Raw genomic sequence first — 72,089 nt, 5'->3', positions numbered from 1 at the left:
ACTGATCCTAGCCATCCAGATGCATTAGCTTGACAGCTAGAATCAACGTAGTACGCAAAGTATCCTATGTCAAAAGGATGGGATCCTTTTGTCTTGTGCTCCATGTAATCAATATGATTTTGTCTCTATATATATCTGATAAATTTTCTTTAAAAAATGAGTGTAGTGATGAGAGAAAAAGCGAAACATGAATATGAGATTTATGAATCTCTAACTGGGCCCTCTCATTTTCGGCAGAGATTCATGAATCTCATATTGCTTCTGAATATCATACCCTCATATCCAAGAACTTAGATTTTCCGAAAACTTGAGTCTTTATGTGGGTCCCATGCCAGATTTCATATGCCTTTCTAAGTAGGTCGTTGCGTGCATCCAAAAATTCTCATAATTAAAGAAATTTTACCTATGAGAAGCTTTGATACGATCATTTTTTTAAATGAAAAATTTTCACTTGTCTGTATAGCATGAGAAAAATAAAATAGAAAATATTAAAAAAATGAGAGATGAGCAGGGGTGGTGGTGGTGGCGGCGGTAGAGCAGCTCTCCACCATGGCTGCCAGACTAGAAAAGCTAAAATTACGCTGGTCCAAAATCTGACTGCCTCCCAATACAGGTCCCTTGTGTGGTTGGGGACGATGACATCCTCACCGGTAATGATGTGCTTCACCATGATGCCCTCCACTGGCAGGAGGGTCTGCAGCTTTCTCCTCCACTCCGGCAGGTGGGCGGTTTTTGGAATGCTTTTAAAGAGGCTTCCAACTCAGTGAGGGCAAGGGCGATGGTTGGGGTGAAGCCAATGATCTTCATCATATAGATAGTGTTAAATGATTTTTTTTTTTAGCTATAAAAAACTATACTTTTTAGAAAAACTTTCTTAAAAAATTTCACTCTTGTTTGGAACGGTCGAATAAATAGTAAGTTTTTTTCTTTCTACCTTCACTTGGATGAAAGTTAATAACTTATGATAATATTTAATGTTGTTGTAACGTCCTCTTTAAGAGGACAGTGAAGAGTTTAAAAGTCATAAGTTAAAACTTTTGTGTGTTACAGTGGGTAATTGTTGAAATTAAAAACTTAGTGGTATTAATGAGTTAGTGGGTTAGCGGTGTGTCTTAATGGTTGTGAGCTTATAAAAAGGCATCAGGCGTGAGTGTTGAAGGTGTGTCATTTGTGTGTGTGTGTTTTTTTTAGTGTTGTGTGAGTTTCTTTTTTGTTTGCTTCTTGTTATTTTCTTGCGCTCTTTTGTTAATGCATCAAGGTATTTGAGTTTAATATCTTTGTGTGCATACGTGTGGTAGAGCTTGTGTCTCTCTGCCAGGTTACGGTGAAGCTAGGTGTAGCATTGTGGTGGTGAAGGTCGTAGCTGAAGCGAAGAATCTTTAAGTGGTGCGGTAATCGTTTTATGGTTTATGGTATGAACACACTCAACCTATCATAATCTCTGGTTTCTATTTTTAGTGAAAAAAATTATGAATTTTGGAGTATAAAAATTTTAACATTTTTCATCTCACAAGATCTTTGGGATCTAGTAGAGACTAATTCTATAGGAACGAAGATTTCTAAAGCAAGAGAGAAATCGACAGATGCAAAGGAGATTCGAAAAAGGGACTTCAAGGTTTTGCTTGTATTGCAAGCAGGAGTTACGGATTCTATTTTTACTTGAATTGCCAATGCCACAAAAGCAAAAGAAGCATGAGACATATTAATGCTATTCTACAGTGCCAAGAAGGTAACCACGGTGAAACTCTAAAATTTACGTAGGAAATTTGAGATATTGTTTATAAAAGGTAGTAAATCTGTATAAGATTTATTCTCTCAAATTTCTATTATTATTAATCAAATGCAATCTTTTAGAGAAAATATTGCTGACCAAAAGATTATCGAAAACGCTTTGAGGAGTTTACCTTCAAAAATTGATCATATTGTCATTGCTATCGAGGAATCTAAGGACTTTTCAACTTACTCTCTTAATAAACTAATGGGTTCTTTGATGGCTTATGAAGTAAGAATGAATAGAACGGTTGACATTAATATTGATCATGCATTTCAGTCTAAGGTGAAGATTTTTTATAAATAGAAAATTGACAAAAATTTCTCTATTTGGAAGTTTGCCGGCAGAGGCAAAGGAAGAGCTAGCTATCATGGTCGTGGTCGTGGTCAATGATGAAAAAGATCCTACACCACACAGTAGAAATCAAAAAGTGGTGAGAAAAGAGAACAAAAACAAAGTCACAAGGGAAAACAATGCACGTTTTGTAAAAAGATGGGTCATACTGAGCCATACTGTTGAGATAAAGCAAAGCAAAAGGCAAACTTTGTCAAAGAAAAGCAAGATGAAGGTAAGTTATTTATCACTTGCTTAAATCCAAATGAAAGTATTGGTGATGTATGGTTTCTAGATAGTGGATATAGTAACCACATGACAAGCAAACAGTATTTGCTCTGCCATATGGATGAACCGGTAAAATTGCAAGTTAGGCTTGGAAATAACAAGCATGTAAAAATCGAAGGCAAAGGTAGAATAGCAATTAAGACTAAATCAGGTAGAACTACAAGAAAAAAGACTAATTAGCGACAGACATTTACGACAGACAAAATCCATCGCAAATTGGCGACGGATTAGCGAGAGAAAGATATTTGTTGCTAAAATATCGTTTATTTGCGATTTTAGCGACGAAAAGTATTTTGTCATTAATTTGTCGCTACTTTGTGATGGATTAGTGATGGATTTTATTCTGTCTCCATATCCGTCACAACTTAGTGACGGATCAGCGGCAAAACTGTTTTGTCGCTAAGTCATCACCGAATAGCGATGACTTAGCGACAGAATATGATCATCGCGAATCTGTCGTTAATTTCCTCGTAAATCCCTTTTTTTTTCCTTTCTTTCTCTTTTCTATTTTGTCTCTATCACGTTTTCCCGACCCACCTCTTGTCGCCCCCCGACCCGCCTTCTGTCGCCCCTCGACCTGCCTATTGTCTGCTCCCTGCCCGCCTCCCGTTGCCCCTCAGCCTGCCTCCTGTCGCCCCCCGGCCCGCCTCCCGTCTCCCCATGACCCACCTTCTGTCACCCCACAGTCTGCCTCTCGTCGCCCCCTGGCCCGCCTCTCGTTGCCCCCCAACCCGCCTCATGTCGCCCCCGGCCTGACAACATCGCCGTCGGCCCTCCTACCTAACTCATTGTTACCCCCTCCCTCTTCGGCAGCCTTGTCAACCCCCTTCTGCCGTGCACCCGGCCTAGGCCGACACCCCCGTTCAAACATCCCCTTTCCCCCTCTTTTTCGATCGTGTTTCGGACATCCCCAACGCCTTACCCCCGTCTCTGGCGACCTCGCAGGTAACCCCTCGGCCCGCCTCCCTGTATTATACTATATATTTGTGCTTCACAGGTATGTTGTTGAGTTAATTGTGCGATGCTTAGTGCTAAGCATCGCATGTGGCTAAAAATACAATGTAAACAGAAAGAAGAAAAAAGCAAAGGCATAAGCAATTCAAATCGGGTAAATACCCGTGGTGAGTAAGTGATGCAAGCACATCACATGTTATTTAATTTATTAGATGCAATACTTTTCTGTTCACACACTCACTTAGTTGTGGATATCTAAGACTGCTTTGATGGAGTTTAGAGATCATGCTGAGCATGATTTTAATATATGAGAATAGAAGTGTTCTTATTTTTGGAGTACGAATTTTATGCTCAACATGGTAGCAGTTAGCGGGATATTGGAGTGTGTTTGCTGCAGGTACATGTTTGATATGAATGATTTGAATGTATTGCAATATTTGATGTGTTTATTTCCATGCTTGCACGAAGCTATTTTCCATTTGATTATACCTTCCATGTAAAATTGTATCCTGAAAACATGTTTCAAATAAATGTATTGTTTTATGAAATATGATTTCATATTTTTAAATATCCTTGTGATGTGTATAAATATGATGTGATGGTGTTACACACAAAAATTTACGTATTCAAAAAATTGCTCACAAACAATCACCAAACAAGAATTAATAAATAAATTAGATTTTTTTTATCATAGGATTATTAAGATTCTCTTTTAACTGGTAATGATAATATCTGTAATATTATAGGACAAAATGGTTGCAAACCGTGAATGGACGTATCGTAAGATAGTTGATAATGAGGTGTCGCATGAATATATGGATGGTATTGACAATTTTATTGAATTCACAACGGCAAGTGTCAATACAGTGGATTGCACCGATTGGATCAGATGCCCCTGCACGATATGTAAGAACAATCGATTTGCAGAATCTCATGATGTTAGACATCACCTATACTGGAAGGGTTTTGTTAGTGGTTATCAGAATTGGATGCTTCATGGTGAAGAATTTTAAAATAATTTTGATGCACGGGTAAATGTGGTGCACGATAATCCATATGTGAATTTGATATTTGATGTCGTAGGACAAGAAATGGGTTTTGCTATGGGACATAGTGATGCACCAACTAGGGTAGAGGAAGAAGCAGCAAACGATGCAGCTAGTACATTTTATGACTTACTTAGAGATGCTGATGAGCCACTGTGGAATGGTTATGAGAGTCACACTATCTTGTATGCAGTTCTTCAACTACTGAATTTGAAGTCAGAGTATAATTTGAGTCAATCATGTTTTGACCGTCTATGCTCTATTGTGAAGAGTATGTTGCCCAAAGATGAGAAAATGCCACAAAATCTCTACTGTGTGAAGGTTATGGTCAATGCTCTAGGTATGGGGTATCAAAAGATAGATGCTTATCCAAATCACTGCATGTTGTATTTCAAAGATCAAAAAACTAGTAGATCATATTCATCATATGGACATCCTCGGTTCAAGCCAAAGACAAAGGGAAATGGTAGCACAAGGTCAAAAGAAGTGTCATATAAGTCACTCTGATACTTCCCTCTTATCCCTAGATTATAATGACTTTATATGTCTTTGAGGACAGCTAAACAAATGATATGACATAAAAATAAAGTTTGACGTGATGAAGACAAAAACACATATCCTGTTGACGCAGAAGCTTGGAGGCACTTTGATCGTACTTATCAGAACTTTACTTTGGAAGTGAGAAATGTTAGGCTAGGTTTATGTACAAATGGATTTAATCTATTTGGGGGTAGATCAACCCCATACTCATGCTGGCCGGTATTTGTCACCCCATACAACCTTCCTCCAAGCTTATGTATGAAGCATCAAAATCTTTTCTTGTCTCTATTGATCCCTGGTCTGACGTCTCCGAACCAAAATCTTGATATATATTCAAAACCATTGATTGATGAACTCAAAATATTGTGGGATGACAGTGTTCTTATGTACGATGCCCACAAAAAATAAAACTTCAATATGAAGACTGTTATTCTATGGACAATCAATGATTTTCCTGCATATGGTATGTTATCTGGTTGGAGCACACATGGAAGGTTGGCATATCCATACTGCATGAAGGATACAAAATCGTTTAGATTGACGCATGGAAGGAAGCTGTGCTGGTTTGATTGTCACCGTCGATTTCTACCCAGCGTTCATCCATTCCGATGATAAAAAACTGTGTTTTGAACAAGCATAACTGAAACAGAAGGTCCACCCACAAGGTTGTCTGGCATAGAGATTTTAAGAAGAATGCGATACTTCCCATGTGAACTGACAGATGCCCGTAGGCCAACGTCCTTTATTGGATTTGAGAAGGATCACAACTGGACAAAGAAATTTATATTTTAGAAACTACCATATTGGTCGACCTTATTGATAAGACATAATTTGAATGTCATGCATATGGAGAAAAATATGTTTGATAATGTGTTTAATACGGTAATGAATATGAAAGGGAAAACGAAGAATAATTCGAAGGCTCATATGGATTTAAAAGTAATATGTAAAAGACCAAAATTAGAACTCAAAGAGTACAATGACAAGGTACTGAAACAAAAGGCAAGGTACGTGCTTGGACCAGATCAAGTAAAACTGGTATGTCAATGGTTGAGACAGATGAAATTTTCAGATGGATACGTTTCTAACATTGCTCGAGTTGTGAAGATAGACGAGGGATAATTATATGGGTTGAAGAGCCATGATTGTCATGTCATTATGCAATGATTGATACCCCTAGCATTCCATGATATGTTAGACAAACCTATATGGGGAGTATTGTCGGAGTTGAGTAGATTTTTTAAAATATTGTGTGCATCAAATGTCATAGTATCTGAGGTAAAGAATCTCAAGGAATTTGTCGTAACTACTATTTGTCAGCTAAAGAAGATTTTTCCACCAGCATTTTTTGATGTTATGGAACATGTGATCATACATTTGCCATATGAACTTAGGGTTGGTGGACCTGTGCAATATCGGTGGATGTACCAATTTGAAAGGAATGTATTTTTAAAAAAAAAAATCAATGCTATTGAGAAATTTATTGTAATCCGAGATGTATATTGTTGACAGATGCATGTTTGACCTCAAAAAAAAGGTTCAGAATAAAGCAAAAGTAGAGGGCTCTATTTGTGAGGCGTACACTTTAGAAGAGATTTTAAATTTCTCATCTATGTACTTTGAATCTCACATTCCAACACGTTACACATGCCCACCTCGTAATGATGATGAAGAACAATTTACTGTAGTTGTCAAACTGTCTATATTTCAACCACTTGGGCATGCATTTGGCAGTTGCCAGTCAAAACTCTTGGAAGATCAAGAGCAAGACGCACCACAAATCTATATCCTTTTTAATTGCTCAGCAATCGACCCATACATTGAGTAAGTATACTTAATATATAACACTAAGTTCTATATGTGCATACATGGTTCGGTAAAATAAGTTTTTGTTAAGTGCAGACGATTTTATCTGGAGTTGCGAAGAAAACTTCCACATCTCACTGATGCAGAAGTATAAAAAGAACGTGAAAATAAGTTTGTGGCATGGTTGAAAGAGTTGGTAAGAACGATTGTATACATTCTTTCCCTGTAAACAACAATAAGATATTTAATTGGTCATGATCACAATCATTGTTTATTCTTGTAAGTCTGTCATGGTGATGTTAAAGATCAAGGAATATGTGATTTACAAAATGGTCTATCCAAAGTTATGCAATGTTACAACGGGTATATCGTAAATGGTTATCGATTTCATACAAAAGACTACGGTGTCAACACGTCAACGATAAATAGTGGTGTGTGCGTCAAGGGTAGCAGCTACGGTGAAAATAAACATGACTACTACGGTGTTATACAAGAAATAATAGAGTTAACTTACTTAGGCACAAATAATAGCTTAACTTTATTCAAGTATCATTGGTTTGATCTCACAACAACAAGAGTCGATAAAGCCTTAGGCATTGTCGAGGTGAATCATAAATCAAGGTTTGGAACATATGAACCATTCATATTAGCCTCGCAAGCTCAACAAGTTTACTATATACTTCATATTCGAGTACAAGGAAGTCAGATAAAAATGAATGGTGGAAAGTTTGTAAGGTGAAGTCTAAACTATACCCCAAGTATGATCAATTATAGGAAGACAAGATTGCTAAAGAAGGTGATTATTATCAATCAGATGATATGTATGACTTCTCTTATGGTCACGATGTCGCACATGGTATGTATGTCATATCTCCATTGTTCGATGGCACATGCATGGAAGAATGTGATCCAAATGATATACCAAGTGGATGGGCGCTAAATGAAGAAGAAGAAAATAATGACGAAGAGGAGGAGGAGGAAGAAGACGAGTATGAAAGTCAAACAAGTGATGAATAATTATTCTCGAACTAGTGAAATACATCTTATAATACATACATGTATTTAATCTGAATGATTTGAATGTATTGCATAAACTTATTTTCGATTTGATTATGTATCTTTGATAGGTTTCAACTACTGAATTAAATGTATTGTAACGTGTTAGAATTATTTGAATGTATTGCAATATTTGATGTGAATGATTTGAATGTATTAAAATGTATTGCAATGTTTGAATGCATTGTATGACATTTTTTATTTGTTAGAATATGGTTCGTGGAGGTCACAGTCGTCGAGCACCCAGTGGTAGTCAGTCTGAGCCTTCATCTTCACGGGCTTTTTCGACAGATATATCATTTAAATAATTGTATACTTGATTAGTTTAAATGTGCATTATGTGAATTTCTAACTCATTGTTCTGTAGGTGCTTTTTTGCCTACACTTGACCCACCTACGCCGGATGCAGGGTCTTCTCAGTGTGACACACGATGAGTAATTTAAATAGTGTATATCGATAGTTGATCATAAGTATTTTATTGTCACTTGTCTAATACTTAACTTATAAAAAGTGTATATCGACAGTCGATTGTTAATGTGTATTAATTCATGTGCAGTGCGAGGTTTGAGCAGTAAGAAGTAATACGAGAAATTATGAAGCCATTACTGCATCATCTTCTAGGACCGATAGCGCAATGAAAAGATTACCCGAGAGAGGTGTTGGACAGATTAATGTCCTCATTCATGGTATGTAATCATTTATCATAACAAGAAGTGTTTCATATTAATATGTGCTAACTTTTTGAAAGTATTTGTAGGTTTCTCATCGCTTCGCGACTGCAAACGAGTAGAAAGACGCAAGGGTAGTGTGGCAGAAGGTGGCTGTCAATCGATTTGTCGACATGTTGCACAATATAAAGACTGCAACAAAAAAAGTAGTTGGTGGGATAGATGATCCACTGCAGTGGAAGGGTCATGGGCCTTCTACTATCAAGAGAGATTATTGGAAGGGCATGTGCGACAAATGGGCGAACAATGAATTTTGAAACCGCTCAGCAAATGCTGCACAAAACTGCGCGAAGATGCCCGATGCCCATCTACACACAGGTGGATCTAGGACTTTAGAGAGCCACCAGAAGAGAATGGTAACTTATCAATATATATATATATACATATATATATATATATATTATAAAAAATGTAAGTATTTCAGCATACTTATTAATCAATTTTTTATCATTTAACATTACAGAAAGCAAAAAAAGGAGACATTGTGCCTTATAAGGATGTGTTTGTTGAAACACATAAACGTAAGAGCATGGGAGATATTGTATCAGAGAAGGCAAGAGCGACATCGGTATGTATTTATTGTATTAATAAATATTATAATATATAAATTACTTTGAATTACGTTTAGGGATGGCATTGGATCAGGGGAAAGTGGGGCCCTGCCCCGCCTCACCCCATTTGGATCGGAGATGAAGGGTATGAAACGGGAATGGAGGTGGGGACGAAGGTTAAAATCCATCCACGTTCAGGGATGGAGGCGGGGATGGACGTACCCTTTTCCCCGCTCCACCTCGTCCCCGCCTCATCCTCGCCCCACCCTGTCTCATCCCCGTTTGAACCGGGGATGGACGACATGAAATGGGGATAAAGGCAGGGGTGGAGGTTAAAATCCATCCCCGCCGAGGATGGAGGCGGTGATGGAGGTTCTAATCTTGAGGTGGGGTGGGGGTGGAGACCTAGTCCCCCGCCCCACTACCATCCCTAATTACATTATCATAAAGATTGTAATTCTAAATTAATAATTTATATTTTAATCATTACTTTGTAGGAGTCATACGAGCAGCAAATGGTACAGCGATATGGAGATGACTCCACTCGGCATCCGCCTTTTGATCGTGCAACATGGGTGACTGTAATTGGTGAACCCAAAAAGGGTCGTGTGTTCGGGTTTGGAAGTAACATGAACACCACACCAGTCATTGCCTCCTGCAACCATGACTCTCAGAGTACTTCAGTCAGCATAAACTCCCAAAGTCTGATTGACCCTGCTATGTCTTGTGATGATGTCTGTCAGCATCTTGAGGACAAGATGCAATACTTTTTAAATGAAGTCATTCCCAACATTGTCCGTAATAAGTTATGCAACTTTTTTCAGAACAGGAGAACTTCGTCTGCATTCAATATGAGCTTCAGTGCTCGTCAGGTATAAAGATTCATGTCATTTGTTTCATGTCGTTAGATTTCAAGCTAGTATATGCATGATTGAATATATATATGCATGATTGTCTCACTATGAATTTGTTTGACATCTTATAACACATATATGCATGATTGATTCACTATACATTTGTTTTGACACCCTTATAACACATATATGCATGATTGAATTACTATGAAAGTTTTCTTACAACCTTACAACACATATATGCATGAATTCATCACTATAAATTTTTCTTAGTGCCTTATAACACATATATGCATGATTTAATCACTATAAAAGTTTTTTGATAACCTTAGAACACATACAAGCATGCTTTCATCACTTTGACAACCTTAGAACACATATGAGCCTGATATTAGCATATATGAAAGTTTTTTAATGCCTTATAACACATATATGCATGATTGAATAACTATAATTTTTTTTTACTTCTTTAGAACATGATAGGCATGATTGAATCACATATAAAGTTTTTTGACTGCCTTAGAACACATATAAGCATGATTTCATCACTATGGAAGTTTTTTTACTGTCTTGCAACACATATATGCATTATTGTGATACATAACACATTTATTTGACAACCTTATAAACTATATATGCATGTGTGAATCACTGTGAAATTCTTTGACAAACTTAAAACACATATCTGCATGATTGAGTCACTATGCATTTTTTTTTCAGTCTTAGAACACATATTTGAATTATGTTAATGCTTTTCAGTTTATTGCTATTCTTTGTGTCATTCAGCCATTTACTTTGTTGTATTAGATTAGGTGCATTGCATATAATTTATTTCATTATATTTTATTTATAAATACTAACATTTTTTTCTCTTATAGTATGTTGGAGATGATCAGTGTAGAGGAGCTGATGTAGGCATGGAGGGAGGCGCAAATCGACAAAATAAAGAGGATGATGCCCAGAATCTTGACAAGGATTAGATTCATTTGTTAAATTCATTTGACATACTTGTAACTAATTATAACTTGGCAAGGACTGTATTTGGTTGTTAAAGTTTGCCTAACTTAGAACTTGTGTTACATTTGTTCTACCTGCATATATATTTTTTATGTGTATTTTGTTTTTTCTAAGCAGATTATATGATTTGTATAACGAAAAATTTTTCTCGAGTTTCAAAAATTTTTTAAAAGAAAAAATATTTTCTTTTAAAAACTTAGCGACGAATAATATTCGTCGCTAATCTGTTGCCAATTTAATGCAATCGTCGGTTTGCGATGAAATTAAATTTGTCGTTAATGTTAGTCGCCAAATTAGCGACGGATACATATCCCTCGCTAATTAGTAGCGACAGATTAAATTTTGTCACATAACCAAATCAGTCTCTATTTAGCGGAGGCTTAACGACGGACATGATCCATCGCCAATCCGTCGCTTCTTAACGATGGATTAGCGACGTTGTAGCAATGGATAGCATCCGTCGCTAATACGCATTTTTCTTGTAGTGCAGTGAAAAGAAAATTGATGATGTCTATTATATTTTTGGCTTAGCTTATAACTTGCTTAACGTGGGTCAATTGATTCAAAAAAGTTATTCAATAATATTTCATAATAATATGCAAAATTAGAAGTAAAAAATCTAATGTTCCACATATTAAGATTCACATGGCCGACAACAAGATGTTCCCTCTTGATATCTCACATCATGATAAGTGTCTTTTTGCTGCTAATGTAAATAATGACTCTTGGTTGTGGCATCTACGTTATGGTCATTTATACTTCAGTGGTTTGAAGTTGTTAAGTCAAAGACGGATGGTATGTGGTTTGCCATCTATTATTTATGTTGATGATGTGTGTAAAGGTTGTGTTTATGACAAGCATTATAAACAGTCGTTTCCTATTGGAAAAGCTTGGAGCGCTAAAAAGCCTCTTGAATTTGTTCATACTGAGATATATAAGACCTTTACAAACTCTATCTTTGAACAAGAGTAAATGTTTTTTTATTATTTACTGATGACTTTTCTCGTATGAGTTAGGTGTTCTTTCTTGTTTAAAAATCAAAACCATTTGAAAATTTTCAGGAATTTAAAGCCCTTGTTGAAAAAGAAAGTAGGCATGTCATAAAAACTCTCCACACTTATAGAGGAGGAGAATTTTTATCTGATGAGTTTTGTACTTTTTGCAAGCAAAGTGATATTTGCAGGCAATTGATTATAAGAAAAACACTAAAACAAAATGGCATTGTTGAGCGAAAAAATTAAACAATTATAGAAATGGCTCGAAGTATGCTAAGTGAGAAGAGAATCTCCAATGATTTTTGGGTTGAAGCAGTGGCGACATCAGTACATCTTCTAAACATATCTTCAACTAAGGCAGTGCACAATAAGTCCCCATATAAAGCTTGGTGGAAGCAGAAACCTGATGTAAGCTTTCTAAGAATCTTTGGTTATGTTGCTTATGTTTTGATTCATTCTGATGATTATATCAAAATGGATAAGAAAAAAGAATAATGCATATTTGTTAGATACAATGATTATCAGTTGTTTAATCATATTTTTAAAAAGTAGATTATTCAAAGAAATGTTGTTTTTGATCAAAATAGTTGTTGGGATTGGAAAGGAGAATCAGGTCAACATTTAACATTTTTTTAGGATGAACTCAAGTCTACTCCATCAAATGAGAATATGTCATCCCTTGGGTTTTCATCTCCTTCCTCTTCAACTCGAAAGACATCATCGAGTGATTTGAATGAACCTAACAACAACACTTTTTTTACAGAAGGTATGATCCTTACATAAAATTTATAAATCATGCAATTTTGTTATTATGGTTGCAGAGCTACATGTTATGAAGATGCCAGTAGAAAATACGAGTGGGAAGAATCTATGAGGGAAGAGATTGCAGCTATTGAGAAGAATAACACATGGGAGCTTGTAGACTTGCCACCTAAAAAAGATGCAATAGGTGTGAAGTGGGTCTACAAGGTGAAGTGCAACTCTAATGAAAGTATGAACAAATTCAAAACAAGGTTAGTTGTAAAGGGGTATACACAAAAACCTAGTATTTTTTTTTAAACTTTCTCTTTTGTTGCTCGAATTGAATCCATTAGACTTGGGTTGGCATTAACAACTCAGATGAAATGACAAGTTTTTCAATTTGATGTCAAGTCGGCCTTTTTAAACAATTTTTTAGAAGAAGATGTATATATTGAGAAACCACAGGGATTTGTTGTTGATAGAAAAGAGAAGAAAGTTTATAAGTTGAAGAAAGCACCATATAGTCTTAAGCAGGCACCAAGAGCATGGTATGAGAGGCTTGACTTATATTTTTAACAAAATGATTTTCGTCAAAGTAAAAATAAGCCTATGTTATATGTCAAAGTGGAAGGTGATGATGTTCTCATTGTTTGTGTTTATGTGGATGATATTATATATATATATATATATATATATATATATATATATATATTGGTTTTTCAAATCTTTTAATTAAAAAGATCAAGAATAGTATGATGCAAAACTTTGACATTACTGATTTGAGGCTCTTGCATTACTTTCTTGGACTTCAAATTTATCAAACAGTTGATGGTATTTTTATCTCTCACGAGAAATATGCACTTAATCTTCTTAAAAGGCACAACATGTCAAATTGTAAGAAGAGTTCTACTCTAATGAACACGAATGATAAGTTGTCATCAAATAATGGAACAACTCATGTAGATCCAAGATTGTTTAAAAGCATTATTTGTGGGTTAATGTATTTAACTCTATCCCATTCAGATATCATGTTTCTTATTAGCTTGGTCTCAAGATTTATGCATGGTTCTTCGAAAAATCATCATGAAGCAATCAAGTGTATTCTTCGCTATATTCATGCAACCAGCAACTATGGAATCTGGTATAAATTAGTTCCTAATTTTAACTTGATTGGTTTTACTGAGAGTGACTGAGTTAGTTTTGTAGATGACACAAAAAGCACAAGCGGTTATGTCTTTAATCTTGGTTCAGGTGTTATATCGTAGAGCTTAAAGAAAGTATTTTGCAATGTTATCATCATCCGAAGTTGAATACATTGCAGCTTCTGTAGCAGCTTGTCAAGCTATATGGATAAAGAGGATTTTAGACGATGTGCAATAATCTCAAGTTTCTGCAACAAAAATTTATTGCAATAATATGTCTACAGTAATAATGACAAAAAAACAAGTTTTTTATGATAGAACCAAGCACATCGAGCTTTGCTATCATTTCATTCGAAATGTTGTTGAAGATATAATTGTGTTGAAACATTGTTCTACAAATGATCAAGTAGTTGATGGTCTCACCAAAGCGCTTTCATATCCAAAGTTCATCAAGTTCACATATTCACTTGGTGTCTTCAGTTTTGCATCAAAGGAGAGTGATGAGATTCATGGATGAGAGTTAATAATGTATGATAATATTTAATGTTGTTGTAGCATCCTCTTTAAGAGGACAAGTCGTGTGAGGAGTTGAAAAGTCAAATAAGTTAAAATGTGTTTGCGTTAGAGTGTGTAACTATTGAAATTAAAAACTTAGTGGTATTAATGAGTTAATGGGTTAGTGGTGTGTCTTAATGGCTGTGCAGGCATTAGACGTGTGAGGCATTAGACGTGAGTGTTGAAGGTGTGTCATTTGTGTGTTCTTCTTTTGAGTGTTGTGTATGTGTTTTTTTTTTTTTTTGCTTCTTGTTATTTCCTTGTGCGCGCTTTTGTTAATGCATTGATGTATTTGAGTTTAGTATCTCTTGTGTGTATACGTGTGGTAGAGCTTGTGTTTCTCTCCATTTTCTAACACCTTGGCTCTCAACAAAATTCTGGTGATAGCCTACAAACATTGCCAATCAAATGGCTTATCTTTTCACTATACATGGCATACATGAGGTGATATACATTAGAAAAATTTACAAAGAATGATATCTGGATTCCTGTAAGCGAATAAACTTCCGTGCAAATGAATTTTCACCATATCAAAAGAGGGTTAGAGAATCCAAGCAATCCAAGGACCCTTATTTGCATATACCTTAATGAATGGAAACTTCTCATCATCTGGATCTAAAATATTATTAAGCACCTCAGTCTCAAGAAGTAAAAGATCAGCCATATGAGGAAATACACGTACTCTAATAAAGTCCTCACTCTGGGATCTACATGTATAGGTTACCACAGTGCAATCAGACCACACAGAAGATGCCAATTGAATGTCTAGAATCTGCTGAACAGGTGGAGTCCAAGGTTCAGTAACTAGTTAATATTTACACCAACATTCCACTGCCTTGCGATCAATAAAATTCCAATCCGACTTAACCTAATTTTCTTTACGCATCCAATGTGATTGCACCTGATCCTACGATCAATAGAAATGGACACTTGAGCATTGTCATGAGCAATTGGATCAATGTGATTGCACCTGATCATGCATCACAGCTGACATGCTCTATGAAAAATATGTCGTTCATGGACTCAACGCAGAACATCATCTGTTAGTTGCACCTCGTGAAGCAAATGCATAATATCATGTAGTTGTTGGATGGTGGTGGCAATGTAGCCACACCCAAAATTCAGCTCCCATCCATTGTCATGTGACCATAGGTCTCTAACCATTTCACTCGTTCCTCTACAAGTATAAAATGATTCAGGAAATTTATCTCTAACTGAACCATCCAAAGCCCAGATGTCTCACTAAAATGTTAGGGTGTTTTAGTGGATTGAGCACATAATGATTTGTGTCTCCACAACTTCCTTTTCTGTGCTTATGGATTCTCTTCCAACCTTTACCCTAACACTTTCCAAAAAATTACCTATGACTTTAACCAACCTCTTCCACACACCCAAACCCACCATCCACTTTTTCAACCCACTATCATGGCTATCCTTGAAGGGCATATTTGCTTTTTAACACTGATGAAACTTATTCATCATTAAAGGCTATCAACCATAGTCATTTGATAAGCAACGCATTATTAAATTGCCTTAGGTCCTTGATCTCAAGAGCACCTTTAGAAGTAGGTAATGTAATCACCTCCCACTGTACCGGCGCACACACCATCTTATCTGTATCAACACTCCACAATTGTTTTTTAAGAATCCGGTTAACTTTTTTAAGCACAACAGTAGGGATAGAGAGGAGGCCCAACAAATGTTGTGCCACAGTAGCAACGGTGTGCTTTACCATAATCAATCTTCATGCTCATGATAGCACATTAGCCATCCAGTTTTTCAAAGAGAGGCTCTCATGACACCCCAATGCAAAGGGATACCAAAGTATCTCATTGGTAGTATCAACTTTCCACATTGAAAATGCTTCTTTCTTTGGCTTCTAGTACACCATCATTGTCATTAAACAAGATAAAGCCACTCTTTAACAAATTGGTCCTCAAACCTGATACTTCCATGAAAATATTAAGAATGAGTGAGAAATATCTCATGTTTTCTGTGGTTGCCTCCCAAAAGATCAAAACATTATCTGCAAACAAGATATGCATAACACCCTTCTCACCTGGTAGGTTGACCCCATCATACAATCCACATTCACTGGCCTGATTTAGAAGGTAACTCAAAAATTCCATGGCAATGATGAATAGAAAGAGGGAGAATGGATCCTCTTGCTAGAGATCCTTCTTGGGCTAGAAGAACTCTCCTTGATGGCAATTTATGCAAACTAATATCGATGATGACTCAATATGCACTTCCACCAACAATCTCTCTCTCTCTCTCTCTCTCTCTCTCTCTCTCTCTCTCTCTCTCTCTCTCTCTCTCTCTCTCTCGCGCGCGCGCGCGCGCCCGCCCCCACCCTGCACAAAACATGTAGTAGGAAGTCCCATTTGACGGAGTCGAAAGCCTTATGAAGGTCCAGTTTGAGTAGAAAACTTTTTTTTAGTTATGTATTGTATGAACTACTTCATGTGCAAAGAGATAACCCTCATGAATTTTTCTCTTAGGCACAAACACAAACTATGAGGGTCTGATCACCTGATGAACGACTTGCTTTAAACAAACAACAAGCACCATTGTTACCACTTTGAGTGGGGTGCCCAATAGTGAAATTGGTCAAAATTTTTTTATCTCATTGGCCCCTATTTTCTTGTAGACAAGCATAAGAAGTGACTCCCCTCATCTTTGAGGTAGACATGCATAAGAAGTGACTCCCCTCATCTTTGAGGTAGACATGAATTCCTGTAAAACTCATTGAAAATATCGAAAAAATCACCCTAACATGCAGGCCAAGCAACTTTAAAAAAATCAATTGAAAACCCATCGACCCCAGCTGCCTTATTATTTGGAAGCTCACATATTGCTTGCTTGATTTCTTCCAATATGAACACCCCGTTCAAAGACTTGTGCCTGCCAATCAAAACACCTCATATTCGGTTATGTCAAGAGAGTCCTCAACCACATAATTTGTGAACATATCACAAAAATGCTTTGTTGCCTCTCTTTGAATATCCTCAAACCCAACTTCATGCCCTCCAATAAACATAGTCAAGCAGTAGTTTTCTCTTCTACAAGAAGATACATAAAGGTGAAAGAACTTGGTGTTAGTCACCACATTTCATCCAATGCACCTTAGACCTTTGCCTCCAATTAATTTCTTCTGGTGCACTCCATTCTGTGATGTAATCCATCAAAGTGGATTGCCTCTCAATCCCTTCGTTCATATCATTTTCACCCTCACTGTTATCCACCCGAGATGCCAAGTCCACCTGTATCAAACGCAATTCATCTTCCCATACTTCTATCTGCATGAATTTCTCCTTCCCCACCCCTCTAGACCACTATATTATCTGATTTTGTACATTATTCGTTTTCTTTACCAATCTTGGAGCTGCCCAAGCACATTACTGCGGTTGAGCCCACCACAATTTTAATGTTTTTAAATCTCTCAGCCACCGGAGTTTAAATCTGGATCTTTTATGGTTTTTCCATTTCAACCCCCATTCAAGCATGATAGGAGCATGATATGAAATGGAGATTAGTCCCATAGATGTCTGACCATCATGTGAATTTTCCCACCACCCCCTCTTTAGAGAAAAGCTGTCAAGCTTACCCATACATGGGTCACTTCTTCTCCTATTGGACCAAGTGAAAGCCCCACCCGAAATATGTAGATCAACCGTCCCATGACTGAATAACCCCCATCCCCTAATGTTTTAGGAAATAACACGCATTGGAAAATAAATGTAGTGTTACCTTATGACAATGTTTGCCTGGGCACGTCATTTGAGGTGAACGCCACCCGGCTTAGAGGCCTTTGAGCCTTCGAGATGAGCAATCTTCTGCACCCGCCGCTTAGGAACTTCTCCAATTCTGATTTTAAGCATGGATAGGAACTCCTCAATTGTCATGTTGTCATCAAAGTTTGGTTCCCAATCACGAACAAGTGAGGACTCAGATGTGAGTTGGCCATCATCGTGCTGTTCATTGACGATGTTGACTTCCCCAAGATCGATCCATATTTCTGATATGGCAATTGTGTTAGATTGTTGCAGATGAATGTTAGCTTCTGAACACCCAGAACATGACGATTGAGGCAGCTGCCCTTGTTCAGCTAGAGATTGTCCCTAAAACAGTTGTGTCAGGAGAAATCAAGGTGCCAGTTACCTTCAAGCACTCGTCCATATATAGAGTGCATTGCCACGGTTGGACTGTTCAACCCGCACCAACAAGAAGTTCCAGCGTTGGCAAATGACAGGGCATCGAGGGAGATCACGCAGCACGCAGACATCGAACACTCGTTGATACAGTGTGTTGCTGACGGGGTCAGTTGCACAACCAGTGTGGGAGTGGTACGCCCGAACCAGCAATAAGGCCTAATGTTGATATTCGTTGTTACGTGCACCAGGTCATTTCCCCACTGCGTGATCCATTTGGAAAGCACAGCCTTTTAACGGATTTTGAATTGGGCTAAGTGGCACCTTTAACAAGTGAGGCCCCATCCCTCCACATGATATGAAGAGACGCTCCACAAAAAAGGGAAACATCCCTAACGAAGTCGTCCCATCATGGATTCCCCATGTCTTATCATTTTCTTTTCCCTTTTATTTGTCATGGCCCCCAACCGTGGCCCAATACCCATAAAGCTTGTGATCAATGCATGGACGTGGGCACCACCCTTCCTTCCTGCCGGATAGTGGTAGTGAATGTTGGATTAACCACCACTAAAGTAGTGGTGGTTATCCACGATGTGGATACACCCTCCATTCGAGGTGAACCTTCCGATAAATCAGCACATGATTAAGAGGGAACGGTTACGCAAACCGTTCCCACCCTGTGCTCTATATATATATGGGTACCATGAGCGACCCAAATACATGAAAAATACAGAGAAATTGAGAGAGAGGGTTTTCTTCTAAGTTCTTACCTCTTCATACAGTCGATTTTCATCAGCAGGGAATAGATCTTGCTCACTGGTTGCATAAAGAGAGCCTGCGCTCGTGGAGGCTGCAGCCCGGCAGAAGAGAAACACCACAACAAAGCAGTAAATTAGCGACGATCACATTCCGTCGCTAATCCGTCCCTAACAGGCGTAGCGACGACGAGGCGACGGTATGCTTATGTCGCGAATTTTTCGACGCTAACTGGTGACGGAATAAATTCGTCGCCAGGTCTGTCGCTAATTGCGACGGACTAACGAGCGCTTTATTCCGTCGCCAATCCGCCGGTACTAAACGGCGACCTCGGCTTGGCGACGGATTTACGTTCGTCGCTAAGACGTCGCTAGATTTATATACATACCGACGGATGTTTCCGTCGCAAAAACGAAAAAAAATAAAAAAAAAATTATTTGAAAATTAAATACCGAGAATGGTACAATTTATATTTCCTGTAAATAAAAAACAAACTACACTAAAAAATTCCATATAAAAGGAATCTACAACAATTAATCATTCCACCTTAAAATTAACAAGTTTACTTATTTACAATTCAACAATTACAATTAGGAAACATAAAAAAATAGAACTTCTTCAAAACAGTTCTCTAATCATCGCCAAGATTTTGTGCGTCTTCTTGTTCATTGCCTTTATCTGTCCCTTCAGCTCCGCTACGCTGATTATCGCTAGCAGCCTACACATGAAAAGAACAGTCAGTATTGATAAACAAAATATAATGAAATAAATTCCACACTATATGTGATTCTATCATGTGCTCATGTGTTTTCTAAGGCAATAAAAAAACTCTATATGTGATTCTATCATGCTCATATGTGCTCTAAGGCAGGCAAAAAGTTATATATGTGATTCTATCATGCTCATATGTGTGCTAAGGCAGTCAAAAAATTGAATATGTGATTATAGCATGTTCATATGTGTTCTAAGGCAGCTAGAAAGACTCTATATGTGATTCTACCATGCTCAGATGTGCTTTAAGGCACGCAAAAAGCTATATATGTGATTCGATCATGCTTGTATGTGTGCAAAGGCAGTCAAAAAATTGAATATGTGATTATAGCATGCTCATATGTGCTCTAAGGCAGGCAAAGCAAAAAAATTTATATGTGATTCTATCATAAATGATATATGTTCTAAGGCAGTAAAAAAACTCTATATGTGATTTTGACATGCTCATATGTGTTTTAAGGTAGTCAAAAAACTGAATATGTGATTATAACATGCTCATATGTGTTCTTAGGCAGTCAAAAAACTGAATATGTGATTATAGCATGCTCATATGTGTTCTAAGGCAGTCAAAAAAACTTTATATGTGATTCTATCATGCTCATATGTGTTCTTAGGCAGTCAAAAAACTGAATATGTGATTATAGCATGCTCATATGTGCTCTAAGGCAGGCAAAAAACTTTATATGTGATTATAGCATGCTCATATGTGCTCTAAGGCAATAAAAAAACTCTATATGTGATTCTATCATGCTCATATGTGCTCTAAGGCAGGCAAAAAGTTATATATGTGATTCTATCATGCTCATATGTGTGCTAAGGCAGTCAAAAAATTGAATATGTGATTATACCTGAGAGGGACCTGCAATCGAAGATCCTCTATTCATCACAATACTGGTGATCTCATCTCGGAGAAAGGGGGCGACGGTGTCATGGAAGTAGTCATTCATTGTGTTCTTAATGATCTGGCGTACATCATCACCGGAAAGAATAGGTTGCTGCTTGAAGCTTATGTCGGCGAAAGTAGCATGTGAGCCGTAACTGAAAGAAGCAATAACTTGTGAAGTGTTCAGATTACTCCCAAACCCGAACACACGACCTTTTTTGGGTTCACCTACTGCAGTCACCCATGCTGCAGGATCAAATGATGAATGCTGAGTAGCATCATCGTCATATCGCTCTACCATCTGTTGCTCATATGACTCCTACAAAATAATGTTTAAAGTATGCATTAATAATTAATGATAACATTATAATAACTTGCATATTGCAATGATTATTAATAGAATAAATACATATCGTTGTCGTTCTTGCCTTCTCTGATACGAAGACTCTCGTGGTCTTCCGTTTATGTGTTTCAACAAACACATCCTTATATGGTACAATGCCTCCTTTTTCTGCTTCCTACGAAGTTAAAGGACAAAAGATTTAGTACACAAGTTTGCAACAATACTTATAAAATTAATATTATATATTGATGAGTTACCATTTTCTTCAGGTGGCTCCCAAATGTCTTAGATCCACCTGTGTGTAGATGAGCTTCGGGCATTTTCGTTCGATTTTGTGCAGCCTTCGTAGAGCATCTCCCGCCCACTTATCGCATATTTCATTCCAGTAATCTCTCCTGATAGTAATAGGGCCATAGCCCTTCCACTGTAGTGGATCATCTACTACGCCAGATGTTTTTTTTGTTGCAGTCTTCATAGTGTGCAGCATGTCTGCAAATCGATTGGCAACCACCTTCTGCTACACCTTCCTTGCATCATTTTCTTCTACCGTAGTTGTGAAGCGATTCGAAGCCTACAAATATTTTCAGAAAGTTAGTAGACATTACTTAAAAAAATTAAATATGAAACACATTAACTATGAGGAACAATTGTATACTGTGAATGAGGACCACAATCTGTCTAACACCTCCTTTGGGTACTCTTTCCATTAAGCAACCGGTCCTGGTAGATGTTGAAGAAGTGAATTCCTAATCTCCCGTACTACTTCTTGTGGCTCAAACCTCATGCTGCACATGAATTGTTACACAATAAATATCAATATAAAATATTTATAAGATATGCAATAATTGAAAACGAAATACTTACGCTCGATTATTGATATGCACTATTCGAATGAGTCTTCTTGTGCCAGACTGAGAAGACCCTGCTTTCTGTGTTGGCTCCTGACTTGTGTGATCAACTGGTGTAGGTGGGTCGTGTATAGGCGAAACATCATCTGTAAAAAAATGCGTTAGAAGTTCTCAGAATGCGCATTTGAACTAATCAAGCATCCAATTAGTTAATCAATATACCTATCACAAGAGCCCGTGAAGATGAAGGTTGGGCCTGACTACTACTGGATGAGCGACCACTGTAACCTCCATGAACCATATTCTAACAAATAACATATGTCATACAATACATTCAAATAATTCACATCAAGTATTACAATACATTCAAGTCATTCGCATCAAGTATTACAATAATTCAAATCATTCATATCATTCACATCAAGTATTGCAATAATTCAAATCATTCGTTGCATAAATTACAATGTCATACAAGTACAGTGTATGTTATGAGCTTGACCACAATAGGTGGAAACACAATTAGAAAGTAATGTGCGAGTATTCGATACATTTTAAAGTAGTCTATGATATACTTCTTTGTAGTTTACATAATATTTTTTCAATATTGTGCTTATTTTATTCAAGTACTCATTTGTTTTAATGTTGTGTTGCATGTTCATTTTTTTTCAATATGGACTAGTTATGATATTTATGCATAATGGTCGACTACTATTGTGCAAGACATTTCTAAGTAAACAAACAGGTAATTACTTTTGTACATATTTGTTAACTCATTTTGTGCATGTTTGTTCATTTAGTATATGAATGTTATAAGTATGATTATGAAATATATGTCCTTTTATATATGCAATACTTACAATTATACGAACCAACAAATGAGGGTTGAGCTTGCAAAAATGAAATATGACGAAGAGTCTAAGCCGAAGGATGCACTTGTATTTGTGGATGAAAGCTGATGAAGGCGACCATTGCGCTTGTAGCAATGAAAGTTGATGAAGAGTCTTATCATGTATATGTATTTTTTTATTAATGGATTGTGTATATAACAGGGAATGAAGTTATTTTATTCTTGTTTTTTTATTAGAATGAATTGTGTATATAATAGAGAATGAAGTTGGATTCTTAGTTTTTGAGTAAAATGAATTGTTTATATATAATAGGTTATTGATTTGTTTATGTGTTGTGTATGTAACAAGTGATTGATTTGTTTATGAGAATAAATTGTATATATAACAGGGAATGAAGTTGTTTGATCTTGTTTTTTGTTTGATATGTATTGTTTATGTAAGAGGTGATTGATTTGCAAATGTCTGATATTGTGAAATTTTTTATTATCATCGCACTGGTAATGCAAAATTTCTTATTCGCCTCTACCATTCAGAGGAGATTCACCGAAAAAATTGTTAGAGTGGGGCAAAATTTGAGGTTTGCAAAAATAGGGCATCCAGATGCAAAAAAAAGGAGTGTCATTCTTTCACAAAATGAAGTCACTCATACATTGCATTTATTTCATTCTTTCACAAAATGAAGATTCTCATACAATGCATTCATTCTATTTTTTCACAAAGTGAAGTCGCTCACACATTGCATTCATTTTATTCTTTTATAAAATGAAGTCGCTCATACATTGCATTTATTTCATTCTTTTACAAAATAAAGATTCTCATACATTGCATTCATTTTATTCTTTCACAAAGTAAAGTCACTCATACATTGCATTCATTTCATTCTTACATAAAATGAAGTTATTCATACATTGCATTTATTTTATTCTTTCATAAGAATATTGATTCTCATTGCCTCTTTAATGGGAAGAAAATAGAGTATGTGCAAAGGTATCTCTATCTCTTAGGCATCAAGAATGTTGTATATCATCGCATCTTTGATAGAGAGAAAATACTATATTTTGTGTTGTTTTTCTGATTTTTTCTATCTCACTCATACCATGTGATTGAACGTTGACTGTGAGATACATCAACTTTGTGTTGATTGAGAGAAAACACATCTATCCAACTATCACTGTTCATTAGAGTGAAGGCCTTCCATCGATTCTACATTATCATTGTTCATAATAAGAACAAGTTTTTAGATGATAACTTGCAGACTTTGGTTTTCTATTCCACCCATACCATAAGACGCGCTTACAAAAAAACCCACAGTTCGTTAAAGCAGATGCTTCAAGAATCTTGCATATCCCACCTATACCACTTGATCGAATGTTGACTGTGAGATACATCGACTCTGTGTTGATGTAGAGATACATCATCATCGTTCTTATTCTTTATGATGAGAATGGATTGCGGTTTCACTTTCAATGCCACTCATACCATAAGATGCGCTTATCGAAAAAAACTCGTTGTCGATGATTTTTCATCGAGGAAGCATTATCGATCTTCTCACCGGTGATGCTTGGCCTTGAAAAAATAGTCATATGTTTGCACATGTTAGAGACCACAAAAACCCTAGATTTTGTGAAACCCTAGCTTTGCTTTTATATTATGCGCGTACGGAATATGCTTGTACAGAATTTTGCAAGAGATGCTTGGCCCTAAAAAATTAACCATAAGTTTTCACTGGTTGGAGACCACAAAACCCTAGATTTTGTGAAACCTTAACTTATACCATGCTTGTACAGAATTTTGCAATACTTCATGTGATACTCGCCCGCAAATTCTCATTTATCGAACTTTCATAAATTTTATGATTTTCGTAAGTGATCGCACGAAACTCATCATGAGTTTCGCAAATTGTTTAGAATTTCACACTTTTTGGAAAATCATAACCTCAGATGCGATTTTGTTGACGAGTTCAATGGGTGTATTTTTTAGTGTCATGATGTATAAAAATCAAAAATTCGCACCTGCGAGGGGTAAAAGCATAAAAAAAAAAAGAACCTGTGATATTGTCCATTCGACGGATTTGATAAATTGCAAGGCATTTTTTAAAATGCATCATTTTTTTTGTACAGTACTATCATTTTTCATACTTTTTTTTATTCTATTGTTAACTCGAATCATGCTTGGGGTTAGTTTTCGAGGAGATAGTTCATATTTTTGCCCCAAAATCTTCTTGTTGCCCTCATAATTATTGAAAAAGTCAGTTTTACCCTTGACAATTGTTTCCCTGTTTCTCCCATCCCGTTTATCCTTTCCTTTTTCTTTTTCTTTTTCTTTTTAATATTTTCATTTCTAAGATCCTCACGTGACAATCTTATCCATCAACAACACTGTAGGGCATTATGGTAGAACTGAAGTTGAGGTAAACAAATATAATTAGATCTGGATCAACGTGCATAATCTTACTCATTTTCAATTTTTCTTATGCACATCAAAATGTTTTTCGTGTTTTGAATAAACCTAAAGCTAGGGCGAACAGATCAGATATCAGTCTGGTCAAGCTCAACTAGAGACTAAATTCAGATTTCAAAGTAGGTTGGGTTTTATATCTAAATTTATCATGGTATCATACGAGAATCCTAGATACAAATATGGTATGATAACTTTTGGTATTGGATCAGCCAAAAAATGAGTTAAATTACTTCGATTTTCATGTGGAACATGTAAAACAGGTTAGGTAGGACTCATTCTCAAACTAGTTCGATACATATTTATTTACCCGGTTACGTTTTGTTCCAATATGACACATTTTGTCATATGTTATCTAGCTCTGATAATATTCCCACCCATTTACATCCCTACCCAACACTAAGTCTCAAATTACAGCAAGGTTGGCCATTATCAGATCTAGAGATGCACACGAGCCGAGCATGGGCTGTTTGAACTCGCGTCGGTGCAAAATATATTTGTCCAAGTCGGCTAGAGCTCGGAGCCGAGCTTGTATGGCTTTGTCTGGACCCGGCTCGGTTCCGAGCTCAAGCCAAACCGAGCATCAAGGCATTCCAAAAAAAAAAACATTTTTTTTAAAATATTATTCAAGGTGTGTTTAAAACCCAAACCTCTCTCAAGTTTTTCAAGTGACCCACCAGATATAAAAATCAATGGCCTACCCATTACTAACAATAAGTTGTTGAATAGAATTGCAAATATATATATATATACTTGTATTCGAGCCTACCAAGCTTTATCGAGCTCGGTAGGCTGATCAAGCTTGGCTCGTTTGCTTGTCCGAGCCTTAGAACCATGTTCAAGCTTGGCTCATTTAAAGCATGGATGAGCTTCGAGCCGAGCTTAACCGAGTCGAGATTGAGCCAGCTTGGTTCGTTGTGCATCTCTAATCAGATCCACAACACCACTTAAGATTAGAGATAGATCCATATCCAAATCTGAATTCACTCCCTAAAAGCATGAGAGAGGGAACGTGAATCATTGGTTGTTGGTAAATGGAGAGAGAAAGAGATTAATGAGGGTAAAACTGGTAAAGGTTAGAATTTATTGATTATTAACTATAGTTAAGGGGACAGTTAACGTAGGTATCCACAATTAAGGATAAAATAATTATGTATTTGAATTGCGGATTTTCTTGGGTGTGAATCTGAAATATCAAAAAATACTGGATATGTTTTTGTAAAGAACATAAACTTTTTACATGAATATGGTTGAATTATCTGGCCGGCCTAGGCCCATTTAGAGCTCAGCCATCGAGCTTTAATTGTGGCCCGAGATGGCCAGGCCCATTTATTAATGTACCAAATAATGGGTCGGGTTTTGGCTGGGTTCTTAAAGGACTCGGGTTTGAAGAGCATCTCATGACCAGACCCATTGGCCCTATGAGCCCAATGTTCCGCGGGTCAGTCCGGCCCAGCCCAAACCCATTTGTTGGTTATTTTCAAATGAAATTCATAAATTAATTCAGATAATACCAAAAACAATGAATTAAATAAAATATTAATGCACCCATCTAATTATCTTCATATTTCTCATATGATCAATGCAATTGATTAAATAAATAATAATAGTTACCAAGTTACTATACAACTAGATACTAAAAAATTAATTAGGCAGTTCAGGCCCATCGGGTCGGCCCGGTAGCCCATGGGCCTACCCTGGCCCAGGGCATGTATATAATGAGCTGGGTTTCGACCCGGTAGCTAACGGGTTAGGGCCTAAAACCTTGACCCAAACCCAACCATTGGGGGTCCAGGTCGGGTCGGCTTGGCCTACTGGGCCACCCTGCCCATTGCCCACTCCTAGGTTGAATCCTTTGTGATACCATTATGACCATTGGTTGTCCTCTTGTAATTGATTGAATGCAAAGACCTTGCAGTCATGAATAATTGTTGAACTCATCTCATAGTTATGTTAAGCGACAAATGATTGGATAGCTTTATTAAGCTTTCAAATTATGGGTATATAGAAGAATTTTGCTTCCAACTGCTAGTTAGGAGTAGGGGTGTCAACGGGCCTGGTTTACCCGAACCAAACCCTATAGGATCCAGGTATGGTGATAAATAATAAGACCGGATTAAGACTCAAGTCTGAATCCAAGGCTCCATTAATACATGGACCTGGATATAGTTTGTAAAATTTTATACTAGACTCGGACCCAGCCCGAGTTCCGATTAAGACCCGCAATTTTTTAATGTAAAAACGATAAAAATTTGTGGTTTTACCAGGTATGGTGTGGATCTGGTTCATGTAGTTCTTACCGGATCCGAGTATGGCTTTTCTTATAGCAGACCCGATTAGACCTGGGTCCAGACCCGATACCATACCCAAAAATTGGGTCTGAGTCTGGTACCACTTGGGTCCAAACCAAACCTGACTCATTGACAACCCTAGTTAGGAGCCACGATGGTTCAAGTTCTAGTACCACGATATATATCCTGATACCATACCCAATTAGACCTGGGTCCAGACCCGATACCATACCCAAAAATTGGGTCTGAGTCTGGTACCACTTGGGTCCAAACCAAACCCGACCCATTGACAACCCTAGTTAGGAGCCACGATGGTTCAAGTTCTAGTACCACGATATATATCCCTATCTTATTAGGGTTGAAAAGAAAAGCAAGGGAAACATGGAACGATTGGTTTGTTTGAGAAATCCCAAAACCTACAAGCATCTTCACTATGTTTTTTCCACTTTAGTAGCTGCTTTGATTAGGACTGGTAAACGAGCCCAACAAACCAAACAAGGTATGCTCGAGCTTTGATCGATTACCAATGGACCGAGTTCGAATAGCCAAACCAAGCTCAAGGTCAGCTCGTCCATGAGTGAGATGAGCGGAACGTGTGCTGGCTCGTGTAAAAAAAAATCCATGCTAATTATACATGGAATGTAAATATTTATATTGACTTAAAATATTTATTTTGTATTTTAAACTTAATAGTTCATATTTTACATGTATATTTTTCATGCATATTTCTCTTTATGTATACATTCTTTGCATCCTCTTTATCTATTATACTTTAAATATATAGCACACTAAATTTTTTTATGTATATGTGCTTACCCGAGCAGAGTTGAGCCAAACACCGTGTTCAGGTTAGACTTGTTTAAGCTAAACGAGCTGCTCGGGGGCTTGGCTCACCAGTTATATGAACCGATCATGAACGAGTTTATAAAGAGCTATTCAGTTCATTTACCATCCCTAATGGTAAGGTGATCTGATTGCCAACACGCCTAGTTTTGCCACAGGCTTGCGCCTGTGCAAGCAACTATGCTCAAAGTTCGAAGAAATCAGGCTCTCACTTCACTGTGCAAGCAACTATGTTCAAAAATGAAATACATACCGTTCCTTGAGGAAAGTCACTTTGCTTCAGATAGTTGCAAAAAATTAAAACCCAAACATAGAGGGATTTGGGATCTTATTACAGAAAATATAAATAAAATCAGCTGGAATATAGGCAGCTTCATTACTTAGAAAATTCAAAGATTTAGAAATCTTTTTGACAAATCACCATAAGAAGCGTTCTTTCTGAAGGCTAATGTTATCGAAGAAAATGAAGAATTAGTGTTCCTTTTAACCACAGAATCTCCCATGGAGTGGGAAAAGCCTGAGCTGGTTGGTTTTCCCACCTTGAAAGAACCCAACAGAAATAGATGGGATTGGGATTGTTCCCTTACGACTTACAGTGTATAGTTGCGCTTAGAGTCTGTTTTGCTTTTGTTGAGTTTGGTGTAAGCTGCCCGGTTCAGGTGAATCAATACCCCGAAGGAGCAGCCCGTATACTTGAATTGTAATAGTCTGCGGGCAAAATTGTGAATGAAGTAAATGCGTTGAGCTTTCTTTTGTTCACCCTCGTTGTGATTGCTTCTTGTGATTGCAATTTCTCTCCCTCTATTCTCTCTTGCTCTCTTGCACTCTGATTACAAGCTTCCGCGACCGGCAAGCGAGCTAACGAGTAGGCTTGCGGCGGTGAGGAAGGACCGTCGCGTCGCGCTGGCCCATTGAAGGAAATAAGCCCATGACAAGTGGTACCAGAGTCCGTTCTCGTGCTAGGGAAGGGACTCCGGAGTCGGTGTCGACAGACACGCCGACAAGCTGCGATTTGTGAGCAAGACATCGTGGCGCCTTATCAACACTTGCGTCACACCAAAGGCAAGGCAGTTGCCGAAGCTGAGGAGATGGGTTCACCTCGGGGCCAAGAAGAGTTGGCTGCAACTGTTAACAAGCTGGTGGAAGATGTGACTTCGCATGATGAAGCGATTTCACGCGCATGTGAATCATTCAATGGATTGAATGATGTGGTGGCGAGCCTGCAAGAGCAGGTGAACTTACTAATGGGGCAGGTCACTGGGTCACTTCATTGATGACTACAGTGACCGATCTTGAGTTGAGGAACCGTACGTTGCAGCGGACGGTGACCCTAAATGGCGGAAATAGTGAGAGACCATCAAGGATTGATGTACCTAGACCCGCAAAATTCAATGGTTCTCGCGACAGCAAGGCCATTGAGAACTTTTTGTTCCAAGTAGAAGACTACTTGGATATCCAGAATGTGATCCTCGAAGATCTGAGGATCAAGGCTGCAGCCGCCTTACTTGGTGGGGATGTTATCGCTTGGTGGAGGCGGAAGCGCAATGACATGGAGAGGGGTCAATGTGTGATAGACACCTTTGATGACTTCAAAGTAGAGTTGCGCAACTACTTCATGCCAAGAAATACGCAGAGACAGGCTTACCAGATGGTTCGTGAGCTCAAACACACTAGTTCGTTGCAAGACTATGTCAGAACATTCCAGAAGCTTATGCTGGAGATACCTAACATGCCAGAAGACGACATGCTCAACTGGTTCATTGTGGGACTTCAACCATGGGCACAGTCTGAAGTGGAAAGGAGCAACCCCCGTATTTTGGAAGATGCATATGTGACGGCAGAGCGCTTAGTTGACACTCAGCGCAAGCCTTTCACTCCATCAACCAAAGTTGGGAATAAGCCTGACCACGGAGGCAAGAAGGATGAGCAGTGCAATGATAAAGATGAGGCGTCGACACGCCATCAATCCGAAAAGAAATAGAACTTCACAAAGCATAACAACAGCAATAAGGGTGCGGTTGTGACATGTTGGTTCTGCGGTGATAGACATAGCGTCAGGCAGTGCCCAAAGCGCCTTGTAAAGGACGACGGGCAAGCCAATGCTGCACGTGAAGAATGCAGTGACACTGAGACCATGCAACCAAGGATGGGGGTCATGCGATCGATTAACGCAGCTAGAAGTTGCGCAGCTAAGAACATGCAGGTCAGTAAGAAACTTATGTACGTAGAAGTCATTATGAATGGAAAGCCTACTTCAGCAATGGTAGACTCGGAGGCCACACACAACTTTGTCTCGCGGGAAGAGGCAGAGCGGTTGGGCTTGAAAACTGGGCCAAAGCAGAAAACTATCAAAACAGTAAACTCTGAGGCCAAGCCCATCCTTGGTGAAGCAAGAGATGTGACTACTCAAGTGGGTAGTTGGGTCGGCAAAGCCAACTTCTCTGTGGTGCCCCTGGACAATTTCAAGGTGATTCTGGGTATGGAGTTTCTGTGAAGCCAGAATGTTATGATGTTGCCAAAGTTTAACACGTTGACGATCATGGGGTCAGACCTGTCACACACAGTGCAGTGCCTTACGCAGAAAAACAAGTCTTCTGTGTTATCGGCAATGCAACTGAAGAAGGGTGTCAAGCATGGGGAGCAGGCACTCTTAGTTGCAGTGCGTGCAGATGAAGGGAAGGTAGAAGCAGCAGTGCCGCCGACCCTAGCCCCACTATTGGAGGAGTTTCGGGAGGTGATGCCCCCGGAATTGCCAAAGCATCTTCCGCCAAGACGCGAGGTCGACCACAAGATTGAGTTGACCCCGGGAGCGAAGCCTCCTGCAATGGTTTCATACCGTATGGGGCCAGCTGAGCTGAAGGAACTGCGCAGGCAGCTAGACGAGATGTTGGACGCAAGCATTGTTCGTCCATCAAAAGCCCCATTTGGTACTCCGGTCCTTTTTCAGATGAAACATGATGGCTCTAAACGGTTATGTGTGGATTACCGTGCCTTGAATAAGATCACGGTGAAGAACAAGTACTCATTCTCATTGATAGCGGACTTGTTCGATCAGCTAGGCAGTGCCCGTATCTTTTCCAAGCTAGATCTGCGATCGGGTTACTGGCAGGTGAGGATTGCCGAAGGTGATGAGCCGAAAACAACTTGCGTCACCCGCTATGGTGCTTACGAATTTATAGTAATGTCATTCGGGTTGACAAATGCTTCAGCCACGTTCACGACTTTAATGAACCAGATCTTCTACCCTTACTTAGACAAGTTTGTGGTAGTCTACCTGGATGATATCGTGATCTACAGCAGCAACATGGAGGAACATGTCGAGCACTTGCGAACAGTGTTTCAGGTTCTGAAGGAGAATGACCTTTGTGTCAAACGAGAGAAGTGTCTCTTCGGGTAGGAGGAGATCAGCTTCCTTGGCCACGTTGTGGGGCGTGGTGTGCTGCGTATGGATGGGCAGAAGATAAGGGTCATCCAGGAATGGGTTCCGCCAAGCAAAGTGCCAGAATTGCGGTCATTCCTCAGTTTGGCAAACTATTATCGGCGTTTCATCGAAGGTTATTCCCTCATTGTTGCGCCCCTCACAGATTTGTTAAAGAAGAATTGGGTATGGCTCTGGACAGGAGCATGCCAAGATGCCTTCGATGGCTTGAAGAAAGCCTTAGTGAGGGAGTCAGTGTTGCGACTGTCTGATCATTCGAGACCCTTTAAAGTCCACACTGATGCCTCAGACTTTGCCATTGGCGGAGTTATTATGCAAGATGGTCATCTGATCGCATATGAGAGTCGCAAGCTGAAGGATGCAGAGAGGCGTTACACAGTGCACGAACGTGAGATGACCGTCATTGTGTATTGCCTCAGGACCTGGCGGCACTACCTTTTGGGTGCTGAGTTCGTCGTCAAGACGGACAATGTGGCCACGAGCTATTTTCAGACACAAAAGAAGTTGACGCCTAAACAAGCTCGATGGCAGATGTTTTTGGCTGAGTTCGACTTTGCCTTGGAGTACAAGGTTGGAAAGACCAATGTTGTGGCGGATGCCCTGAGCCGTAGGGCTGAACTGGCAGCTGCGCACGCGGAGTCTTCTGAAGTGAATTTGGAGGGTGCATTGCTGAGCCGCATCCGCGAGGGTACGCAGCAGGATCCGACCGCACAACACCTTGTGTCTTTGGCGCAGGCAGGGAAGACTTGGCGATTTTGGCTACAGGATGGCCTCGTCGTAACAAAAGGGGGATGCATCTTTGTACCACAGTGGGGAAGCCTTCGCCGAGAGCTACTCAAGGAGTGCCATGATACACTATGGGTCGGCCATCCTGGTCAGGAGCGAACCTTAGCACTCCTTGAGCGCGGCTACTATTGGCCGCAGATGAGAGACGACGTTGAGGGGTATGTGCGGACATGCCTCATCTGCCAGCAAGATAAGATGACAAATCAGAAGGCTTCCAGTCTCCTTGAGCCTCTACCAATTCCTGAACGTCCTTGGGATAGCATCTCCATGGACTTTATTGTTAGTCTGCCGAAGGTAGAGGGCCTCAGTTCTATTTTGGTTGTGGTGGATCGTTTCTCAAAGTATGCCACCTTCATCCCAGCTTCCAAAGAGTGCCCTGCAGAGAAGACTGCAGAGATGTTCGTAAAGCATGTGGTGAAGCACTAGGGCATACCAAAGAGCATTGTGAGTGATTGCGATGCTCGCTTCACGGGCAAGTTCTGGCGTGAAGTATTTCGGCTACTTGGCTCTGAGTTGTTGTTTTCAACAAGCTTCCATCCGCAGACAGATGGGCAGACAGAGCGTATCAACGGGATACTGGAGCAGTACCTTAGGCACTTTGTTAGTGTCAATCAGAAAAATTGGGTGAAGCTCCTTGATATGGCACAGTTTTGTTATAATCTGCAGAAGAGCGAGTCTTCAGGCCACAGTCCGTTCGAGATAGCCACAGGGCAGCAGTCACTGACCCTGCACACTCTTTCCACACAAGAAAAGGGAAGGTCATCATTCACCTATCAGTTTGTTCGCGACTGACACGAGCAAAATGAGTTGGCGAAGGCATTCTTACACAAAGCGACAAAGAGAATGAAGAAGTGGGCGGACAAACACCGTCGGCCCGCAGGGTTCCAAGTTGGGGACCAAGTGTTGGTGAAGTTATATCCTGGTCGCACAGGCATCTTCTTCGGGCAGCACCGCGGACTACTCAGAAAGTATGAGGGACCCTTCACCATCACAAAGAAGGTGGGCAAGCTGGCATACAAGCTGGAGTTGCCCCCAGACCTCAAGGTGCACCCGGTGTTCCACGTGTGCAACCTCAAGCAGTTCCATCCAGATGATGGAGACCCGGAACGCAGTGTGCCACAACGTGCTCCCATCATGCAGAGGGCCCCAGCAGCACAACCGGCCGAGAAGCACCTCAGTCAGATCCTTCGACACAAGGTCAACTACTTGGGACAAGCGAAGAAATACTTGGTGCAGTGGGAGAAAACAGCGGAACCAACGTGGGAGCCTGCATTTCGAATGAACAGCCGCTACCCGGCTGAAGTCAGGGCTTACCACGAAACAGATGGCGCCGAGGACGGCGCATGATTTGAAGGGGGGAGCATGTTCCCTTGCGACTTACAGTGTACAGTTGCGCTTAGAGTCTGTTTTGCTTTTGTTGAGTCTGATGTAAGTTGCCCGGTTCAGGTGAATCAATATCTCGAAGGGGCAGCCCGTATACTTGAATTGTAATAGCCTGCAGGCAAAATTGTGAATGAAGTAAATGTGTTGAGCTTTCTTTTGTTCACCCTCGTTGTGATTGCTTCTTGTGATTGCAATTTCTCTCCCTCTATTCTCTCTTGCTCTCTTGCACTCAGATTACAAGCTTCCGCGACCGACAAGCGAGCAGACGAGTAAGCTTGCGGCGGTGAGGAAGGACCGTCACGCCGCACTGGCCCATTGAAGGAAATAGGCCCGTGACAGGGATGATGCCAGCTTTTAACTCACCTCACCCTTTTTCTCATCATGTTTTGGTCGCACTTCTCCATGTAAAAACATTTTCATCATCATCCCTACCAACGAGGGGCTCCGCTTGTCTGTCTGGTAGGAGCAGCTAGTGCACGTCACCTTGTGTTGGGACGTTGCAGGTTCAAAACCCAATGGTATTGTTGTATAACTGGTAAGGGTCTGCCTAACCCCAGCTCCCCAAGCTGGCGGTTGTATTGGGGCCACGAAAGGTGCCCTTTCCCATTCCCACGAGTCTTATATATGTGTTTCTTATACTTTTGTTTAACAGAAAACATGCTTGAACTCAACTGTTTTGACATTAAAAAATAAATTTGATTTTTTTGTTGTGTACTTTTTAAGCATTGTGAGCTGTTGATTTTTATAAATTTGTTACACACATGAAAGGCCACTAGAATATGAGAACTAGAGTGTGAACTAGGCATTTCTAATGATTTTTTTTTTTTGCAAATCCAACTCCAAAGATGAATTCAGCATGGTCCATTTGCAAAGAATCAACTGTTGGATCATGTTTTTTCAACAAATAAATAAATAAATAAAATAGATAATTGAATATTTATAAAAATTCTGAGCCATGAATTTTCAAGCCTTAAAAAATCCTACTTATTCATCACAATCAGAAGATTCAAGAGCTGGTCCCTTTAAAACCAAGCATGTAGATTACATCTGTATGGTCAAATTGAAAAAATAAAAAATCCACGAATATCTCGATTCACACTTTAGTTCTCACATTTCCATTTCTCATATTCTAGTGGCCTTACACATGAATATCTCTTGATGTAATCCGTCTTATTCACTACAAGCACCTTGAAGAACATCTATACAATCAGATCCACAAAAACTTCAGGTGCCATTTTTCAACAGTCTACAGCAAGTTTTCTTATGAAAATCCTGTCACAAGTTTTACACCGGCCATATGAAAAATTGAACAATGAAACTTGTTTGAGGTTTTATACCTGCCAGCAACATGTATAAGGAAACAAGCACATCAGAAACAATTCAAGAGGACGAGTGTTAGCGTCTCATATATTGCCTTCTCCAAAAACTTTTCTATACATCAAAGAGGGGGAAATGTCAAAAATTGTGATTAGATGGCGTTTATCCCAGAGGCAAACATGACAATTTATTGGACTGAGACTTGGGGCCTCTCCAGAGCAAAAAAAAAGGTGAACAAAAAAAGAAAGGTAGGGGGAAATCAAGCCACACTAGCCTCAATCCAAAAGAATTCACCATGATCATCTCTCCACGACCTTCCTCATACACCAACCAATAAAAGATTATCAAAGACCCAATGAGTAATGAAAGAAGTGCCATCATACACAAGATTGATGTATCCTCTTCTCCACTCAGGCAGATCCTACAACAACCTTATTGGTTTGATGAAGTAGGTCGGTTTCTCTTAATGTCTGAACTGTGTAACCAGCTCTAAAACCTCAAAGAAATGCAAATCACTTGCACTGGCTCGATTGCCACGTCTCATTAGTGATCATCCCTGATATCAAGTCCCCCAATCTCCTTGCCTGAGGCCCTGGCTTGAGGACATTGATGTTCCCCCACTTTGAACATGGATCTAACCACCCATTTATCTTACCAAGGCACCATCCACCAGGAATGACTCCATGCCACCGACGCTTGAGGATTTTGTCATCCACCAATTTCAAAACAGGGTCATCTTCAGCGAAACGTCTGGCAAAAGCTGCACCACTCTCCACCATTTCTTCATAATCTGTGAGGTTGAGGTTTCGTGGCTCTGGCTGTGGAGGAGTGTCCCAGACCAAGTAACGAAGGTCATTGTTCACAGTTGTGTTTTGGAACTGTGGAGAGTTGCAGATGACACTATGGAAATAACCCTCTTGAGATATCACAACATTGGTAAAATACAGTAGCAGAAGACGAGGAAGGTTATCCCATCCCAAAACACAAAATTCAATGAATGATCGGCTAAGAATGGTCCAACGGGATCCTGTTAGAGAGAGAGAGTGTGTGTGTGTGCTCAGTATATATCTAAAATAACAGAGGTAGAAAGAGGAAGATGAGTACCAATCCAGATTCACCTGTGAAGAACTTGAAAGCATCTGGCTTTGGCCGCTTTTGTGTTGCGTAAAATATTGGGGGCTTACGTAATAAGTAAAGACCTGGGTCCACTATAATTGGGTTTGCCCTCTGGTACCTGCACAGAATAATTATAAATAACAACATGAACTCATAAAGTGTAATTGCAAAGAAAGACAGAAGTGCCAGCAACATTTTTCACATACTCTTTCCATCCAAGGTCACTGGTGTGGTCGATAAAGTTGAGGTTTCTTCTTATAGAAGAGAAGGCATGAAGCAAGTCTGCAAATCAAAACAGTAATCAACTCAACTTTTTACTGCTAGGATTAGGAATTTAGGAGTAAAAGAATGATCAAAACGAATAATAAGAGAAAAACTAAGAGTAACAGACAGACACAAACGTCAAGTCATATTTCATGTCAGTTTTATAAGGTTTAATATACTATATTCATTTAAATGCACTTCAAAGGTTTAAGTTTTCTCTCCCACATTTCCTTAATGTTTTGATTTGGGGAAGCCCCAAGCCTGCATCATATTTCCCTGCTTTAGTAATAAAGCAAAAAATGTATTATGGAAGAGGGATGACTATACTATATTATAAAAAAAAGACAAGGAACTACACAGAATGCCATGGAAAACTGAAATTTTCTGTGTTCAGAGCATTGAGAAAACCTCAAAGATTAAACCTCAGATGCCAAGCACACCTTTACAAACCGTGTGAAGTTGTTCACTCTACCTAGCCTCTACAGGGCACCATTTTAGACCATGACTCAACTGCATTTATATTTCAAAGTTGTTTCTCTATAATATGCATATGCTAGTGCATTGTAGTTGGTTGAAAATCTACTAGTTGCAACCTAATCTTGCGACTGAGAGTGTCTGCTACAACATTCGTCTTTCTCGGATGATAGGAGAGGGTGAATTTGTAGTCTTTGATAAACTCCAGTCATCAACGTTGCCTCATATTCAGCTCCTTATGCGAAAACAAGTACTTGAGGCTCTTATGATCGGATAGCACTTCAAACTACTCCCCATATAAGTAGTGACGCCAAATCTTTAAGGCGAATACCACAACTGTTAATTCCAAGTCATAGGTTGAGTAGTTCTTCTCATGAATCTTTAATTGTCGTGAAGCATAGGCAATCACTCTCTCATTCAGTATGCAACCCAAGCCAGTTTTTGGGGCTTCGGTATATACCACGAAGCTACCTTGACCCGAAGGCAAGGTCAACACAGGAGTTGTGATAAGTTTTTTTTTTCAAAATCTGATAACTCACTTCGCACTTCTCATTCCATTCAAACTTAACTCCCTTCCGTATGAGTTTTGTCATGGGTAGGGCAATACGAGAAAAGTCTTGAATAAACCTCCAATAATATTCAGCCAAGCCAAGAAAGCTTTTGATTTCACTAACATTTTTAAGTTGCTCTCAATTCAACACAACTTCCACCTAATTGTGATCCAATTAATAATTAACAAACAAAGGGTCTTATCTCTATTTTTAGACAATTCTTAGCATGATATTTATATAACCAATCAATGCCCAGTATGACATCATACTTTGTCATATCGAGCATGATTACATCAACAGGCAAACTCTGCTTATCTAACACGATGTCTATGTTGGGTACATAATTCTCGCATATTTCCTTAGCCCCCAATGGGTTATATACACTGTAATCAAATAAAATAAGAGTTGTTTGTCCAACGCTTAGACAATACCTTGCACCAAGTCACCCCTTGTCAGTTGTTTCACGGAGGTAGCATAGATATATTCTGATACCTTTTTTTGTGCATTATGTTGTTGTTGTGGCCCCTTCCTCCTGTCGTCAGCTTCCTTCTTGTGGCATTCCCTGATAAAGTGACTCATTGTGCTACAGTAGTCACCCTCCAATCTCGCGGGGACAGGGATGTCCCACATGCTCGTGATTGCATTTCTGACACATTTGAGCTGATCGCTGTTGTGGTAGTCGGGCTACGGGCCGATGTTGTATAACGCCCCAAGATTTCAAACCCGAGAAATGCGTAAAAATTAAAACTTTTCTTTTAAAATCATCAAAGAAGAATTTCTTAGCTTTTGGTCAAAATCTCAGGTGGATTACAAATGATAGATCACAATAATCTTGAATTTTAAGAGGATAACATTTCTCAAAATGATTATATTGCATAAGTCAGAGTAATTACAAAATTCATGATAACATGAATGTTTTTACAGAACATTTAATAATATGAACCCAAAATTCAGTGCCCAGGAAAGGAAAATGATTGGTTCTTTGACGCGTCAGCTTCCTGCAACCATGTCGACTCAGTTACTCATTACCTAAAACGGTTTTTAGTAGGGGGTCAGAACAACCCAACTCCAGAAAATTTGTGACTATTACGTCATACCTCTCTTAAAAGAATTTCGTACTCAAAATTACAATTATAAGGACTACACAAATAATTCGGGGTACTCTCTCATATTGGATTCAGGTTTCCAAGTACGTTCCTTAATGCCATGATGTTGCCAACGTATTTTGACAAGAATAATGGTTTTCGTTTTCAACACCTGATCCCTTTGATCCATGATTTTCATCGGTCTTTCTTCCATAGTCATATCTTCTCGAATGTCCACATCCTCATTCTGAATAACATGCGTCAAATCGTGAATATATTTTCGTCTTATAGAAACATGAAAGACATTATGTATCTGCGTGTATTAAGGAGGTAGCGCTATACGATAAGTTGTTCCTCCAATCCGCTCCAATATTTTGAATGGTTTCACATATCAGGGACTTAATTTTCATTTCTTTCCAAACCGGAATACACTATTGGTTGAGGATACCTTGACAAAAACTATTTCTCCTACATAGAGTGAATTTTTGACATCGTCAATCTGCATAGATCTTCTGTCGACTTTGAGTTGTATGCAACCTTTCTCGGATCATCTGTACCTATTGAGTATAATGTTGTAGTATTATGGGTGAATCTATCGATCGTTGGCCTACCTCATCCCAATAAACTGGTGATCGATAAGGTCTTTCATACAAAGTCTCGTACGAAGCCATCCTGATACTGGCGAATAAGCCAATAGATTGAACCTCACACGAGGTTGGGAACAAATATAGGAAAAGTGATCATCAACTCTACCTGAATCACTCAATCCAGGGATTGAGGCTTATTACCCAAAATATGTAATGCTCGCCACAAAATTTAGAGAACAACACTGAGGCCCCAAGATGAAACTTAATATTTGAAGTTTCAAGAGTATACAAGAAAAAAAATCTTTTTCCTATTTATTCTATGAAATATAACCTAAACTTGGAGAGCATAAACCTCCAAGCTGCTGCATAAGGATAATTTATGCAATAATCCAGTTATTACTAGATCTCTGAACATAAGCTTCATGTTTTCCAACCACCTTGCTATGTAACACATATTCCAAATAATGTTTTTTTGAGAAAATATTACAAAGAATTTACATAGCACAACACCCTTACCAAATTGAAATTATATCAATCAAGCCATGAAAATAAGGTTAATCCAAACTATTCAAGAAGCAGAAAAGACAGCATCTTTACCAAAAAAAGAGAAGGGTATAAACCATACAATTGTCAAAACATACGGATAAAAAGGGATGCCACATGAAAAGTTGGTACTTAAACAGACCTAAAATAAATTTGTCCAAGTCCCCAAGTATGGTGCAGCTGAATTCAAGACTTATTAGAAAGCATATGTTTTTACTTTTGACAAGTATCTAAAGATACCAAAGCTCCAACCAATTGACCTAAACCATTTTTTTTAATTTACACGAAGAAACCACCTCCAGGATCAGAGACCTAGCCGCGCTGGCTTTGCCTCTCAATCTTGTCCTGGAAGCGTAAAACTCTGTGGGCTTACCCCTTGCCCCCAAGGAGTCGCCATGCTTTGGCTTGCGCAAGAAGTGATGCACATGATATTTGAACTTAGACCACCTGCCTAGCGGCCTAGGTCTCATCCCACTACGCCAAACCCCTTTGGGGCGACCTAAACCATTAATATTAGTTTTTTGTGCATTCTCTATTCAGACAAACATTTTTGGACTTATAGTAGTAGTCAATACTAATGGTTAGAAAACTTATTCATCCCTGACCTATACTACCCCATCCCCTTTTTGTGCAGCTACATATTTAACAAGAGATTTAAAAAAGATAACCAATCTTTGACCTTTATCATGACAACAATTCATGACATTGTGACAAGAATTCTCTTTTTTTTCTATTTCCAGCTTTTCCATTTTTTCAATGTTGACCCATATCTTTATTTTATAATTCTTTTTTCTTTTCAAAGATCAGGCTGTTCCAGTTTTTCAGATTTAACCTTTCTTTAATTTTGCAAGATTTTCCAAGAAAATAAAGCATTTTTAAATCCTCACGTCCAATAATATCCTGATACTAGGATCTGTGCTATGGCCTACAGTTTGAAACAAAGACAACCAAATTGAGAAGTTTGATGTGTGTTGGTAAAAGCCAGCAATTAACAAAAACACAAGTATTCCTGCCTCACATTGCCACATGAAAATCATCCTTCTTTGCAATTTTAGTAACACCATTTTTCTTTGCACGTTATCACATAACCCAGACTATCATACCCACAGCAAATAATGCAAAAAGTAGCTGCTAAATGAAACTAAGGACCACAAGTAAAAGGATTACCAAGTGTGCAGTCTATAGGCGATGTCTGATCTAAAGGTAGCTAATGAAATCATGCCAGCTATAAATACAACGTTCTGCTCTAGGCACCCCATCTGTGGACCACTATTTAACATTGATATTGATTGGAATATCCACCCCTGAGAATTGATTACAAGTTGAACTTACAACATACTTATGCTGTGAAAAGAACATATACATTTGTTGATCATAGCATGCCCAGAAAAACATCTTAAAGGCTCCAAAATCCACCTTCACAAATGTTTCCTTTTTTCCATTAGGTAAATAATAGGGCTGAGTAATGGGCTAGCCTGGCTCATAAATTGCATGGGGCCTGATGACAGGTTGTCCAATCAAATTCAGCCCATCAAAGGGCTTGGCCAGGCCTGAGCAGGACCACCAACACGAGCCATCCATGAGGCTTGAGAGCAACTAAAATCAAAGAATTTTAAAATTTTAAAAATTTAATTCATTCTTAATTATTTTTAGCCTCATTATAAGAAGACGGTTCTACATATGAGTGGATCGTCACAGGACACAAATCTACTAGGAGCTTTGGAAATCCTCATGGATCTTCTAATACTAGATAGATCTATATCTTGATTTGGAGAATATTTTTCTATAGCGCATGGAGGATGATCTTCGGTACAACGAGTATAGAATTTCATTGTGTGATTCAACTGTCATTATGAATTTCACTATCATTCTCTTGTGCATCATGTGTGTCCTCTGTAATGAAATGTGTGAAAATACAAAACAAGGGCCTCTAAGGGCTAATAAGATCATAAACACAAAGTGCACATACACTTGTCCTACCAAGGGACAATACAGGAGCACAAAAGCATAATTCAAGCACTAAGTGCATTCAAGACGTCAAAGAATTTAAAAGAGGAACACGAGAACATAAAAAATATAGATTTTATTGAGCATAAATGCTTAAGAGAAGTATTAACATCAATGGGGACAAGCAGTCCCTTTATATACAAAAGGACCCAAGGCACAAATTGAGAGCTCCCAACGGTCACAAATATGACTGTTAAGGTTCCCAACGACCATAGAGCCCCCTACAATATAAAAAGGCCAAAAAAATTAAGAAAAAACAAAAATACAAAATTGTCCTTAGTGGGCATCATCTATTACACTAAGAGAAAAAGATGAAAATACCCCGAGAGTGTATTACCAATTACATCATTATAAATAAAATGTATATATATATATATACAACTTAACATCCTCATTGAGCATTAGTGAAATTTCAATGCTCATGAAGAGACACATAATATGCATGGTAGTCACATAAAAGCATGCCTAACAGTTACATGAAAACATGCATGACAGTCCGATCATGCGTAAAAATACATAATCTGGACCTAGGCAGACACATGAATCTGAATATTTAACATACATAAATCTAAACATTTCACTTGCATAAATCTGAATATTTCACATGTAAATCTGAGCATGCAACATGCCTAAATCTGAACATTCAATCTGAATATTTAACTTGTAAAAATCAGGATATGTAACATGTGAAATTTTGAATATTTAACATGTAGAAATCTGAACATGTAATATGTAAAAATCTGCACATTGAACATGCACATGTGAAAATCTGCACATTAACACGTACAAACCTAAGCATTTGACATATAAAAATCTATACAATAACATGTAAAAAAATCTGTACATTGAGTGTGGGATATATATATAGTTTTTTTTCTTTTCATTTTTTTTCGAAGCTGTACCAGTTTGTGAGTCTGCTCAGCCGCCCAAAAGCCCCCCTTTTTTTATAAACCTGTTGCCCAGTTTTTTTTATATGAATCCACCCCCAGCTGGCAGCAGCCTGCTAGGGCGTGATACATAGGTTCTGCCCAGCTGACTGCAGTCAGCTGGGCGTGACAGAGTACTCACGGTTCAGCCGACTGCAGTCGGCTGGGCATGACAGCATGTAAAACATGCTCAGCCGACCGCAGTCGGCTGGGCTGTTCGCAATCCAAAACAAAAAAAAATCTGTTTCGAAATAAATTTTGATATTCAATCCAACAAAAACAGTTTCTTTTGAGATTTGGGTTTCATTACATGAAACGTGAACAGAGTTGCATCATACATGAACAGTCAGGAAAGAAATATGACTAATAACAGTCTTTAATATATGTGACATGGTCAGGCCTAGTTTGGGTCAGACCTGATCCCAAACCAGTCAGTCGCGGGTTAAGGGTAAGCATGGCTGAACCCCAATCACACACACACACACACACACACACATATATATAAGATGCTGCGGCAAATTCTCATGAACCGAGTATTGTATGGTATGCATACATATCCATACATATAAATACATATGCTTTGACCCACATATATATATATAGTCGTATGTAGGGTATGATCTTATTACAAAATCAAGATTTAAATCAGAAATATCTATCACCAAACATACACATAACGATTTCCATGGGTTAAACATACACAAAAAAGAATCAGATTCATGGCTTCCTTCAAAAACCCCACCTATATCTGATTTAAGCTATTCCCTCCCATTCGAAATAAGAGAGAGGAACCCGTACCTTTTTCGAAGTTCAAAAATGACCGGAAAGCCTTTGATAACCAGAAAGGAAGAAGGCTTCTCTCTCTCTCTCTCTCTCTCTCTCTCTCTCTCTCTCTCTCTCTCTCTCTCTCTCTCTCTCTCTCTCTCTCTCTCTCTCTCTCCTTTTTTCTTTTTTTTTTTGAAGTTTTTATAACGGGGAGGCTCTCTATAAGGTGACGCCCCCCTATGGAATATCATATGGGCTGAAGATAGAGCTTTCCCATATGGGACTCTATCTCCTACCTCCTTTCCATATCTTTCTAGATTTTTTGTTGATTTTTTTGTTGACTTTTTGTTAACTTTTCTAACTCCTATCTTTTTTTTAATTACTTATCTTTTTATCCCACAGTAACTAATGGATTCTTCTAGAGAGTGACGCCCCCTCTAGAAACCCTAATTACTCTTATCTGAAATTTTGAAATTTACTAATTTTAATATTAAAATAATAACTTATTAATTATTTATTAATTAGTAATTATCCAGAAAACTCCAAAGGGTGTCTTATCCCTCTTGGGGTCTTTTCAACTTTAAATTTCCTTAATCTAAACCTGTATTTTAAATTTAAAACTTTAATTTCGTTGGATCTGGATTTTGGATCTTGATCTAAATCTAAGATCCAAATCCATATGAATTTTGACCTGGATCAAATCCTAATTACTATGGGTCTTAGACTGAGTCCAGATCCATATAACTTGGATCATACGAATCCGATCTGATCCGACCCAGAACCGGTCCCATCGAGACGGGTCTTTTTGGAAAAAAAAAACAAATTTCGGGCCAACCGTAGCCCGAATTCAGAAAAATAAAATATCGTTAAACTCATAATTTTGAGGTGCATCTAACGATATATAACTTGAATTTTGCCTCCGAATTTCGTTCAAATTTCGCTTGATTTTAAAAGTCGAAAATAAAAGTTTTTATCACATTTCAGTTGGCTCGTTTAGGTCTTGTCAATGAGACCTGGGCCGGACCCAGATTCAATTGACGTCACTTACTATCGAGCATTTATCGATTTTTCTACAACACTTAGCCAAAATTTAAAAAATCTCTAAATTTAACCAAGTGTAAAAACACACGATATTACATGGAAAGAGCACTCCGAGAGAGAGATCAAGAGAAAGAGAGAGAGGTGTACCTTCTTCTCGTTGCAACAGACTGATAGGGAGAGAACGAAAGAGGGAGAGAACGAAAGGGCAGTAAAAATGAAGCATTCTTGAAATATAATGGGAGGGGATCACCCTTATTTATATACAAAAGAAGGGAGAGAAGGAGATCTCAAAAGAGTTAATGGTCACAAAAAGAGTCGTTGGAGCTTACTCCAACAGCTCTTTTGACTAGTCAACCTAGTGTTGACTAGTGAAACTCTAGTTCAAAAGCTACTAGATAAAATAAGAAATAAAAAAATAAAAAATATATACATCAAAATAATATATATATATACATATATAAAATATATATATATATATACACACCCATTTGTATATATGTATATAATACATATACATATATATATACATATGTATTACACACACATTATATATATATATATATATATATAATTTAACACTCTTCCTCAAACTTACGGTGTAACAACCGAAAGTTTGTCTAAAGGGAAGTGAAACCTGGGGGCAGCGAGGGGTTTGCTGAAGAAATTTGCTAGTTGGTATTCTGAAGTAACATAAAGGCAGATCAATAGTCATGTAGATACTCCTCTCGAACATAATGACAATCAATTTCTATGTGCTTGGCGTATTTGTAAGAAGTGTGATTGCTAGCAATGAAATTGCATTTTTAGTGTCACAGCAGATGCGTGATGTGCTGGTCATTTGTGTTAAAATACTATATATATATACCTGATTGATATATGTATATCAGTCGGGGGTATTTTAGTCTTTTTACACTTTGTATTTAGTACAGTCCATTAGGGACTGAGATGTATTTTTATTTTTTTTACTTTTCTTGTATTAAATGCCAGCTAACTGTTGGGAGGCAATCCAACTAGTCGTTAGACTGCCACCCAACGGTCATAAATATGACTGTTGGAAGGCAGTCCAACCTCCCTTATTCAAAGTGAGGCTCTAATATCTACTCTTGTAAACCAATGCTCTTAGAAGCATTTCATGTGGAGATATAAAGATCTTTTTTATAAAGGCTTTTTGTGCCTTTGTGTTAATGAGTAGTTCATATTTCTTATCTCTTTTATGAGATTGTGATCAGTCCATTAGAGACCATGGTTTTGTTGTGCACTTGTGTAGCCCCTTGTTGGCATTGTATTTGTGCACCATCAATTCATTACATGCTATCAGAGCTTGGCTCTTGAAGAAGTGAAAAGTTATTTTGGGATCATTCACTTGCGGTGGTGCTCCTCAACTCTTAGTCCTCTTCCAACTCCTCTACTCAAAATTCGTGTAATCATTATGGGAGAAAGAGAATTCGCCTCCGTCATCTCCTACAAGCTAAATGAAAACAATTACTTGATTTGGGCAACGGCAATGGAGAATCACATCAAAGGTAAGAAGCTATGGAGTTTTGTTAGTGATACCAATAATGAACCGCAACTCAAATTGACAAGAATAGAAGGAGATCAAGTCAAAGCTTTGTCTGAAGAAGAAAAAGAGACAACTTTTCAAGAATATCAAAACAAGTTGGAGGAATGGGAAGCGAGCAATGCTCAAATTCTCTCATGGTTTATGAATACCATGGAGTTCAAAATCGCCACCAACATTATCAAGTTTAAAAAAGCATGTGATGCATGGATTTTTCTAAAGAGTACCTTCATCCAAAAAGATATGGCTAAGCTATGTTATCTCCAAGACAAGGTACGTAATGCTAAACAAAGAGATAAAAGTGTAAGACATTGTTACGGTATTTTATTTCCTATTTAGGATAAATTAGTCATGTTAGAACCAAAATGAGAAGGTTCGACTATTGAAATGAGAAGGTCTCACATAGAAAGAGAAAATCTTTTTTCTTTTCTTTATGGCCTCCGGCCAGAATTTGAGCAAGTTAATCTTCTTTGCTTCATAAGACCTCGATTCCTTCTACAAGTGAAGCTCTTGCTCAAATTTGCCAAGAGGAAACAAGACTTGGAATGCACAACTCTAATGATGATGTATTACCATGGCAAGACCCAAAAATTTTGTAAAAACGTATAAACCACCTCATTTTGAGAGAAAATTCAATGGAGAAGGACATAATGGAAGAGGATACAAAGGCAAAATTATTTGTCATCATTGTAAGGAACCGGGGCATATAAGACCAGATTGTCCCAAATTTAAGAAAGTGGCCGCCTTAAGTGAAGAACCTCAATAATCAAAGAAAGGCAGCAACTTCAATGATTTGACCATTGCCCAAATAACAAAGGTCGTCTCACAAATTCTTAAGGCCACGCCTTCTACATCCGACGCCATCATCTCCTCTTCTCTTCCAGGTAAGGCTTTTTGGATTTTGGATTCGGGTGTCACTTTTCACATGACTCATAATGAGTCTCTATTATCCGATTGCACTAATTCATAGTTTTCATGTGCATCAACCGTCGATGGTACCTATTTAAAAGTTAAAAGTATAGGAAACCTCAACAATATCTCAAAAAAAAAAATTGTCCCAAAAGTGAAGGTTATTCCAAAATTAGATTTAAATCTTTTTTCAGTATCTCAAATTTCTGATTATAGATGTAAAGTATTCTTCTTATCTAAGGCTTGTTGGGTGAGGGAAGCTGACTGGGCAAGGCTAAAGAAGAAGAGATCTTTATTATATGGATTTCTTGTGTTTACCTAAAAAATCCTTTTGTAATCATGTCAAAGACATTAATTTAGATCTTTGGCATAAAAGATTAGGACATCCAAGTATATCAAAATTATCTCATTTTCCATTTTTGAAAAAAAATTGTAAAGATAAAGATTTTGTACCTAAAGATTGTATACTTGGAAAATGCAAATGGCACTTTTTGGATCTAGAACCTCCATGTCTAATGAAATTTTTTAATTAGTGCATTCGGATGTATGGGGTCCCGCTCCCGTTATGTCAAAAGGTGGTTATTCATATTATGTTATATTCATAGATGATTTTAGTAGACATACTTGGATATATTTCCTCAAACTCAAATCTGAAGTTTTTCATGTTTTAAAAACTTTCATAATCTTGTTAAAAAATCAATTTGAAACAAATATTAAAGTCTTCTGCTCCGACTCAGGGGAGAAGTTTCTTTCAAATGAATTTCAATTGTATCTAAAAACACATGGAATTGTACACCAAAAATCTTGTCCTAGGACTCCTCAACAAAATGGCATTTCTGAAAGAAAGCATCGTCACATTATTGAAACTACTAGGACCTTACTTATTTCAAAAGAAATTTCAAAAAAAAATTGGACCGAAGTTGCTCTAACCGCAGTATGTCTAATAAATAGAATGCCTTCCCAAACATTGGAAAACAAATCTCCTATTGAAAAACTTTTTAAAATTCCTCCCGACTTGAAAATGTTAAGGGTATTTGGATGTAAATCTTTTCTGCTTCTTAAAAAATATATCAAACTCTCTCCTAAAGCTATAAAATGTGTCTTTCTTGGATATGCCAAAAATCAAAAAGGCTATCGATGTTATGATCAAACAAATGATAAGCTTTATGTTTCTAAAAATGTTACATTTCTTGAAAATGAAAATGGATTTGATTTTGAAAAACCTAAGGAAGAATCCGAGTATGCTTTCTTATTTGATTTATTACCTAAATCAAATAATGAAATTGTTGATAATAACATTGGTAATTTCGAATCTATTAATGACTCAAGTGAAGAAAGAGAATCATCTCATAATCTCCTACAATACCCTAGACGAGATAATGGGGAATATCCATGTGCACTTGAAAGATATAATCAATCAACAAATGTCGAAGAAATTAATGTTAGAAGATCTGAACGAATACATAGGCCTCCAAATAGATTTGTTTCTTATGAATCCTTTTCTCCAAACTATAGGACTTGTCTTCTAGCCATTTATTCATATCATGAACCCTCTAACTATAACGAAGCTAAAAACATAAAAGAATGGGTTGAAACCAAGAAAATAGAATTAGATGCATTACATAAGGCTCAAACTTAGGAAATTCAACATCTTCCCAAAGGAAAGAAAACAAAAGGATATAGATAGGTTTTTAAAATAAAATAAAAAAGTGACGGGTCCCTAAAAAGATATAAAGCAAGATTAGTTGTGAAATGATGCTCTCAGTAATATGGAATAGATTATGAAGAAACTTTTGCCCCAGTAACTCGTATGACCACAGTTAGAGCTCTAATTGCAGTAGCATCCATTAGAAAATGGCTCATATATCAGTTAGATGTTAAGAATGCATTCTTAAATAGAAATCTAAATGAATAAGTGTACACATCCTCTCTGGATCTCTCCTTGGTTTGACTATTGAAAATTGTATGGTTCTTCGTCTTTAGAAAACTTTATATGGACTTAAACAAGCCCCTAAAGCATGGTATGATCGCTTTAGTGGTACTGCGTTAAATCTTGGATTTAGATCTTGTTATACCGACACTGCTCTTTTTGTAAGATCTACAAGTACCTCACTAATCATTTTCCTATTATATGTTGATGATATGATCATCACTGAAAATGATAAAAAAAAAATTGAAGAAATTAAAATTATGCTTAAAAAATCTTTTGATACGCTTAACCTTTGTTTTTTGAGATATTTTTTAGGAATTGAAGTAGCCTACTCGCCAAGAGGGTACATTTTGTCTCAAATCAAGTTTGCAACTGACATTGTTATGCGCTCAGGAATCACTGACATAAAATATGCCTCCTGAAGTGATAAACGCAAAAATGAGAGTTGAAGACGAGGTGTTATTAGATGATCCAACTCCTTATCGACAACTTTTCGGATCATTAATGTATCTATCCATTATCAGGCTAGACATTGCACATGTTGTACACACTGCAAGTCAATTTCAACATGTGCCCACATCAATTCACATGAGTGCAACATTAAGAATAGTTCGATTAGGGATGGCAGTGGACCGGGGGAAAGCGGGGCCCCGCCTCGCCCCGTTTGGACCGGGGATGAAGGGTATGAAACAGGGATGGAGGCGGGGGTGGAGGATAAAATTCATCCCCGCCGCGGAGGCGGGGCGGGGGTGGACGTGCACTTTTCCCCGCCCCGTCCCCGCCACGATCCCCGCCCCAACCCCGCCCCGACCACTTTTCCCCGCAATATCCCCGCCCCGCCCCTCCTCATCCCCGTTTGGACCGGGGATGGAGGGTATGAAACGGGGATGGAGGCGGGGCTGGATGATAAAATCCATCCCCGCCGCGGAGGCGGGGCGGGGGTGGAGGATAAAATTTTGAGGCGGGGCGGGGGTGAAAACCTTGTCCCCTGCCCCGCCCCGCCCCGCCCCACTGCCATCCCTAAGTTTGATACATCAAGAAAACTATATCTAAAGGGCTATTATTATCTTATTCATCATCTTTAAATCTTATTACTTATATTGATTGTGACTGAGGAGGTGATCCTAATAGCTGTCACTAAACTATAGGTTTTGTGTGTTTACAGGTGATTCTCTATCTTTATCTTTCACGGAAACTGAGTATAAGGCAATGGCTACAACAACCACTGAGGTCACGTGGATGAGATCACTACTTGCAGATATGGGTGTTAATGTGTCAGAACTTTCAAAACTGTGTTGTGATAACAAAATGACCAAATATATAGTCAACAATCACACATTTCATGAGTGAACGAAACATATTGAGATGGATTGTCACTATGTTCGCGAAGAATATTTGAAGGGAACAATTACTTTGACATATGTTCAGTCAGAGTTTCAAATTGCAGACTTCTTCACCAAAACTCTTCCTCTACCCAGATTCTTGTATCTTCTTAACAAACTTTTGGTGATTTCACCGTAAGTTTGAGGGGAAGTGTTAAAATACTATATATATATATACCTGACTGATATACATATATCAGTCAGGGGTATTTTGGTCCCTTTACACTTTCTATTTAGTATAGTCCATTAGGGAGTGAGATGTATTTTTCTTTTTTTATTTTTCTACTTTTCTTGTATTAAATGCCAGATGACTGTTAGACTGCCTCCCTTATTCAAAGTGAGGCTCTATAAATAGAGCCCCACTCTACTCTTGTAAACCAATGCTCTTAGAAGCATTTCATGTGGAGATATAAAGATCTTTTTTATATAGGCTATTTGTGCCTTTATGTTAGTGTGTAGTTCATATTTCTTACCTCTTTTATGAGATTGTGATCGATCCATTAGAGACCACGGTTTTGTTGTGCACTTGTGTAGCCCCTTGTTGGCATTGTATTCGTGCACCATCAATTCCTTACAACTTGAACTCCCATATCTGCCAACAATTTCCTGAGCCACACCACCTCCATCGTGGTGGTTGTCATGGCCCGATTTTCAGCTTCAGTTGACGAAAGTGAAACCTTTTGTTGCTTCTTACATTGCCATGAAATCAAAGATTCACCTAAAAAAACACAAAAACTAGTGGTTGAGTGTCTTTATTTGGATCACTTCCTCAATCAGCATTAGTAATAAGCAATTAAATCTAATATAAAAGAAGCAGACAGAAAGAGACCTCGAGAAAGAGAGGTCTTAATATATCTAATAATACGCAAGATTGCTCTCATATGAACAGAAGTGAGAGTGTGCTGAAATTGACTAGTTGTATGTACAGTGTGTTATATCAGTTCTAGTAATTGAAAGGTAAGAGAAAGCTTTAATAAGTTGTCTGCAAGGAATAGGATCTTTAAGAGGTTCGCCATCGTCAATTCGCATTTTGGTGTTGACAATTTCAGGAGTGTCAACTCTCTTATCATCCGTAATGTTGGACCTGAAAACAATATCAAAAGCAAATTTAGACCAAGATAACAGATCAACTCTAGGAGAGTAAGCAACTTCAATTCCTAAGAAATATTTTAAAAATCCTAAATCAGTCAAATCAAAAAGTTTTTTGGAAGCTTTTTAATATTTTCAACTTTCTGGTTGTCTCATCCGATGATGATCATGTCATCCACGTAGCGGAGAAGGATAATTATACTTGCATTAGATGTAATGAGATATGCGGAAAAACAAAGAGTGCGATAAGCACTTACAACATCCACCAATGGACAAACAAAAGGGATAACACCCAAATCCACAAAGAGACAACACAACATAAAAATATAAATGTCTCTTATTGAAAAAAGAGAGAGCTCTCAAGTGTGAAGAATACAAGAGGGGGGCACCCCTATATATACAAAAGGAAAGGGAGAGAGGGGTGTCCTTATGTCCTAAAAAGAAGTGCCACAAAGGGGGCTCCCCATAGAGTCGTTGGGAGCCCCCAACGGTCACAAATGTGACTGTTGGGGGCCCCATCGACTCAATGGTGGGGCCCCTTATGTGGGTAAAAAACAAAAAGAAAAAAGAATGTGAAAAATAAATACAAAAAAGGGAAAAATGACAAGTACCTCTATCGGGTACTTGTGAAATGACTAAAATACCCCTATTGGGTATATTAGACAATATATATATAAACATATATATAGATTACATGTATTTTAACACCCTCCCTCAAGCTTTACGGGATATAACTGAAAGCTTGTTAAGGAGAAACAAAAAACGAGGAGCAGCAAGGGCTTTAGTGAAGAAGTCTGCCAACTGGTACTCGGATGTGATGTAAAGTAGTGCTATGGTTCCTCTTAGGTATTCATCACGTACGTAATGGCAGTCCATCTCAATGTGCTTAGTACGCTCATGGAAGGTGTGATTGCTTGCAATGTAAATTGCGCTTTTGTTGTCACAACACATCTTCGAAGGAGTAGAGATGACAATGCCCATATCACTGAGGAGACTTCTTGGCCATACAAGTTCCATGGTTGTAGCGGCCATAGCACGATATTCCGCTTCCGTTGAGGACAATGATACTTTGTGTTGCTTCTTGCATCTCCAAGAAATCATAGTCACCTAAGAAAACACAAAAACCCGTAGTTGAGACTCTGTCATTGGAATTTCCTCCCCAATCAGCATCAATATAAGCAATTAAATCAAGTGATGAAGAGGAGGAAAGAAAAACTCCCTTAGTTATGGTGTTTTTAATATATCTGACAATCCTTAAGACTGCACTCATGTGCACGGTTGTAGGTGCATGTTGAAACTGACTAACAAAGTGGACGGCATGAGCTATGTCTGGCCGAGTGATGGATAAGTAGGTTAGAGACCCAACAAGTTGACGGTAGGGAGTAGGATCCTCGAGAGGTGATACATCTTCTAATCTTAACTTTGCATTGATGACTTCAGGGGTTTCTGTCTTCTTATCATTGGAAATACCAGACTTGGAACAAATGTCAGCAACAAGTTTCATCTAAGAGAGAATGTACCCTCGAGGAGAGTACGCCACTTCAATTCCTAAGAAGTATCTTAAGAAACCAAGGTCAGACATGTCAAAATTTTCTTTTAAAACTTTCTTAATATCATTAATTTTTTGCTCATCACTTCTAGTGATGATCATATCATCAACATAAAGTAGTAGAATAACTACTGAAGACCCTGCATTTTTCACAAACAAAGCAGTGTCAGTATAACATGAACGAAAATTCAAACTTGTCATTACATTACTAAATCTATCATGCCAAGCCTTTGGGGCTTGTTTCAAACCATATAATGCCTTTTTTAGTTTGAGAATTTTATTTTAACCAATACATACTCCTGGTGGAGGATCCATGTAAACCTCTTCATTTAATTCACCATTTAGGAATGCATTCTTAACATCTAGTTGATAGATAGGCTATTTTTTAACTAACGCAACTGCGATAAGAGTCCTAACACTAGTCATCCTAGCTACAGGTGCGAAAGTTTTTTCATAGTCTATATCGTATTCTTGAGTGTATCATTTTGCTACTAATCGGGCTTTATAGCGTTCTAATGAACCATCACTTTTAGTTTTAATTTTGAAGACCCATCTACATCCAATCGATCTCTTTCCAGTGGGTAATGAAGTTATTTCCCAAGTTTTTGCCTTTTCAAGGGCACTAAGCTCTAAGTTCATGGCTTCAACCCATTGGGGAATGTTTTTGGCTTCATTATAATGTGAAGGTTCATGAAATGAGTGTAACGCAATTAGACACGCTTTATACCTTTGAGTTAGAGACTCATAGGAAACAAACCTATTAGGAGGATTGGAGATTCGGCCGAATCTCCTTAAAGAGGTTTCTTCTATGTTGGACCCTTGAGAGTATTTTTCTAAGGCGCTCATTTGAGCTTGTTGACCACGCCTAACATAGGTTTGGATTGGTCTATCACTTTCATTTTCAACATTGTTAAGAGGAATATCCTCTAGGTCATTTAACGACTCATTAGAGATTTCCTCTTCTTGAGGAGTCTCATCTTCTTGGGAGAGAAGATCAAATAAGAAAGCATATTTACTTTCGTCAATATCTTTAGTTTTCATAAAACCATTTTCATTTTCCAAAAAGGTTACATCTTTGGATACATAGAGTTTGTTATTTTTCAAGTCAAAACATCTAAAACCCTTTTGATTTTCTCCATATCCTAAAAAAAAGCATTTAATAGCTTTAGGAGATAATTTGTCTCTTTTATGTGTAAGGACAAAACATTTACACCCGAAAATTCTTAATCTATTGAAATCGGGTGTTCTTTCAAATAGTTTTTCATATGGAGATGTATTTTGTAAGGATGAAGATATCATTCTATTTATTAAGTAAGTTGAGGTTAAGGCAGCTTCGGCCCAAAAACTCTTTGGAATTTCCTTGGAAATAAGGAGTGTCCTAGTGGTTTTCATGATATGTCTATGCTTTCTTTCGGCTAAATAATTTTTTTGAAGAGTCTTAGGCCACGATCTTTGATGACAAATTCCATTTATTTCTAAATAATTTTGAAATTCATTTGATAGATATTCTCCACCCGAATCGGATCTAAGAGTAGAGATATTACTTGAAAATTGATTTTTGACTATCATATGAAATTTCTTGAAGAAGTCAAAGACTTCGGATTTTAAATTGAGAAAGTAGATCCACACATACCTAGTGTAGTCATCAATGAAGGTAACGTAATAGGAGTATCCTCCCTTAGACATGACCGGAGAAGGACCCCAAACGTCCGAATGGACTAACTCAAATAGTCTTTTAGACACAAAAGTTCGATTTGGAAAAGGAGTGGATTTCATTTTGCCAAAAATACAACTCTTGCAAACAAAATGTTTCTCATTACAAAATTTCTTTCCAAATGGAAAGGAGTACATTTTTTGAGAAACTTGGATGTCCAAGTCTTTGATACCAAATTTCAATATTTTTATCTTGGACATGGTTACAAAAAGAGTTAGTTGAAAGTTTCAAGTTGCTCATGTAATAAAGATCTCCCCTCCTATGGCCTTGCCCAATCTGCTTCCCGGACCGGAGATCTTGTATAGAGCAATCCTTAGTTGAGAAGGAGATTTCACATCCATGATCACATATTTGAGCAACAGAGAGGAGATTTAAATTAAGTTGAGGTACCACTCTCACGTTTGGCACAAAGAAATCTTTGGAAAAATTTAAAGTTCCAAAACTTTTTACTTGTAAAGATGTACCATCGGCAGTTGAAACATAGGAGTTTTTAGTGTTATTACACAAATCGGAAAGCTCATTTTCAAGAGGGGTCATATGAAAGGAAGCTCCAAAATCAAGGATCCAAGAAGACATACCTGGAGGAGAGGAAGAAGCTATGGCGGGACCCGAGGTTGATGGTATCTTGAGTAGAGTTTGTAGTGCTTCCGATAGTTGAGCAAGAGAAAAAGACTCCTTCCTTTTTATAGTTTCCTCCTTCTTTTGAGTAGCTTCTTCAACGGAGGCAACCTTATTTTTAGGTGCTTCATTCAACTTAGGGAAATTAGGTCTTATATGACCCGGTTCTTGGTAATGATGGCAAATGGCTTTTTTATAGTTGCCATTATAATTATTTTGCCTTCCAAAGTGTGGAGGCTTATAGGCTTTTACATGGTTGCCGGGTTTAGATACGGCCAAAACGTCATCTCCTCCTTTAATCATGCCAAGACGAGTTTCTTCTTGGCATATTTTGGCTATGGCATCTTCCAAGGGAAGAGGCTTAGATCTATGAAGAAGGGAAGATCTAAATTGTTCATATTCGAGCCTAAGCCCATATAGAAATTGGAAAAAGTGTTCTTTTTCCATTTGTTCTCTTCTTAGTTCCACATCCACACTAGAAACCCACTTTGATTCTAGTAAAGATAGCTCATCCTATAAGGGTCCAAGAGTGCTAAAGTAATCTCTTACACTCATTTCTCCTTGCTTGATAGTCCGGATTTTTTCTTGGAGGAAGAATTGATGAGCAAGGTCTTTTTGAGTAAACATACATTTCATAAAGAACCATGCTTCATTAGCCATCCGAAATTTAGCAATGTTGGCGCAAATTTTGAGCTCCACATTGTTCATAAACCAAGCAAGAATCTTCGCATGCTTACTTTCTCAATCTTCCACTTTAGATTGGTGATCTTCAATGGCCTTCATGCGGGCATTTCCTTCAAGAGCTTTTTCTTGATCACCATCTATCTTGGTGAGTTGGAGTTGTGGTTCCGGAATGGTGCCCATAACGTATCCCTAAAGTTTTTTACCTTTGAGGTTGTTCTTCATGGCGGCGACCCACATCATGTAGTTGGAGCCATTAAGCTTGAAGGAGAGATCAATCTTTTGTTCCCCTTCCATTTAATCTCTCACAAAAAGACAAACAAAGAGAGATACAAAAAGAAAATAATATATAACTACTCAACTAGCTATATTAAGAATCAAGAGCATACACAAGGCTCTGATACCATGTAATGAGATATGCGAAAAAACAAAGAGTGTGATAAGCACTTACAACATCCACCAATGGACAAACAAAAGGGATAACACCCAAATCCACAAAGAGACAATACAACATAAAAATATAAATGTCTCTTATTGAAAAGAGAGAGAGCTCTCAAGTGTGAAGAATACAAGAGGGGGGCACCCCTATATATACAAAAATAAAGGGAGAGAGGGGTGGCCTTATGGCCTAAAAAGAAGTGCCACAAAGGGGGCTCCCCATAGAGTCGTTGGGAGCCCCCAACGGTCACAAATGTGACTGTTGGGGGCCCCATCGACTCAATGGTGGGGCCCCTTATGTGGGTAAAAACCAAAAAGAAAAAAAGAAAAAAGAATGTGCAAAATAAATACCAAAAAAAGGGGAAAATAACAAGTACCCCTATCGAGTACTTGTGAAATGACTAAAATACCCCTATTGGGTATATTAGACAATATATATATATAAACATATATATAGATTACATGTATTTTAACATTAGACACCTTAACAAACAAGGCAGTATCAGTCAAACAAGATCTGAAACCAATATCAAGCATAACTTGACTAAACCTATCATACCAAACTTTAGGTGCATATTTAAGGTCATAAAGGGCTTTATCCAGATGAAGAGCTTTACCCTTAAGGATATTTATATCAGGTAGTGCCTCCATATAAACTTCTTCAACTAGGTTTTCATTAAGAAAGACATTTTAACCTCCATTTGAAAGATAGGTCATTTTCTAATTGAGGCTAAGGAAATTAGGGTCCTAACAGTGGTCATTCTAGCAACAGGAGCAAAGGTTTTTTCATAGTATATGTTGCATTCTTGAGAATATCCCTTGGCGACTAATCTGGCATTATATCTTTCAAGCATTTCATCATTTTTTGTTTTAACCTTATATACCCACCTACAACCTATAGGTTTCTTTCCTTGTGGTATATCTTGAATGGTCCAAGCTCTAGCCTTCTCTAGAGCTTTCAATTCTACTATCATGGCTTCAACTCACTCTGAATGCTCTTTGGCTTGAGCATAAATTGAGGGTTCTATATGAGAATGGATTAATGCAATGAATGTCATGTATTTGGGAGAAAATGAGTTATAGGATACAAACTTCTCAAGTGGTTTAGAGATCCTAAATAACCTTATGGTTTGTTCTTTAGACTGATCAGAATATCTTTCAGTGCACATGAGTAATTTGAATCCCTACGCCTAGAGTATTGCAAATAGTTACTATCCTTATGGGTTTTCTCTTCATCAATCACATCACCATGACCATTGTCAATGTCACATTCATGACCATTATCAAGGTCACATTCATGATCATAGTCATTATGTTCTGAAACTAAGTCAAATAAAAAGGAATACTCAGTTATTTAATATTTTCAAAATCAAAGAATTTTTCATTTTATAAGAATGATACATTTCTCGAAACATATAATTTTATTTTTAAAATCAAAGAACCTATAGCCTTTTTGGTTATCTACATAACCTAAAAAAGCACAAGGGATGGCACGAGGAGAAAGATTATCATTAAAAACAAAACATTTGCATCCAAACACTTTTAGTCTAAAATAATCAGGAACTAATTTAAAAAGTTTTCAATTGGTGTTATGTTTTGCAAAGAAAATGGCATTCTATTAATGAGATATACAACAGTCAATGCAGCTTCAGCCCACAAATCTTTAGATAATTGATTTGCTACTAGCAAGGTTCTAATGGTTTCCATAATGTACCTATGCTTTCGTTCAGCCAAACCATTTTGTTGTAATGTGTGTGAACAAGATCTTTGATGTGTGATGCCATGCAAATTTAAATAATTCTTAAATTCCTTTGATAAAAATTCTCTCCCTGAATTAGTACGAAAGAGATAAATCTCATTTCCAAACTTATTTTTAACCAGGTTATGAAATATTTGAAAGTGTAAAAACTTCATATTTATGTTTAAGGAAGTAAATCCAAGTATGTGTAGACAAATCATCAACAAAAATCACCTTTGGATAAGACTGGTGTTGAGCACCATATATATGAGTGTATTAACTCAAGTGGTCTAGAAGAAACAAAGGTTCTTTTATGAAATGGTAATCTCTTTATTTTCCCAAGAATACAGTCCTTACAAGTAAAATTTTCAAAATTACAAAATTTTTTCAAACTTGAAAAATATTGGATTTTAAATACATGAGGATGTCCAAGTCTTTTATGCCACAAATTCAAATCTAATTTTTGAACATTATAACAAGAAGTATCCTTGAGTTTTTCCAAAAAATCCATACAGTAGAGGCTTCCTTCTCTATGGCCTTTCCCAATCAGCTTTCATGACTAGCGATTCTGCACCCAACAATGATCAGAAGAGAATGAGACATTATATCCATGGTCAGAAATTTGAAAAACGGATAAGAGGTTTAAACTTAATTTGAAAATATATCTAACTTTTAAAATAGTAAAATTTTTAGAATTTTGCAAAATATTTTCAAATTTTTCTGCTCATTTTATTTCAAGAGATGTACCATCAGCTGTAAAAACATTTGACACGCTTGAGTTACTATGATATTCGGATAAAATATTACTATTGTGGTCATACGAAAAGAAGCACCAGAATCAAGAAGATAAAAAATTTTACCAGGGTTGGTGAAGGATGAGATTGCAGCTCCAGTGGATGCCTCGTGTGAATAAAATGCACCTTTGAGTAGTAGTTGAAGAATTTTCATTAGTTGAGACATAGATACAGGTGCATTATGAGCTTTGTCATTGGATTCTTGAGTAGAGCTAATCGAAGCCACCTTCTTTTCTTCCCTTCTTCTATACTTTGGACATCGAGGTATAATGTGACTAATTTCATGACAATTATGACATATAATCTTTTTCTTGTTGTACTCATTGATTTGTATCCAATAAGGCTTATTTTCATACTCATTCACTTGTTTCCGTTGAGGTGGTTTATATGTGCGCATGTAATTGCCCGGTCTAGAGGCAGCAAGAACGGAGTCATCTTCATTCTTCAAAGTATGCCCTTTAAGCATATTCTCCTCCATAGTTAACTCTTCAATAGTGTCAACGATAGAGAGAATTTTGTCTTTGTAGGAGTGCAGAATTGGTACTTTCAAATTCCGATCTCAATCCATTTATGAATTGATAGAAATGTTCTGCATTAAGTTGTTTTTGGCGGAGCTCAATGTCTTTGGGAGAATGCCACTTAGGCTCAAGAAGAGATAACTCTTCCCAAAGTTCGGACAAGGCATTATAGTATTCTCTAATACTCTTGTCTTTTTTTGTCATAATACAAACTTTGTTTTGTAAATTGCACACATGTGCAATATCTTTAAGAGAATACATATTTTTAAGGCATTCTCAAGCCTTATCGGCATGCTCAAATTTGGCAAGGCTAGAGTATTTACTAAGATTCACGTTATTGACAAGGCAAGCCAATATCTTGTCATGTTCTATTCTTCATTCTTTTCACTTTCTCTCATAAGTGGCTAAAGCCTTGGTTTTCTCATCATCTATGAGAAGTATTTCTTTTCAGCTTTCTACCTTGGTGATAACTAGTTTAGGTTCTGGATCGAAACCATCCACTAATCCCCACAACCCCTTTCCCCTAAGGTGGTGCTTCACAATTGAAGACCACATTGCAAAATTAGTATTATTGAGTTTCATAGGTATGATGGTGACTTTTCATGGTCATCCATTCTTACAAGAGGTAAAAGAGATAGAGAGATATAGAGATGAGAAAAGAGAAGAAAATAGAGGAAATAAGCAAAAACATGTGCACCACACCATGAACAAGAACCACGAGCCACTCTTGTCTTCAAAAGCACGATCACATGACCACTTGAATCATCAAAGAGCAAGAGGTACTTTTCTTGTTCTCACAAGCACGAAAAACGAGACAACAATCTTCAAGGATTCAAGAGCATCCAAGCTTTGATACCATGTAAGAAAACAAAGTGTGCACAAATACAATGTCACTAAATGGCTATAAGGTGCACAATCACAAAAGCCACTAATGGGCACATTCACAAATGCCACAAAGGGCAAACATAATATACAAAAATAAAAATTTATTGAAACCTCACAAAAATGCACGAAGCATTCTTGAATACAATGGGAGGGGATCACCCTATTTATAAATAAAAGAAGGGAGAGAAGGAGAGCTCAAAAGAGTTGTTGGAGCAAGCTCCAACAGTCACAAAAAGAGTCGCTCTTTTGTCTAATCAACCTAGTGTTGACTAGTCAAACTCTAGTTCAAAAGTGAACTAGAATAAAGTTCTAGTTCAAAGAAAACTAGATAAAATAAAATAAAAATAAAGATAAAAATATATATACATCAAAAGAATATATATATATACACATATGTATATATGTATATAATACATAATGCATACTCTCTAATGTACATATATAAATACACATATATATATATATGTTATATATACATGTATATATTATATGTATAATATATATATATATATATATATATAATTTAACAAAGGTATCATTGGGTAATTTACTAATGTTGCTTGTAACAATCTCATTTTCAATCAAGTTAGAACCTCTCTATAAAGTAGTCAGACTGATGTTTGATCCTCTCTATTCTGATTATCATTCTAGAAACACCAAAAAATTATTGGGATCTGATCCTCGGACAATAGTAAAGAGCAAAATGCTAATAGAGATAATTGCTATTTTCTAAATCTACAATAGTAGTGTGGTAACTCCCTGGGGGCAAGGGGTAAACCCACAGAGTTTTATGCTGCCAGGACAGTGATTGTAAATACGGCAGGCAGAGCCAGCGTGGCTAGGTCTCTAATCCTGGGGGGGTTTCTCCGTGTAAATATCAAAACAAAAATCTCCAATAGTATGTCAGTGTTGTGTTATATTTTTGTTTTGCTACAAGGGCAGTTTCTTTTATTCATTGTGCATATACCTTTTTATGTTGCGTAACAATCCAATGCACTCCCAAGTCATTGCACCATAATGCAGACTTGAACAAGCAATAGAAAACGCTTGTGGCATGATCTCCAAAAATCACCCTTCATTAGTTTACAATCTAGCTTCCAAGCTGCTGATAGATAAACAAAAGTGTGGAGTTCCATCTCTCTTCTGTCCTTTGGAGCACTAAAAAACAGTGAGGCTGAAATTGGTCCACTATGTAGAGGGGAAAAGAAATCAATTAACAAGGAGTCACAATTCATATAAACTTATAAGCGTAATGACAAAGGCAAAACGTAAGAAGCATCAAGAAAAGAAACCAAGAGCACCTCATGAACAGAGGTAATGTCAATCACAGGAAGCCCATCTTAGAAAAAGAATAAGTAGATCAGAAACCCAAGCAAAACAGCAAATTCAGACATGGCCAATGACAAAGCAATGTCAGACCTCAGGAAAATTTCGCGATAAATTTAAAAAAATCATATTTTCTGGAAAATCATGGAAAATATTGGCATCTTTAAAATTAAAAATATAAAAATCCTATAAAGAACTGAAGAAAACCATTTAAAAACTTAAGTATTTTTATCATGTTAATATCATGACAAAAACACAATAAGCAATATTCTGAAAACATCTTTTTTTGTGGGGGGGGAATGTATTGGCTTTTGAAAATGTCATAATATTGGTATATTTTCAAAATGTGCCAATGTGATCAAGCATCTCAATTGTGATAATGAAAGTCCTACCAAGGCATCCATTCTTGAAAACAAGATAAACTAAGCCAACAATCCCATGCATGCTATCCTCCTTTATTTCTTATCTAATAAACGAGCAAAAAAGGCATGATATATGTTATGCAATCCAATTCCTTCCTACACTAGGCCCCATTCTGTGGATCAAGATGTGCATGAATTGGTTGATAATCTATTCATTTGATCAAATCAGTTCATGCTAAAATGAACTAAAGAGTGATATGCTCTGATCTTTCACTCCTATACTCACATTACATAGATTTAAAAGTATATGCATAAGAAAACAGAAACAAAACTAAGAGGATAATTAGCTATATTAACACGTGAAGCAAATCACTTACATGTTTGCATGATTCAATCCGTCTGGATTTCGTAAATCAGAAATCTAAAGGGACAGGGAAGACCTGCTCATGGTTGATCCCTTGTAGAGAATGTATAACCCACCATATAATTTTAAATGCTCATAAGCGGGTCATACATGAGAAATTCTACACTCTAATCATGAATTTAATCACCATATTCCTCCAACACATAAGAATTTGCACATCCTAATCAATAATTTAGACATCATATGTCCCCAAATGGCATTACCATACATATTTTCTTATTCATGAACCAACGATACAGTGCACTTTTCCGGATACCATGTACTTTTCTCCATAAACAAATGGAAAATGTAAGTAATCTTGTATGTTCAAATGCACCCAGCAACAGACATAATACTTTGATGCAATCTCATACCACTGCAAATTCCTTTTTTAAACAGGAGAAGGGGGAAATTCCACCCAAAAAAGAAAAGTGCAACACTCAGAAATCCACATTCACAAGAACATTTCGCAACGAATGCCAGTTCGGCCGAATTTCACGATGGTTTTAATCAAGAAAAGAGACCCAAAAGATCAAGATTTGCCGGCTCGAATACAACAATACAAGAACCAAGAGAACTATGCCAAAAGATGAGAAGAAGAAGAAGTCGCAGAAGCCACTAACCGTCCTGCGTCACGATGGGATAATCCGAGGCGCTGAGCGTGACGAACCAATCCCAACCCCCATCGATCCTCAGCAGCACCGCGGCGCCGTGAAGCACCGCGGAGAGCGTCGACGACCCCATGTAACTGGAGGCGTCGGCCTTCCCGGACACATCCACATTACCGAAGGCGCGAAAAACACTAACGGAGCGAACGGCGACGGCCAATTCTTCGCGCTCGCTGCTGGGGGCGGCGGCGTCGAGGTGGAGGAGATAGCGGTTGCGGGGATGATAAACGGCCTTGAGGAGGCGGAAGACCTTGTTCTTGTCTCCGCGGCTGCCGGAGATCCAGTAGGCGAAAACGGGGGGGAATCCGGGGCCCTTGAGGACGGAGCCGGCGCGGACGCGACCATTTGACGACGACAAACCCACCCTGTAACGATTGAACGTGGCGGAGGCGACGTTACTGGAGAGCACGGTCAGGAGCATCAGGAGGCAGAGCAGCGATATGGACAGGAGAAGGAAGAGCCATCGCCTGTCCGTACGCCACCTGATGGTGTTGCAGCACTTTTTGCTGTTAGTTATAGGTCTAGCTATCATCTTCCTTCTTCTTTTTGTCTAATTATGTTCGATCTTTGATCTTCCTCTTCCTATTCCTCTTCCTCCTTATCCCCCAACTGAAAAAGAATCGAAATCAAGAATGGAGCGGTGGTTGTGCTTTCCTTGTTCTGCTCGTTTTTTCAAAGTGTTTGTCCATCATGATGTTGGTGACTTGCCACCGCCACATACATTTTATGCTGCAACATAAGCCGTTTTTAAAGTTGTAAGCAGCGTTGTTCTCTGCTTATTTTAAAATATTTTTGCTTACCAACAGTGAAAAACAACTTATCAATATTGAGAGCGTGTGAGTGAGAGAGAGAGAGAGGTGCGAAGGAATCGCGGTTGATGGGAACCGGACAAACCGCCTCCGACTGGACATGTGGGTGCTAAGTAGGGCGGAAGCGCACATGCAGACCGGGTCGGGGCAGGGCCGTGCGTGGTCTGAGCCCCAAACTGATTTTTTTTTTTAAGTCTGAAACTTCTGTTTTCTATGTAAAACCATTAGGTTGAAAGTCTGAAACTTGGCAAGCAACGATCTGACCATAACAAGGGTTGGATCACCAGCACACTTTAAGGTGGGTTGGGTCTGGTCGTCGGTCAGGAAATACGGCGCACATCGCTGGATACTTTTGCTTGAGATTTTGACCTCTTTCAAGAAAGGGTTAGATTTTCCTTTTTGAATATATCAGAAAATTCAACTCGGCTTGTGACAACCTTATTATGATTGGAAAGCCTGTCAGTGACACTCCCAAAGTTATTTTGGTTGTTGCAAGACTGTGGGCGAGAGTATAAATCATTTGTAACCATTCAACTCAAACCACGAATGCAGACATACAATGATAGGTGTAAAAAGAAGAGTCCAACGGGCATGATTTTTACATGGTAACTATGTTGAACAGTGTTAGTTTTGTATGTTTGTTTGTTCGTAATGTGTAACATATTTTCATTATGTATCATTTACATATATTCATAAAAGGACTCCAACAATATCACAAACCCAACATGACAGATAAAACAGAATTATAAAAGACCATTTATCTTACCATTATTTCTAGGTGAGTATATAAAGCGATAGTCGTCATATTTTGCTATCAACTGATAGAAACTAATTGCTTATTATTAATTATTTACAACAAATGGTCAAAATAAAAGCATTGTGAGATGGGGTTTATTCTTTCTTAGAGAACCGCAAATTATCGTATATTTTCGAAGAATGTGACAAAGTATATGTTAGATAACTTTGAATACTTACATTTATAACACATGAAAAAATTCATATGTTTATGTCTTCAATTTTATGTTGTAGATCTTAATTTCTATGAACCAGGGCAACCAATATTGGATTCTTTAAAAAATGTATATAAATGTGAGGGAGTTCAAGTTGTATAACTCCACAAGTTCTACTACTATTGCATATAATAACATCAAACATCTAGTACCATAATATTACTTATTCAATAATATTTATTTTTTTCTCGTACTCAGTAGGTTTAAAATTAGGTTGCCGGTATAATTTTTTTCAAAGTGGTTTGGCTATGACAGTTACACAGATTCAATGGCTTGTCCCATGGATGGTATTTATCAACAAGAAAATGAGTAATTAATTTGTATATGTTTGTTAACTTAATTCGTAAATGTATATATTATTGACTTGGGATATGAATGTTACGAGTTTAATTATGGTATTTTTGTCCTATTATATATGCAATACTTAGGCAGAAACATAGAAATTAAACTAACGTATATACGCGTTTATGTCTTTTCTTGCTGTATTTTGAGAATATAAGTTCTAGTTAGTTGTTTGCTAATAACATTTTTTCAAGATGATGCAATAGACTACATGAAGTGTATGATCAAATTCTATAAACTCGTTAAGAAGCAAAAGGGAAAAAAGGTTACCCAAAGGAAAGCTTAGGAAGAGGTAAAGAACAAAAAAGAATCACAACAGAAAACAAAAGGTCTAAAGGTCAATCAAAAGGCAAAGGAGGGGGGGACATCAGACGATGAGGTGTCAAAATTGTTCATATTTTAGGAAGTTGGGTTATGAACAATTTTGGGTTGTCATTGTTTATTAATATTGATTCATTAATAAATATTGTGTTTTGTTTTATGAAATGTTTAACTTTGATACAGTAACTTAAGTTGAAGAAAGACATTTATAAATAATAGAGTATATTCACATAGACATCTTGCAAATATACTCAAGTTCATAAATAACTTGCATCAGTGTGTGAATGTCATCAAGTTCACAAATAACGGAGTACATTGGCATAATCATCATGTGGACGTTATTATCCTCGTATCACAAAATATAAATGACTTTCAGTTTGCAAATAATGAAGTATGTTTGCATCATTGTGTGTGTATCTCCTTGTGCTCGCATCACAGTATGTGAATATCCTCAAATTTGCATGTTATGATGTGTGAATATCATTCAAAAAGTTATTGTATATATAACATTTAGAAAATCACCTATTGTATATTGAAAGCATATACATTCAGAATTTCATAGCCTAGGAAATTTACTTGTTGCATATACATTAAATTCAAACATTAACCTATTGTATATTCAAATTGTATACATTAAAAAAATTTGCAGAATAAAAAAAATCATCGATTGTATGTAATTTAAATGTAAACATTCACATAAATCATATACATTCAGAAATGATATTTAAATTCAAACATTATAACTTCACACAAGTTGTATATCCATTCAAATTTACAAATGTATTAAATTATAAAAGTTATAGGTATGCAAATACAAAAATATTCAAATATAGGACCCATTGTTGTGGATGCATTAAACGTTGTCTTAGCTCCTTGATAACTCGATCTTTGTTAGTGATCATGTTAGCTTGAATCTGTATAATGGACTCTTTTGCTTGAAGCAAATCCTTCAACATGCAGCTTTTAGTTAATGCAAAAGTCAATTATGCATTCACTCCAGTTGCAGTCCTTATGTGCTTCAGCCTCCTGACCTCAAGTTCCTCCTCCTTAATGCCTCTCTTTGAAAGGTTTACTTGCAAATTGCAGGTTGTTAGTAGCTACTTCATCGTCCTCGTGGGATACGTTCAATGGGTGGCAAACTGATGTCATCACTGCCTTCATATCAATCTTCAAGTTTAGAGAAGAACATCATCGGATAATCCTTAGCTCGATCATTTACGCAAAAGATACACTTACTAATTACGCGATGGCGACAAGATGGTTGTTAAACAAACCCAAACTATCAAACTACTCAATTGACCATTTCGCACTCAACTTCATTCATGTTATGCAACCAAATATCTCTCATCACGATGTCCATGGCTTTTACAACCACGTCCTCCTCCTTTTCCTTCTCGTATGTATCTTCATATGAGCACCATGTTACCTATGAAACGAAGTTTCATTTATGGTTAGTCCTATATCGATTTGCTATTTCGCACTCCTTGCGTTACTAAAACTTGCATATAGGTGTGCAAATGAGGTTTCTCCCCATGCGTATTCATCAATGTGATTTAGGTCTTGCAATAATTGCATGTACAATCCATGGATAGACTTTTCACCAGTGTGGATGAATACACATGTGTCAAAGAAGTAAAAAAAGAATGATCTCGCTTCTTGCCCTTCCCTCCAAAACATAATAGCTTCTTCCTCATTTTCTTGCCCTGCTGGTGTCAAAGAGACTCCTCGATAACTTCAGCCTTTAACCTTCGAATACATCATCTTTCACTCTCAAATAAATATCACGCATGTGCTTGAAATCTTTTCACTAATATGAACTCACTGGCTTTCTATGACACTTAAATTCAATTGTTTGTGACATGTCTTCCAACATGATGGTCATCTCAATATCTCTGAATTGAAATGTGTTAGTTGTCAGATTTCATAACTGCACAACGAACTCTAAGAGACTATGACCGATGTTCCATAATGTGACCAATTTTTTTTTAATGCATATGATCTAGCCAATTGTTTGCTTCCTCCGTTAGTGTTATGAACCACGAGTGAACTTGAAACCAATAGAACTGATGCATACAAAATATTTGATCTTCTAAATCTTGTGGTTATAGATCCTGCAATTATAGTTTATTTTGCTAGAATTAGTTAAATAACACAATTTAATTATTGAATATGACTCAAATTCAAATCACACATATATATGGCGAACTAATCATTGAATTACAATATTCAAAGAACTTGTCTTACAAACATGCTTACATACACAAATATAACATTTTAAAAGATGGAATTGCAAGAATCAATCTAGTCATCCTAAAAACATGTTTTACACATACACGATAAACTAATCAATAAATTGCTAGAATCAAACTAGTTATCTTAAAAATATGCTTTCCACACACACTTATATATGATAATTTAATATATATATATATATATATATTCAAACTAGTTATCATAAAAATATGCTTCCAACATATATGATAAATTAACCAATGAATTGCAATACTCAACATAATTATCTTACAAATATATGTAGCATTTTAAATATTGAACTATAAGAATCAAACTAGTTATCTTAAAAACATGTTTCACACGCATGCATATATATATATATATATATATATATATATATATATATATATATGATAATTTAATCAATGATTGAGTGTAAAATTGACAATGATTGTGATACAGAACCGATAGGGGGGCTACACTTGAATCAATGCTATGGCTGGTAGGAGTGACAATGGTGTGGTAATAGAGATGTGAGAGAGAGAAGGAAGAGGGATGTGTGTGAGGGGAATGACTAGGGAAGGCATGTGGGAAAAAGTGAGAGAGAGAGAGAGAGAGTTGTGTGTGTGAGGAAGAAACGAGTAGGGGTTTTCCTTAGGCAAGAGTCCTAAGGATCCAATCTTCTACCTAGCAAGAAGTCTAATCCTACCAAAAGCGGTAAGCCAAGAAAGTTCATTTCTAATCACATAAAAAATGAAAGTAACAAATTACAAGACTTAAATTGAAAATGAAGTACAAAATAAGGAAATAAAACTACATTGGAGGACCCCAAGCTGGACGTCCTTGTCAAAGGGAGATTTTCTTTCATTTTTTCCCTATTTTTTTCTTGAAGGGCAACCACCTCTTTTTCTTCCCATTTTGCCCCTAAAAGTTGAGAGATATGCTTTTTTTGTCCTGCATGTCCTCAAAATTATCTCTTTTGCTCTTTTATTTGCAGATGTCTGAACTATCCCTTATCCTAACTCCAATTTTCACTTATACATATGGATCAGCAAACTCATTCATCTAAGAGGGATATCCAGATCCAAAACACCTAAGCTACTTGGGTGGGGATGCTATCAGTCCTACCCTCTCCAGAACAGCCTTATCCTCAAGTTCGATGATTGGGGGCATCTCCCCAATCTCTAGTACTTCTCATCCTCATAGATCAAATATCATCCTTGACCCTTTCCTTTGTTTGTAGCGACAACTTATTTCCTTGCATAGTCCATTATCTTTCAAATTGAGGGGATAGGTAGTGAGCCTTTTGTGTTGGCTTTATTTCTTTCTCGGATATGCTCCCTCAGATTTGAAGGCTTCTTTCATCTTTTGATACTCCTACAAAGGGTTTGTTGTTGTTTCTATACAGTCTTCCTGAAGTGGAAGTATGGGTGTTCCTAAGAGCATCTTTATCAGAAGTTTGGAGAGAGTTTGGTATTCTTAGATTTTCATATTTTTGTTCCCTTGTTTAAATTCCATGGTCAACATTTGAAAATCCCACTAAATTTGACCTAAGGTTTGCAGCCACTGCATCCCTTATACAAGATTGATACCTTTAACAAGAAGCATGAAGGCATCCAAGTTGAGAATAGTGTCATGGAACTTAATTTTCAAATTGGGGCATATCGCTTGGCACTACAACGTGCTCCTGTTTCTTGCTATTACTTTGAACTAGTTATGAAAAGTGGTTGGGCACTTAATCTTTCTAGCAACTTGAGTACAAAGGAAGTTTTGTGTGCTTCCTGTGTTTATGAGGATAGATTTCAGGGTGCCCCTGGAGAGTACCACGTACTCTCATGGATTGGGGCATGTCCACCCCTATAAGAGCATGGAGTGAGATTTCTATCCCATCTTCGGGTGGATCCTCATCCTCAAAAATCTCGTTTTCTCCTTCCTCATTGTCACTATTTACAAGATACAGATTGTCATGCCCCAAAATTTAAATCCCATAATTTTACTGAAAATTTTGAAAAAAAATCTTTTTTTTAATCGAGACAATGAAAACAATATTGTTTTGTTGCTATTGGGTTTCGCAATTTTGGGCAGGTAACAGGGGTAAATCAACATCAAGCACATCAAAGTAAAACCAAAATATTATTTTCATAACCACTGGTAAAATATAATGTTTAAAATACAAAGCTTGGAAAAAACAAAATATTATGAACAAAATCTCAAGTTGGGCCCTAGATCGTCTGGAAAGTGCTAGTCCTCGATGTCGCTCCTGCCTTATTGAATTTACTATCGTGAACCTGAATAAAACCCCATTTTAAAGGGTTAGACTTTTGATAGTCTGGTAAGTCTTTACCAATTCCAAGTAATTCAAAATATTAAAACATATTCAAGTACCATACTTTATCTCTACTGATGCAACTCAGGTGTCATAGTTTATCTAAAGTCATTCCATAAAAAAGTAAGAACAAAATATAGAAAAGAATATACTTAGTTGTTTTGTATTATGAGGGCATATTTTCACTTTAAACTATGTGATTCAAAGGTCTTTGTTTTGATATTTAGCCATATGCCCTGGTACGTGGGGGATGACAATTTCAGACAACCAAAATATCCTAGGAGTGTATTATTCTCAAGTATTTTAAACTTGGGTGGTTGACTGAAGCAGACCCAAAGCGAACAGTCTATGATCGAAAGAAATCACTGCTAAGGCAGAACGAAAATAGGATACATCTTGGACTAACTATAATAGTGGAAGATCTATCACCTAGAACACGTGGATAGCCCTAACCTCTAAAACCTATGAGTGAATGGAGACCACTAGGACGTCTTGCTCCCCAATCAAAATGGAATCACTTGAGGTTGTAACATCTACCTTCTTCAGGGTAGATATCAATCTTAAATGGGTATCTTTATTACAGGAATCATTATGTCATGGGTATCACTCTTATAGGCCAAACCAGGGTTCAGTAACCCAAGTACCCACTCAGAGTAATAAACATAGTCTTGTATATCCAACCCTTTCAATAATTGTTTTGTATATATGAGCACTTTGCTTGTAAGGTGGATCCCAATTTTAGATGTGTGTGTAGGCATGTTTTACTTATCATATAGTGCCTTTCTCTACACTTCAAGGGTTCAAGTTGTCCTGAGTTCATGCGTGCCAAACCCAGTACAAATATGGGTCTTACACACTATTGTGTGCTCCATAAGTATTTTATTATATACATGTCATTATTTTGTGATGTAATGTTTCATCACCTGTATGGTTCTGTGAACCCAAAGCTCTAATATGGAGCTAAGCAATTATTAGTGCATGCTTATTATACATAAGTACATTCATTCTTTTACGAGTGTTCATGTTATTTCACAAAATAATATATGTGAACTTTTCATATAAGGAATGTGAATTTTAAAAAACATGTGCGGACAATATGATAAAACATATGGATTACATACATGAAACAAGACATGTAGTGAAATACATGCAAAATTTGGGTTTACATGTCAAACGATGCATGCAAATAAACTATTATTTTTATGCATAACAACACATGCAAAAATTAGGGTTTTGCATGTAAAATGATGCATATGAATAAACTATTATTTTTATGCACAGCAAAACACATGCAAATTTAGGGTTTGCACATAAAATTATGCATGCGAATAAACTATTATTCTATGCATAACAACACACATGAAAATTAGGGTTTACACATAAAATCTTGCATGTGAATAAACTATTATTTTAATGTGAAGCAAAACACATGCAAAATTAGGGTTTGCACATAAAGTTATGCATGAAAATAACTATTATTTTTTTCATAACAAATACATGCGATATGAGAATCTAGTTTTACGGTGCATGTGAAATAATATTAGTTTGTGCATAATGAAAAATGCATGTGAGATTATCAAAGCATAAACTAATTATACACAAGTACATTTGTAACAAAAATATATTTTTAACAT

The 72,089-nt window shown here is 37.5% G+C and overlaps 1 protein-coding gene across 1 annotated transcript; it reads right to left on the bottom strand.

Annotated features, from left to right (window-relative positions):
- Positions 1 to 35,593: 35,593 nt before the first annotated feature.
- LOC149834155 (beta-glucuronosyltransferase GlcAT14A-like) lies at positions 35,594 to 63,992 on the bottom strand. The gene is made up of 4 exons (XM_090011254.1): positions 63,371 to 63,992; positions 36,817 to 36,892; positions 36,613 to 36,728; positions 35,594 to 36,521 (listed from the first exon to the last, which is right to left on the bottom strand). The coding sequence occupies exons 1-4, from the start codon at positions 63,945 to 63,947 to the stop codon at positions 36,007 to 36,009; spliced, it is 1,284 nt and encodes a 427-aa protein (XP_089867380.1). The 5' UTR covers positions 63,948 to 63,992; the 3' UTR covers positions 35,594 to 36,006.
- Between the last annotated feature and the right edge of the window lie 8,097 nt (positions 63,993 to 72,089).

The sequence above is a fragment of the Nuphar pumila genome, chromosome 6, assembly GCF_984573655.1.
Source record: "Nuphar pumila chromosome 6, dmNupPumi1.hap1.1, whole genome shotgun sequence".
Lineage (NCBI taxonomy): Eukaryota > Viridiplantae > Streptophyta > Magnoliopsida > Nymphaeales > Nymphaeaceae > Nuphar > Nuphar pumila.
Note: the sequence above shows the minus strand (reverse complement) of the source record. Positions and strands in the feature narration are given on the sequence as shown.

Bases quoted from the DNA above. Each gene is read 5' to 3' on its own strand.
- LOC149834155 (XM_090011254.1), bottom strand. From the start codon at position 63,947: ATGATAGCTAGACCTATAACTAACAGCAAAAAGTGCTGCAACACCATC. The intron at 36,893-63,370 runs GTTAGTGGCTTC...TTTGATTTGCAG, and splicing joins TCCCATCGTGACGCAGGACG to ACTTGCTTCATGCCTTCTCT. The intron at 36,729-36,816 runs GTATGTGAAAAA...TATTCTGTGCAG, and splicing joins AGTGACCTTGGATGGAAAGA to GTACCAGAGGGCAAACCCAA.